General features: G+C 59.9%; 3 protein-coding genes across 3 annotated transcripts; 2 read left to right on the forward strand and 1 right to left on the reverse strand.

The window, feature by feature from the left end:
* Positions 1-216: 216 nt before the first annotated feature.
* On the forward strand, positions 217-17,774 carry SLC6A19 (solute carrier family 6 member 19; the record flags this gene model as incomplete). Its single annotated transcript, XM_080701809.1, has 12 exons — positions 217-418; positions 7,096-7,236; positions 8,978-9,115; positions 9,979-10,160; positions 10,910-11,020; positions 11,350-11,462; positions 12,464-12,592; positions 12,665-12,821; positions 15,002-15,206; positions 15,291-15,450; positions 17,246-17,408; positions 17,571-17,774. The coding sequence occupies 12 exons, from the start codon at positions 217-219 to the stop codon at positions 17,772-17,774; spliced, it is 1,905 nt and encodes a 634-aa protein (XP_080557935.1).
* Positions 17,775-21,266: 3,492 nt separating this feature from the next.
* SLC6A18 (solute carrier family 6 member 18) lies at positions 21,267-37,240 on the forward strand (the record flags this gene model as incomplete). The annotated part of the gene is made up of 12 exons (XM_080710971.1): positions 21,267-21,426; positions 25,990-26,130; positions 26,278-26,415; positions 26,767-26,948; positions 29,010-29,120; positions 29,710-29,822; positions 32,258-32,386; positions 34,459-34,615; positions 35,187-35,391; positions 35,683-35,842; positions 36,089-36,251; positions 37,070-37,240. The coding sequence occupies 12 exons, from the start codon at positions 21,267-21,269 to the stop codon at positions 37,238-37,240; spliced, it is 1,830 nt and encodes a 609-aa protein (XP_080567097.1).
* A 4,635-nt stretch (positions 37,241-41,875) lies between these two features.
* On the reverse strand, positions 41,876-66,260 carry TERT (telomerase reverse transcriptase; the record flags this gene model as incomplete). Its single annotated transcript, XM_080711006.1, has 16 exons — positions 41,876-41,979; positions 42,595-42,732; positions 42,924-43,048; positions 44,251-44,312; positions 44,690-44,816; positions 48,088-48,276; positions 49,747-49,818; positions 50,909-51,022; positions 52,048-52,133; positions 52,717-52,812; positions 56,633-56,791; positions 57,376-57,555; positions 58,252-58,432; positions 59,390-59,585; positions 64,641-65,886; positions 66,045-66,260. The coding sequence occupies 16 exons, from the start codon at positions 66,258-66,260 to the stop codon at positions 41,876-41,878; spliced, it is 3,291 nt and encodes a 1,096-aa protein (XP_080567132.1).
* Between the last annotated feature and the right edge of the window lie 3,015 nt (positions 66,261-69,275).

Raw genomic sequence — 69,275 nt, forward strand, 5'->3', positions numbered from 1 at the left:
CGGCAGGGGTGGCTGCTTGGGATGGGCCTCAGCAGCAGATAAGGCATTAACAGTGCTGCCGGCGCGCCCTGCCGATCTGCTGACGCCTCCTCTCGGCCAGGTGCTTAGGGTGAGGTGCCAAAGGTTCCCTATAAAGCGCCAGGACTCCAGCCGCCCGCCACTTGGCCTCGGCTCCTGCTACTGCGCCTGCCAGGCCAGCCCAGCCCAGCAACCACCATGGTGAGGCTCGTGCTGCCCAACCCCGGCCTGGAGGACCGGATCCCGTCCCTGGAGGAGCTGGAGACCCTGGAGGAGAAGGAGGCTGGCTCCCGGCCCAAGTGGGACAACAAAGCCCAGTACATGCTCACGTGCGTGGGCTTCTGCGTGGGGCTAGGCAACGTCTGGCGCTTCCCCTACCTGTGCCAGAGTCACGGCGGAGGTAGGCACCCCGCCGCAGGGCCCGCGCGTACAGCGGGCAGTGGGGGCCACCCACGGGCATCCCAACCCACCGCAGCGCCCCATGGGAGGAGGGAGCGGACAGGGAGACGGCCGCCAGGCTCCCGGGCCCTGGGTGTTGGGAGACAGTGTGGTCCCAGTGCTTCTGTGGTTCAAGGACAATCTCTCCTGGGGTGGGGGATGGAGAGGAGCAGGCAGCTGCTCTAGGCGGAGCCCCCTAGGACCCCTGGACAGAGAAGGGAGCTGGGCTGGGGAGGGGACCACAAGGGGACCGGGGTGGTGGGCAGAACCTGCGCTGCTGGACTCCAGGCCTGACCCTCAACCGAGAGGCCCAGAGGAGGGGGCTGCCTCACCCAGCACAAGCCTCAGGCCAGGCCCCCTCCAAGGCTCCAGCTTCCCAGGCTACAAGCCCGAAGGGGGCCTCCCATAGGCCCAGCCCTGTAGCAACTGCAGCCAGGACCCCTGGGGGGCGGCCTTGGCTTTGGGGCAGGAGGTGTCATGGCCACTTCTGAATCCCCAGCTGGCTCTGCCTCCTTGTCAGGCTGCTCTCTGCTGGGAGAGGTCTGGGCAAGCCTGGTCTGGCTGCAGAAGCAGGCTCCGCAGGAGCCCTGGGCGTGCCATGAAGGCGCCCACATGGGTTCCAGACACTCTCCCTGTATGTGCCTTGCTGTCCTGTGCGTGGACACGCAGCCCACACCAGGCCTTGGAATGCAAAGCTCGTAGAGGAAAGCCCTAGTGGCCGCTCCCGGCTGACTGGCTGTGTCGCCCTGTGCTGTGCACGCAGGCTCTGCATCTCTGGTCCAGCCAACACTTCCCATTTGAGCCAGGTGGGGGCCTTGGGGCCAGGGGTGGAGCCTCCCAGCAGGCAGGGTAGCTGACTGTCCAAGTCCTACCTCCTCCATAGCCTCAGCAAAACTGAGCCTGGCCCCAAGCTCTCCTATCCCAGGGCCCTGCCTCGTGGGTCTCAATCGGCACAGGAGAACAGGCTGCAGGGCTCCCCCACACTCAGGCCCCTCTACAGACAGACAGAGGCACCGACTCACAGCCTCCTGGAAGAGGCGTTGGAGACCGCTGGGTCTTCCCACAGAAGGGCATCTCCGAGACCAGGCGTGGGTGGAAAGCTGACGGGCTCCAGCATCTCAGATGTTCTTGGCGCTTAGCCAGGTGCAGGTGTGGGAGCCTGGGATGGTGGTGCTTAGAGCTGGTGACAGCCACTTCCCTCCAAGAGAATGCTACCTAGCAGGCAATGCTGCTGACTTCTGCACACGCCCTCGCAGGCCAGATGGGGCTGTGCGAGCTGCAGTTTCCACCCATGGGCAGAGGGCTCTGGGCCCTGACTTTCAGAGCAGGGCCTGGGCCAGGCAGAGGGCCTGGGCAAGGAGATGGAGCAGGGTCTTAGGCGAGACCCGGACCCCATCAGTGCCATGATTTCAGGCAGCCCTCAGACCTAAGTCCTCCCGAGGAGCCACAGCCTCCAGTCACTCTGCCCTGAGCTGCCCACGTCCCCACAGACAGACGACTGCCTGCAGGCGCTGGGTGGGGATTCAGGCAGGTGGGCCAGGAGAGCGGGACTGAGCCGCAGCTCCTCCTGAGCGGGTTCTGCATTGGACCTCTGCTCCAACTCCTGGCTCAGGACGAGTTACTGGGGCTGTGGCTCTCGATGCTGGGGTTGGCAGAGAAGGCCCGTGGTGAGGCCCTGGTCCTTGCCCACCTTCAAAGAGGCAGAAGGATCAGGAAAGCAGTGCTCTGCACTCCTGGGGAAGGGAAGCTGTGTCAGTGTGGGCTTGGGATGTGAAGCAGCTGTGTGGGGGGGGGGCAGCACCCTCTGGCCACACACCCCGCCTCATTTGTCCCTGGAGGACTTCTGCAGCCAGCTCAGGCCAGGGACTGCAAACCAGTACACACGGAGCACAGAGGCACTCTCCTCTGCGGCAGGGAAGCAGCCCCCAGCCCTGCTCGGCTGCACTCCTGGGAGCTCAGATTTACACTCACTCCAAGCTGCCAACGGCTAGTAGCCACCTTTGTGGGTGAACCCTGCCAGGTGGGCTAGCTCACCCGGATGGGAAGGGCAGCCTGGAGTCTGCCCACGCCTGTGCCTGTTCGGCGTACACTGGTCACTGTACAAGGGACCAGTGTGGCGAAGGCCTCGCCCAGGGCAGCTCCCAGGTTGCTGAGCTCTGCAAACCTGGAGACCGGAGATGGGCGTCAGGGGCAGGTGGAGGAACGGCCAGCCCAGGTCAGCTGGGCTCAGTCACCTGCCACATCCTGGGTCACCCAGGATGCAGGAGAAACAGTCACACCTGGCTGGGCACCTGGGCAGAGACACTGTTCTCCACCTGTCTGGCGCCCCAGCAGGTCCCCAAACAGTGCCACCCTGTTCCCTCCTCTGCAGGCAGGGCCACACAGGGGATTGGGGGTGTTGGGGTGCAGGCACACCCCCTTACAGGACTACGCAGGCCCCTTAGAAACCACCAGCAAGCCCAGCCTGACCGTGCCTGGTGCTGCGCTGCCTTTCCCACCCTCATTCACTCAGCCTGGGAGCGGCTGCCTGTGCTGCCAGCACCACCTGCTGGAGGAAGAGAGGAGGGATCCCGCTCCCTCCCCCTCCTCATCTTCCCCTCCCCTCTTCCTCCCCTCCCCCTCCTCATCTTCCCCTCCCCTCTTCCTCCCCTCCCCCTCCTCCTCCCTCTCCTCTTCCTCCTCATCTCCTCTCCTTCTCTTTCTCCTCCATACCCTCCTCCTCTTCCTCCCCTCCCCTCCCCCTCCTCCTTCTCCCTCCTCTCTTCCTCCCCTTCTCTTCTTCCTCCTCCAATTTCTCCTCCTCCTCTTCCATCCCTCCTTTTCCTTCTCCTATTTCTCCCCTTCCTCTTCCATCTCCGCCTCCTTCTCTTCCTCTCCATTCCTTCTCCCCGCCTTTCTTTCTCCTCCTCCATCTCCTCTTCCTCCTCCCTCTCCTCCCTTTCCTTCCCTTCTATTCTTCCCCTTCCTTCTCCTCTTCCTCCCTCTCCACCTTCTCCTTCCTCCTCCATCTTCTCCTCCTCTTGTACCTCTCCTTCCTCCTCCCTCTCCTCCTCCCCTACATCCTTCTCCTTCCTCCTCCTCCCCTCCTCCATCTCCTCCCCTCCTCCTTCTCTCTCATCCTCCACCCTTTCCTCCTGTCCCTCCTTTTCCCTCCTCCCCCTCCCTCCTCCTCCTCCCCTCCTCCCTCCTCCCTCCTCCCTCTCCTCCTCCTCTTTGTCTCCCAGTTCCTCAGCAGGCAGGGGCAGAGAGCGGGAGCTGCAGATCTGTGTCCAGCACACCGTCCCTCTGGCCCTCTCCACGTCATCACCCCCGCCTTGCCCTCCATGTCTGTGGAAAGAGCAAACCCCAACAACTTTGCAACGCGGGGACCTGTCTCCTGGGACCTATGGTCCTGGCACAGCCACCCCGCAGGCAGGAGCTCGGCCAGGGGCCCCTCCGGGCTAGGCCTCGGGACACTGCCCTTCCTGGGACTGTGGACACCCACAGGCCCACTTGGCCTCCCAAAGGTGCCCGGTTTGCGCTGCACTGCCGCCTGGCTGCCCGAGGCTGGGAGGTGGCCAGACCCTTGGAAGCCTGGAGCCCCGGCAGGCAGCTGCTGGCAGGCTACACGAGATGGGCTTCCACGCCAGCCCCTCCGTGGCCTCGCTCACTGCACCGTTCTCAGCGGGACGGCGTGGGCAGGAAGGTCTCGCCCCGTGTCTCCGTCCCTCCTATCTCTGTGCTCTCTCTTCTCGTCTCGTGTCTCCTGTCTCCCCGGTCTGTCTCTGTTTTTGTCGTTCTTGTGACTGTCTCTGCCTTTCTCTGTGTGTCTCACCTGCCTGCCAGTCTGGAGGCGAGGCTGTGCCTCAAGGGGCCTGGCTCTGTGGGTGGGGCTGGGGGGCCGGGGCCGGATGTTGGGATCCTTGGGAATGTACGGGGCAGGTCCTGTGGCCTGAGCCCTGGACACCAGGGTGAGGGGGTGGTGATGGGAAGGCAGCCCTCAGCGGTCCCCTCTGGCCAGTCCTGGGGCACTTGTAGGGGCCCTGGTAGGACAGAGTTCCTGTGGGGGCTCGCCAGGCCTGGGGCTGGGCTGCGGCTGGACACAGCCCCCCGTCTCAGGAAACACTTGTTTCTGGGGCTTTTATCTTGTGTTTTCAGCTATGGGCTTAGTCCCGTACGTTCACGACCTTTGGAAATCAGTAATCTTGCCCGACCGCCCCAGATGGTCTGGCCCCTTCTGGACGCCCCCATAGCACCTTCCCTGCTGGACAGGGATGGTGGGTGGGCGGGTCCCGGGCAGTCAGCCTGGTCCTGGGGTGGGTTGTCATGTGTGTCTTCACCCCACATGGGGACGGTTCACATGACAAGGGTGTTCACGTGCTGGCTGACTCTGCCACCAGCCGGGCACTGTGCTTGCCTGCCACTCCTCCTATGCCAGGTGTCCTGGGGCTGCCGCATGGTCAGTCCCAGGCGGGGCCCTGGCACCAGCAGGAGTCTGCCTGCTCAGCCCCTGCAGAGTCCCTCAGCCGCCCATTGGAGACTTTGCTGCATGCACCTCTGAAGCCAGACTCCGTGGCCTGTGTTCAGCGCCTCTAGCAGCTCCCCTCTGACCTCATCTCTGGGCTGCTCCAACCTCCCACTGGACTGGTGACCCGCTCTGCCAGGCGCCCTGGGCACAGCTGTGAGCCACCTGCAGTGCAGGTAGAGGCTTGAGATGGGCGGGGCCTGGCAGGGCACCAGTCAGAGAGAGCAGCCGGTCCCTCGTGCGGGGGCTGGGGCGGAGGCGGCAGGTTCATCCAGAGGGGGCTGCGTGGTGACCTCGGCCTGGGTGTTCTAAACATTGAGAAGACTTGGGAGGAAGGCACGTTTGGGAGCTCTCCAAGGGGGGCGAGGCGGTGTTCCAGGCAGCGCTCCCTCCCGCTCCCCACGGTCACGGCACTGGGCATCCTTTCTCTGCGTCAGCGTATTGGCCAACTGTGCATCTTTTTTGGAGAAATGTCTGTTCAAGTTTCGGGCCCATTTTTTTCTTTTTTTGGTGTGTGTGTGTGTGTGTGTTTGTGTGTGTGTGTGTGTGTGTGGAGAGAGACTGGGGATTGAACCCAGGGCCATTCTACCTCTGAACTACATCTCTAGCCTTATTTTTAAATGTTTACTTTTAAACAGGGTCTCTCTAGGTTGTGGAGAGTCTCACTACTTGCTGAGGCTGTCCTGTGATCCTCCTGTCTCAGCTTCCCAAGTACTGGAATTACAGGCGTGCACCAACACACCTGGCTTTGTGCCCCTTTTTAAATCAGAGTTTGTCAGGCGTGGTGGCGCACGCTTGTAATCCCCACGCTTGGGAGGCGGAGACAGGAGGAGGAGGTTCGAAGCCAGCCTCGCTGGCATAAGAGACCCTGTTTCCAAAATTTAAAAAAATATATAAATATAGGTCTGGGAGTGTAGCCCACAGGTAGAAGGGTTACTAGGAACCCCAGTACCAAAAAAAATCAGAGTTTGTTGTTTCTTCTATATTGTGAATATTAATCCCTTACTAGATATATAATTTGCAAATATTTTCTCCCCTCTGTGGGTTACCTTTCTACTTTGTTGATATTGTGTGTCTGTGTGTGTGTGTGTGTGTGTGTGTGTGTGTGTGTGTGTGTGTGTGGTGGGAACTGAGCCCAGGGGTGTTCTGCAACTAAACTATACCCCCGGCCATTTTTATATTTATTATTTATTTATTTATTTATTTATTTATTTTTGCAGTAATAGGGATGGAACCCAGGGACATTCTATCTCTGAATTACACCTCCAGCCCTATTTTTTTATTCTTTTGTTTTGAAACAGGGTCTCACTAAGTAGCTGAGGCTGGTCTCAAACTTGTGATCCCCCTGTCTCAGCCTCCCAAGTACTGGGATTACAAGCATGCGCCACCACACCTGGCCCTTTTTATTTTTTTGAGACAGGTCTTACTAAGTTGCCTAGGCTGGCTTCATACCTGTGATCCTCCTATCTCACCCTACCAAGTACTGGGATTATAGACATGTGCCACTGTGCCCAACTGTTGGTACTGTGTTTTGATACACTCTTTCTTTCTTCCTTCCTTCCTTCCTTTCTTTATTTATTTTTGCAGTACTGGGGTTGGAACCCAGGGGTATTGTGTCTCCGAGCTACACCCCAGACCTATATTTTTTTATTATTTTTTGAAACAGGGTCTCACTGAGTTGCAAAGGACAGCTGAGGCTGTCCGTGAACCGTGATCCTCTGCCTCCCAAATGCTGGGATTACAAGCGTGCGCTGCCACGCCGACCTGTACACACATTCTTTAACTGTTACACTAGCGTCCTTCTTACAGAGAGGGAATAGCTGCACAGGCAACCATTGAAGGAAGTCTCTTAGAGGCACGTGAGGGGACACGCCTTTGTTAGGACTGAAGGATGGGCGGGAGTGAGGTGAGAAGTCAGGCTGCTGGTGGCCAGGTCAAGCTGACTGCACCGTAGTGTGCAGGACCTGGGGAGCGGCTGCAGGCTGGGCACCGGCCTCCTGCCTGCCCGCGCGTCACCCCGGGGGCCCTGCTCACGCCGTCTAACACGGCCAAGTGGGCCTTCTGGAACCTGCGCTCTCTGCGCCCATGCAGCTGTCTGGGCTCTGCCTCACCTGGTGCACCTCTTCCTTCCACAGGGGCCTTCATGATCCCGTTCCTCATCCTGCTGGTCCTGGAGGGCATCCCCCTGCTGTACCTGGAGTTTGCCATCGGCCAGCGGCTGCGGAAGGGCAGCGTCGGTGTATGGAGCGCCATCCATCCCGCCCTGAAGGGTGTAGGTGTGTGTCCTCCTGCGGTTCCTGCACGACCAGCTCCTCCTTTGCGGAGGACCCTGGGTGGGGAGGGCCAGGCGCATCCCTCCCAAGGGCCTTCACATGCTCTTCCTTGGGGCCATGGCAGTCTAGGTTGCAGTGTGCGGGCAGGGTCACTTCTGGTCACCTGGGAGCAGCGAGGCAGCAGAGAAACCCGAGCCCCGGCAGTCCTCTGCACAGGACTAGAATAGAGACCCCACCTGCCCAGAGCGGGCTCCACAGGCCCCAGGCCCAGAAGGGGGCACTGCCGGCTGCTCTCAGCCTCCCGTGCCCTCCACACCAATGTGGTCCCAGCCCTGGCCCCAGACCAGGCATGGTCACTCATTTATCTGCTCTGACCTGGGGCTGGCCCGGGATGGTCTTACCAAGAGAACACAGTCCACTAAGGCTTCAGAATATGGGTAGGCAAGGAAAGGTCTCAGCCAAGGGAGAGGTCAAGGTCCGTGGACAGAAAGGCATGGAGTCCAGGAGGTGCCTGCCCGCTCCTGGAGCCCAGGGCAGGGCCAGCCCAGGTCTGCAAGCACTCACAGCAACCTCTGCCTGAGGCCACAGGCCTTCCTCTCTGCCCTGGCTACGCAGCCAAACATGCAAAGACACACACACACTCACACTCACACACACACACACACACACACACACACACACACCAGCTCCCACCTTCGGTCCAAGCCCCCCCTCTGTCTTTGTTTCTCCCAGCCTCTCTGCCTCTGTCTCCTCTCCCTGGGGCTCTCTTCTCTCTCTCCCTATTGCCCCCCTTTTCTCCTCCTCCCAACACTCACGTGTGCACACGCATGTTGGCATTTGGTTGTAAACTCGCAGAAGGCACGTCCACCAGGCCCTGTTCAGTCCCACCTAGTTGCTGGAGAGCCTCACAGCGCCCTCACTGGCTCCGGGTGGAGAAGGCCTTCCTGAGCCGGCCCGTCCACTGGCGGTTAGGGCTGGCCCACAGGCAGCCCGTGCCTGCTGAACTCCTCAGGCTCATCTGGAGGCTCCTTCTGGTGTTGGGGGGAGTGGCAAGCCGTCCTGGAGTACCTAGCTGCTGTCCCGCTCCTCAGCTGGGGTCAGGCCTCCGGGACAGCCCTGCTGGCTGGCCTGTGGCTCTCAGGGCAGCGGCAGCACGGTGGCCTGGGAGGCCTGAGCCCATGGTGACCTCCCCCCACAGTGACCTCCCCACACAGTGACCCCCCCCAGTGACCTTCCCTTCACAGTGACCTTCCCCCCATGGTGACCTCCCCCCACGGTTACCCCCCCACACAGTGACCTCCCCACATGGTGACCCTCCCCACAGTGACCTTCCCCCCACAGTGATATCCTTCCATGATGACCTCCCCCCACGGTAACCTCCCACGGTGACATCCCCCCACGGTGACCTCCTCCCACAGTAACCCCCCACGGTGACCTCCCCCCACGGTGACCTCCCCCCACAGTGACCCCCCATGGTGACCCCCACGGTGACCCCCACGGTGACCCCCACGGTGACCTCCCCCCACAGTGACCCCCATGGTGACCCCCCACAGTGACCCCCCATGATGGCCCCCCACGGTGACCCCCCATGGTGACCCCCACAGTGACATCCCCCCATGATGACCTCCCCCACGGTGACCCCCCCCATGGTGACCCCCACAGTGACATCCCCCCATGATGACCTCCCCCACGGTGACCCCCCACGGTGACCCCCCACGGTGACCCCCACGGTGACCCCCCACAGGCATCGCGTCCATGTTTGTGTCCTTCATGGTGGGCCTGTACTACAACACCATCATCGCCTGGGTCATGTGGTACTTCTTCAACTCCTTCCAGGACCCTCTGCCCTGGAGCGACTGTCCGCTCAACGCAAACCACACAGGTGAGCCGGAGCACCGCCCGCCGGGCTGCTCCCCTGGCCTGGCGTCTGGGAGCAGATGGCCACCCTTCACAAATGGTCACCTCTGCTTGGCCAAGATCTGGGTGCTTACAGACCCGGTTGATGAAAACCAGAGCACCAGGGGCGGTGGGGCATCTAAAGGCTGAGCATAAGAAGGCACAGCGGCCACACGCCGCCCGGCCACAGGACCAGGTGGCAGATGTGCCAGGATGCGTGGGTGCCCACAGGGCTTCTTGAAGGACACAGCCCCTCCATTCCCACCGCCCGGGCCACCGTGCTCCTCACGTCTCTACAGAGGGGTCACCTGCTGCGTGTCCCCGCCTCCCAGGACTCCTCAGAGCGGAGGAAGATGGGGCAGGCCTCCACCCACCTGTGGGGACACACTCCCAGCCCACAGCCTCCGTGAGCCTCTTGGGTAATGTGCGGCCCACCCGCAGGGTGGCAGAAAAGGACAGATCCTCCCTAAGGCATCCTCCTGCGCGCCCTCAGGAGGGCTCAGCGTGGTGCCATGAGTGTGAGGCGGGCAGGGGGTGTGTGGAGCTGAGCAGACCTGGCCAGGGAATTCCCAAGACCCCACAGCCTCAGGCACTGCTGAGAGACCCGCCAGCCTGCTCCGCAGAGACAGGGCAAGCGAGAAGCAGGTGGCTGACAGGCGGGGAGCATGCCACCGCAGGACCAGAGCCCCTGACTCTGCACACCTGGGCATGTGTGTGGGCACACGGGCATGCACAGCTCTTTGTGTGCATGGGTGTGCCTGGCCTCTGTGCCTGCTCCTGGGAGCTGGACGAGTGTCCTGCAGCTCCAGGCCCTCACGCCCTCAAGCGTGTGTACCTCTGCCTCCACAGGCTACGTGGAGGAGTGCACCAGGAGCAGCTCCGTGGACTACTTCTGGTATCGGGAGACCCTCAACATCTCCACCTCCATCAGCGACTCGGGCTCCATCCAGTGGTGGATCCTGCTCTGCCTGACCTGCGCCTGGAGCGTGCTGTATGTGTGCATCATCCGCGGCATTGAGACCACGGGCAAGGTGCGCCCCCCCGCCGGCTCCGAGGGTCCCGGGAATTGGGCTCACACACACCCACTGCGGGGACCCCTGCCCCAGGCTCTGATAGAGGCCTGGAAACCCAGTGCTGGTCAAGATGGCTTCCAACACACACTTTAAAAACTGCATGCAAGGGCTGGGTGTAGCTCAGTGGTGAGCGCTTGCCTAGATGTGCAGACCCTGGGCTCCACCCCCCAAAAACACACACAAGAGTAATGCAGCCGGGTGTGGTGGTGCACACTTGTAATACCAGCATCCGGAGGCTGAGACCAGAGGACTGTGGTTCAAGGCCAGCCTCAGCTACTTAGTGAGGCCCTCTGCAACTCAGTGAGACCCTGTTTCAAAATAAAGAATTAAAAAGTAGGGCTCAGGGGTGCAGCTCGGAGGTAGAATGCTCCTAGGTTCCATCCCCAGTACCGCAAAAAAAAAAGAATAATCCAAAACATCTCTGCAATTAAGTCAAATAACAATAACAATAATAATAATGATAATGATGGGGAGTGGAGGATGGAAGGTGAGGCCCACCCCCCGGCCAGTGCAGGAGCTTGGGCACCGCTGGCAGAGAAGGGGAGCAGCCCCAAGTGGTGGCTCTTCCTCCCACCCTGCGCCCCAAGGCCCCGGCTTGGCCCCTCCTCAGGACCCCAGCCCTGCCCCAAGGCTCCAGGCCTCCCTACCCTGTGGCCCCCACAGCCCCGGGCTGGCCCCGGCCCCACGGCGTCCCTCCTGCTGCACAGGCCGTGTACGTGACCTCCACGCTGCCCTACGTGGTGCTCACCATCTTCCTCATCCGCGGCTTGACCCTGAAGGGCGCCACCAACGGCGTCATCTTCCTCTTCACCCCCAACGTGAGTCTCTGCTCCCCCAGGCCCCGGAGAGCGGCCGGGCCCCCCCACCCCATGCCCCTCCTCCTGCCCACTCCCGGCCACAGCACTGCCTGGCAGGGCTGTGTGCTGGCCAGGGCTGCAGTTAGTCTGACACTGCCCCTTGTGGGCCAGCGGTCACTGCCGGGGAGGGCCAACACCTGCCTGGACATGGCCTACCTGGCCACCAGCTGGCACCAGGCCGGCCTCCGCTCCTGGGACCACTGGGGTTCCGGCCTCTCCCTCGGCCACCTGCCACAGCCTCCAGTGGCCCCGTCCACGCAGTACACAGCTGAGGCCTCTGTCTGGAGCAGGTCACGGAGCTGGCCAACCCCGTCACCTGGCTGGACGCAGGCGCGCAGGTCTTCTACTCCTTCTCGCTGGCCTTCGGGGGCCTCATCTCCTTCTCCAGCTACAACTCTGTGCAGTGAGTATGTGGGGCCTGTGCCTCAGTTTCCCCATCAGAACAGCTGGATGAGGATGAGAAGGGAAAGCTGATCAGAACTTGGGAAAGCACAGCTGCCCCCCACCTAGTGGGCCAGAATGCCCCTTGCTGGCACGGACTCGGCCCTGCCCACTGACAGGTCCAGCGCCAGACTGGGCAGCCCTGGCAGAGGAGGTGGCGCCTTCTGGAAGAGGGCTTCCCGCTGGGCCACTCAAGCCGGGCCTTGGTGTCTGGTCCTCCAAGAGCCCTCTGGGCCCACGCTGTCCCAGCAACCACTTGGCTCCACCTGGAACCTCAGCCAGGGCAGCCCTTCTGCATCCAGGATGCCATCCATCTTAGGGAGAAGACTCAGGGCAGTCTGCCTGTGAGGACCAGTAGGTCCCAGCCAGAACCTTCCAGGATGATTTCCTTCCTTTTACCTTGGGGAGGTGGTTCACCCAATCCTGAGGTCTATGAACTGAACTGTTCTCAAAATTTCTCCAGCCATGCATGGTGGTGCACGCTTGTAATCCCAGTACTTTGGAGGCTGAGACAGGAGGATCCAGGTTCACGGCCAGACTCAGCTACTTAGTGAGGCCCTCTGCAACTTAGTGAGACCCTGTTCCAAAATAAATAAGAAATAGGGCTGGGGGTATAGCTCAAAGGTTGAATGCCCCTGGGTTCCATCCTCAGTACTGGCCAAAAAAAGAAAAAAGAAAAACGACTCCCAATAAGAACCTAGGAGCAAAACAAAGCCGTCTCATGGCTCAGGCAGGGGGGACCCAGGCTCTGGCTGGGCCTTGGGTCTCCGCAGGGTCAGAGGAGCCCGCACATGCTCTGGAGGATGGGGACTTTGGCTGTGCCCCCTGCAGCAGGATAGGCCTCTCCCTGAGCCCCCGATCTGGGCTGGATGAGATGGAGTCAGCTGTGCTGCACCCTGGCCCGGGGCGGGGACATGGTTCGTGGCCTGTGGCCGGCTGCAGTGACCCTGCTGTTGTCCACAGCAACAACTGCCAGATGGACTCTGTAATTGTGTCTGTCATCAACGGCTTCACGTCGGTGTACGCGGCCACCGTGGTCTACTCCATCATCGGCTTCCGCGCCACCCAGCGCTACGACGACTGCTTCAGCACGTGAGTGGTGCCCGCTCCCCCATGCTCTCAGCCCGTGCCTCCCATGCCAGCGTCAGCGCCCCTCTCCTGCAGGAACATCCTGACCCTCATCAACGCCTTCGACCTGCCCGAGGACAAAGTGACCCAGGAGAACTTCGAGGACATGCAGCGCTGGTGCAACGCCACCGACCCCGCAGCCTACGCGCAGCTGACGTTCCAGACCTGCGACATAAACTCCTTCCTCTCCGAGGTAGGTCCTGCTGCCGCCGCCCCAGGGGCAGGCGGGGCCTGTGTGGTCAGCGTCCCGGCCCAAAGGAGGGGCTGCTGCGTTCATGCTGCAATTCCTCCTATGAGCACAGAGATGATTCTTAACTTTGATTTTGAACTTGCGGGACCACCAGCATCACATTTCTTTTGGTCTGGCTGACATTAGTCAGGATAGGGAGGAAGCCTTCCAAGCCCTGTCCTGGTGACAAAACTTTCCAAGCCGGGCGTGGTGGCGCACACTTGTAATCCCAGTACTTGGGAGGCTGAAACAGGAGGATCACAGATTCGTGGCTGGCCTCAGCTACTTAGCGAGGGCCCCAGAACTTAGTGAGACCATGCTTCCAAATAAAAACAATACAAAATAAGCCCACTGCCTGGGCTGCTGGCCAAGGGGACGCCGGCACTCGCTTGACACCCCTGTGGCCACGGGGTCAGAGCACTGCCTTTGACTCACTGGGCCCACCGGCCACTGAGATGAACTCTGGCCACGTCTGTCTGGCAGCAGGCGGCTAGGAGTGGGACCCAGGTGCTGCTCAGAGCACACGCCTCAGGAACGTCAGGCGTTGTGGTGCTGCTTTTGTCCTTTTGGTCCTGGGGATCAAACCCAGGGCGTAGCATGTGAGTGGCACGCACCTCACCACCAAGCTACCCAGCCCAACTTCAGTTTTTAAATGTGCCTATAAAAATAAAATAATAAAACAATTAAAAAAATAAAATGTCTGGCCGGGCGCGGTGGTGCACGCTTGTAATCCCTGCTCTTGGGAGGCAGAGACAGGAGGATGGCGCAGGTTCAAAGCCAGCTGCACTGGCTTAAGAGACCCTGTTTCCAAATTTTAAAAAAAAGCATAAGATAGGTCTAGGAGTGTAGCCCAGAGGTAGAAGGGTTTCCAGGAACCCCAGTACCACCGATATATAAATAAATAAATAATTAATTAATTAATTATTTTAAAAAGTACCTATAAGCTAGGCATGGTAGCACACTTTTTTTGGGGGGTGGGTTATTGGGGATTGAACTTAGGGGCATTGAAACTCCGAACTACACCCCCAGCCTTATTTTTTAATCTTTTTATTTTTGAAACAGGGTCTCACTGAGTTGCAAAGGGCCTCTCTAAGTAGCTGAGGCTGTCGGTGAACCACCTCATGAATGCTGGGATTACAAGCGTGTGCCACCAAGCCGGGTGTGGTGGCGCACACTTGTAATCCCAGTACTTGGGAGGCTGAGACTGGAGGATGGCGGTTCGCAGCCAGCCTTAGCAACTTAGTGAGGCCCTTCACAACTCAGTGAAGACCCTGTTTCAAAATAAAGAATAAAAAATAGAGCTGCGATGTGGATTGGAGGTAGAATGCCCCTGGATTCCACCCCCAGTTTCACGAAAAAAAAAGAAAAAAGAAAAAATTACCTATAAACAAGCCTCTACAGCCGATGCAGTTTGATGTATCTCCAAAATCAACCCAGGTCTGCTCGCTCCCCGGCAGGGCTGGCAGGCAGATGTGGGGGCTCCGGTGACCTCGGTGACCTCGCTGTGGAGGGCTGGCAGGCAGATGGGGGCTCCGGTGACCTCGCCGTGGACGGCTGGGCAGGCGGAGGCGGGGGCTCCGGTGACCTTGCTGTGGATGGCTGGGCAGGCAGATGTGGGGGCTCCGGTAACCTCGCCGTGGACGGCTAGACAGGCAGATGGGGGCTCCGGTGACCTCGCCATGGATGGCTGGGCAGGCAGATGCAGGGGCTCTGGTGATCTCGCCGTGGACGGCTGGGCAGGCAGATGGGGGCTCCGGTGACCTTGCTGTGGACGGCTGGGCAGGCGGAGGCGGGGGCTCCGGTGACCTTGCTGTGGACGGCTGGGCAGGCAGATGGGGGCTCCGGTGACCTCACCGTGGACGGCTGGGCAGGCAGATGTGGGGGGTCTGGTGACCTCGCCGTGGACGGCTGGGCAGGCAGATGTGGGGGCTCCGGTGACCTCACCGTGGACGGCTGGGCAGGCAGATGTGGGGGCTCCGGTGACCTCACTGTGGACGGCTGGCAGGCGGAGGCAGAGGCGGGGGCTCCAGTGACCTCGGTGACCTCGCCGTGGAGGGCTGGCAGGCAGATGTGGGCTCCGGTGACCTCGCTGTGGAGGGCTGGTCAAGCAGAGGCGGGGCTCCAGGGACCTCACTTTGCTGCAGGGCGTGGAGGGCACAGGCCTGGCCTTCATCGTCTTCACCGAGGCCATCACCAAGATGCCCGTGGCCCCGCTGTGGTCCGTGCTCTTCTTCATCATGCTCTTCTGCCTGGGCCTCTCGTCCATGTTTGGCAACATGGAGGGCGTGGTCGTGCCCCTGCAGGACCTCAAGATCATCCCCGAAAAGTGGCCCAAGGAGCTGCTCACAGGTGCGTGCACGGCCGGGGCTGGGCCAGCCAGGGGAGGGCGCCAGGGAGGGCGCCGCCCCGTGACCGCGCTGCCGTGGCCCGCAGGCCTCATCTGCCTGGGAACGTACCTCCTGGCCTTTGTCTTCGCACTCAACTCTGGTCAGTACTGGCTGTCCCTGCTAGACAGCTATGCCGGCTCCATCCCTCTGCTTGTCATCGCCTTCTGCGAGATGGTCGCCGTGGTCTACGTGTATGGCGTGGACAGGTAGGAGGGGCAGCACGGAGTGGCAGGCCCCATGGGTGCACAGAGGCAGAGCCATGGCGGCTCCTGCCAGCCGGGGGCGGGGCTCGTTCGGGGCCAGAGGGAGAAGGCTCACGGGCCGTGCAGCTCGAGTGGAGGCCGCCTGGTTTTGCGTGGTCCTGGCCTCTGGACTGGGAGGCTGGGGGAGGCTGGAGCAGGTGTGCTCACCTGGTGGAGGAGGCCCTAGACTCCCATGCAGGAGCAGTCCAACGGAACCCTGTAGCTTCCGGGGTCCTAGACCTCACAGGACAAAGACAGAGCCTGGCTGCAGGGTGAGGAGCCAGCGCCTGTGAGCTGCGGTGCTCGAGAAGGAAAGAGCAGTCACAATGAACGTGCAGAGGCTGCGGCCGCGCAACTGAATCCACGCAGCCAGGCCCCGAGCAAGCCCCTCAGCCTGGGCCCCTGCAGCAGCCCTGCAGCCCGGGGCTGGTGGGGAACCAAGAGGCCAGAGTGCCAGGAGGACAAGAAGGGCTAAGTGTGGGCCAAGGCAGCCTCCGCCCAGGACCTGAGCCCAGTGCCTGCGGGGAGGCAGTCCACTCCAGGCCCCTCGGCTGGAGGCTCCTGGTGCATGGGCCAGTGCCCCCCGGGCCTTCCCGGGGAAGGGAGGGCTCCGCCAGCCAGCTGGAACCTAGACAAAGCAGGGCAGTGCAGATGCTAAGACCTAGCACCCCTCCCGGCATCCACCTGGCCAGGCGTCTCAGGCGTCATCCACCATTGCCACCCAGGGCTCCAGAAAGGGGGAGCTAGATCGCAGCCAAGCTCGCTAGCAATCCGCAGGCACCTTTGCCGGGCTCCTGCTTCAAGAAGCCTATTCTGAATCATTAGAAACAGGAGTCAGCCGGGCGTGGTGGCGCACGCTTGTAATCCCCAGTTTGGGAGACGGAGACAGGAGGATCACGCAGGTTCGAAGCCAGCCACGCTGGCTTAGGAGACCCTGTTTCCAAATAAAAATATAAAAAATAGGTCTGGGAATGTAGCCCAGAGGTAGAAGGGTTTCCAGGAACCCCAGTACCACAAAAAGAAAAAAGAAAAATAAACAGGAGTCAATAAGGTGCGTGGACAGGCGTATATCAGCATGTGTGAGGAGTAGATCCCCAGCAGCCTGGGCGGCCATGGCACCAGGTCGAAGGACACGGGCTTAGCTACACCGTTCTGTGGTGTCGCCAGGTGCCAACAGGGATGCGCAGAGTGAAGCCTGTGGGGTCGGCCGCACACCCGAGCTGGCTGTGAAGCGCACGCACGGTGGTGCAGGCGCCACACACGGGCCAGTCTCTGGTGGCAATGGACAGCTACCACCCAAGCATGCCAGGAGAGGCGGGCACCAGACGCCAACCCAATGGCTGCACTCCCCGAAGGCCCTTGCTGGCCTGGGTCCAAGTCCCAGTGTCCTTGGAGACCCTGGACAGCACAGGCTCACGTTTCTCCCATTCCATCCCCAATTCCACAGGCGGGAAAACCCTTTGTGCAGAAGAGGGCTGGGCGTGGAATAGGTCGAGCCGTAGGCGAGTGTGCTGGGCATTATGCACCCGAAGGCTGCTGGGCCTTCACACTCATGGCGGGAGGGTGGGAGGGGCCAGGGTGGTGGCCTGGAGGCACTGACCACTGACCACGGCAGAATGTGGCGACGGCCTGCTCTGTGTGGGAGTGCTGGGTGTTGGTGCCCCAGGCTCCTGGGGTGTGTGGGGCATGTGGGCAGTCCTGGGCTGTGACCGGCAGGCCCACGGAGTCACGGTGGCCGCTCCCTCGGGCTCTGCTGCAGGTTTAACCGGGACATCGAGTTCATGATCGGCCACAAGCCCAACATCTTCTGGCAGCTCACGTGGAGAGTGATCAGCCCCATCATCATGCTGGTCATCGTCCTCTTCTACCTGGTGATCCAGGTCAACAAGGAGCTCACCTACAGCGTCTGGGACCCCGACTACGTGAGTGGCCCTCGGCAGGGCGGGGAGGGGAGGAGCAGAGGGGTGCGAGGCGATTGGTCGGCGACCTCCCACCACGGCAGGAGGGTGGCTGGGTGTGGAGGGCCTTGGCCCTGCAGAGTCCCAGGCTTCCCAGTGTCAGCTCGCCCGCCTGGCTCTCTCCAGGAGAACTTCCCCAACTCCCAGAAGGTTGCCTACCCGAGCTGGGTGTACGCAGTGGTGATCTTCGTGTCTGGGGTGCCCTGCCTCACCATCCCCGGCTTCGCCATCTACAAGGTCATCAGAAACCGTTGTCAGAGGCCAGGAGACCAGCAGGGACTGGTCAGCACACTGTCCACGGCATCTGTGAATGGGGACCTGAAGTCCTGAGGGCCCAGCCCACAGAGTGCAGCAGATAATGCCAAGAGGAGAGGAGCCTCAGGGCCCCAGGGCTGCAACGCATGTGTGAGTCACATGCTGTGTGTGCTACATGTGCATGTGCTGTGCAAACATGTATTGTATACACTATTTGTGTGTGTGGTCATGTGTACATGTGTGTATGTGCCTATTTTGGGGGCATGCCTGAGACTAAGCACGTATACAGGCATGTATGTGTGAGCTTATGTGTGTATATGTCTGAGTGGTACATGTATGTTATGCATATGTGTGCATGCATGTACTCGTGTTCATGTGTTTGTCAATATATGTTTGTGTGTACCTGCACACATACTACATGCATACATACATGTAAGGTGTGTGTGGGTGTATTGCATGTACATGTGTCTGTGTACACATGGGTACAGTCACATGTGTTTACACATGAAATGTGTGTGCATGTGTTTATACATGTGTGGGTCAGATGTGTTTATTGGCATGTATCATGTGCAAAACATATGTGCATATGCACACACAGGTGTGCCTGTGGCTCGTGTGTAGTTGTATGCATGTGCACATATATGAGTATATAGGTGTGTGTTGCACACACATGTGAACATGTGTGTATTTGCACATTCACGGCATGCTCGCCTGGCTGTCTTCTGCACTGGTCCTCCTTGTGGACATGGCAGGGGATGAAGTGCCGTGGGGCAGGCCTGGCTCCACTTCCTTTGCCCTACACACACCCCGTGGAGGTCCACAGCTGAGGTCCCGGAGGCCACACCTGCCGCGGCCCCCCCGCTCGGGGGTCAGGAGGCAGGGCCTGAGCTGCCCACTGGCCTCCATGTCCACCCCACCCCGTCTCCTTGCTCTGCCGTGTCCCTGGACCTGGGGGCCCTGAGCTACAGGTCTGCCCCCTTTGTTCCTACTGAGAGGCTGAGGAGGCTGGCCAGCTCTCCAGGCTGCGACGGCCTCCGTCCGTCCCAACGGCGCCCGGCCCTGGCTGTGCTCTGGCTGGAGGAATGTTGACCCTTTTAATCATTGTTGCGCTGCACAGACCAATGAGCAGTTCAACGGAGCTCAGCGCGGCTTAACGGGAGGCAGGAGCCACCCTCTACCTTGTCTTAGGAGGACATCAACCCTGTGAATATTTAGCCAGCTGTGGGAGAAGGGTTACGGTAACTCAGCCTCTGCCCCGAGGTGGAGGACACTCTGCAGGTCCTGACACGCGTGCCTGTGTCCTGAAGTCCCACCGGCGGCGCCCCTCGAGGCCCAGGGGTGTCTGCCCCCCGCTGCGGCTGCTTGTTCCTGGACTTGACACACATTTCAGCCAAGGCCATCATACCCAGGATGTTTGCTGCCGCTACTTTCCACTGAAAAATTGAAGTTTAAATTGAACTGGGCTTTCTGGGAATGCTCATAGGCACGGTGGGAGGTTCCACCAGAGGGACCCAGCCACCACCACTGGCTCCAGCTCCTGCCACCAACCCCCAACGCCGAGTCCTCTTGCCAGACACTCCTCATCCCGCCAGTCGCCTGCTCACGCTCTACAGAGCCCCACAGAGACGGGGTCCCCCGGCCCCACCCAAGGCTGTGATGATGCCCCCAAGCAGCAGCACAGGAAGATGGAGGGGCCCACCTGCCACCCAGGCAGCCCCTCACTGTTCCCACCGCTTCCCCATCCTCAGCTGGGAAATCGGTCGGTACCCCGATGCCCTGCCCTGTGGTGTCCTGGGAGGCCCGCCCTGATGTGCGCCTTGGGGAGGCCCTGTGCTCCCCGTGTGACCGGCTACTGCACCCTCGGGAGTGCCCTGATCTGCACTGTGTGGCTTTGCAGGCCCTGCCTTTATAAATGTGATGGAAATGTAGGCTGTTTGTGGAATAAAGCACGGACCCGCCTATGGAATCACGGCTCCTCAGTGCGCCCCGTCTCGGGCTGCGGTTCAGCCCTGGAGAAGGAGCGGAGCCACAGCCGGGGCCAAGCCTCAGGGGACGCAGGGCGCCTCGGGGACACGGGCGGCCCGCCTAGCCTGCCCCGCTTCAGGGAGTTCTCTGGGGAAGCCTTGCGGCTCGGCCCTGCGGTGGGAATGGAAGCATGCTGGGGTGGGCTGAGGGCAGGGCGTGGCTGGCTGTGCCACTCTCTGCTGTCCACTGGTGGGGGAGGCCTTGGGCTCGGGGAAGCGGGGAAGGGGAGGACGGGCAAGGTCTGAGGACCGCCACCCTGCCGAAGCCCAGCGGTGCTTCCTGCTGGCCACTCCACACCTTGGCCCTCCTCAGCAAGCTGCTCTTTCCCTGGTGCTCAGAAGAGGAGCTTCTAAAACGGCGTCCACTAGGGCTGGGGACCTGGGATTCCCGTTGGAATTGCGGCTGTACAGGGAGGCCGGGCCTGGAGGACATGAAGATGGCACACCTAGGGCCCTCGGCCTGTCCCTGCAGGGATCCAGAGCCCATGGGTACCTTCAAGCTGGATATCAGGTGGCCAAAGCGGAGAGGACGACTCAGCACCCCCACTCCCCATGTATGGTGGTCACACACACACACCCACTGGCCGGAGCAGCTGCCCGGGGAGAAGCCCCCTCCCCTCCTGTCTGGCCCACCCAACCTGTCCACAGTGGGTGGTAGGCTACACTCAGCTCTATCCGGGGTCTAGAGCAGGTACAACCAAGTGCGGGGTGGGGGAGGTGTCCAGACAACTTTAAAACAGGAACTCTTAGGGCGAGACACAAAGTTCACACTCAGACAACCTGAGAAGTGTGCAAAGCAAGTGTGCCTCAAAGATCAAGCATGTGGGGTGCAGCTCCATGGCAGAGCACTTGCCCAGCATGCAGAGGGCCCTGGGTACCACCCCCAGCATCGCAAAGAAGAAAAAAAGACAAATTGTGGCCCAGCTGTCTAGCAGCCGGCCCACTCCCAGCCACTGTCCCAGAGATGCAAAGACCATGTCCATACAAGACCAGAGCTGCTGTATTCATGACGGCCCACCTGGAAACTGCAGACCTCTTGGTGATATGGATAGGCTGCACGAGAGCCTGCACCATGGCTCACAGCTTGGCATCACAGGGACAGACCCTGCGAGGTTTCAAGACGCCATGTCTGTGGGAGGCAGAACGGAGCCAGCGGCCTACTGCGTTCTCTGTGAAACGAGTCTGCAATTATCCCTACATCACTAGACAGGTACAACATGAATAGCTCTTAAAGACCAACCTAATGCGCTGTCTTGGGGGTCCTGCGAGCCCCCCAGGAGCAGGGCCATCATTGGGCCCTCTCCGGTCACTGGTGGCCACGAGACGGCGATTTCTGGGACATGAATCGTGGGCAGGGGTGCTGAGGGGCACGATGTGGCTCAGGGAGCCAGGCAGGAGCTTGCCCAAGTTACCAATTAACTGGGGTGACTTAAATAAATGAAAAACCACTGAGGAGGGCCGCTTCACGCCCGGCCAGGCTCCGAGGCCTGTTGGGCTGGTGTCCAGCGAAGGCCGCCCGCAGCCTGCAGGGTGACTGGTCGGCATGGCCCAGGCCCCGGGCCCAGGCCCCCTGGAGGGAGACTGCGAGGACGAGAGGCCCCAGTGGGACAACAAGCTGCAGTACCTCCTGAGCTGTGTGGGGTTCGCCGTGGGGCTGGGGAACATATGGAGGTTCCCCTACCTGTGCCAGACCTACGGGGGAGGTAAGCCGCGCCACTCACACGCCTCCCTGCTGTCTGTGGGCTGTTCTCAGCCCTGCGTGGACGCGGCCCTCCCACGCGCTCAGGACAGGCCAGTGCCGGGACAGGGCGCGCCGCGGCTCTCTGGTCTTGAAAGAGGCTGTTCTTTGAAGAAAGCAGCAGTCTGAAGGTGTCTCCTCACCACCCTGGGGATGGAACCGGAGGGCATTGAACCTCCGAGCTACACCCCCAGCCCCATTTCTTAGTCTTTTTATTTTTGAAACAGGGTCTCACTGAGTTGTAAAGGGCCTCGCTAAGTAGCTAAGGCTGTCCGTGAACCTTGATTCTCCTGTCTCAGCCTCCCTCATGCTAGGATTACAAGTGTGTTCCACAATGCCCGGCTTCTTCCTGGTTGATTTGCACAACACTGGGGCACACCCCTGTCTTTATCAGCGAGCCACCCCGAGACAGCGGTTCTCTGAGAGCCTAGGCTGTGCGGGAGGCCCAGGGCTGCGGGGTGGTTTTATTGGCCATTAAACTCAGCACCATGAGAGCCTGGCAGTAAAGCCAGGTGTGGCACGCCCGGCCATTCCTCAGCCCACACGCCTGTTTCCTTCCTATAGCCACCGCGGGCAGCGGTCACAGCACCCCGTGTACTGGCGGTGTAGGAGGCGGCCGGCAGGCGCCGCTGCCCTTGGGAGCCCACACGGGATGCTGCCTGATGTCCCCAAGTGTGACAGGCCCGGCACGGATGGGGGTCGTGGCAGGGCGCAGGCCACTCTCCCTCGGACTCCCTGAGTTCCTGGGGTCCTGAAGGACTGTCTTCTGCTCCCTCTCGCCTGGCTTTTGGCATGAAATTTTTCTTAGCTGGAATAGGGCAGCATTTCCCTCGGGCCACAGCTCTGGTCTCCAGGAAGCACAGAGCCGAGGGCCTGTGGGTCCAGCAGCTCTGACCGGAAGGCCACCCTCCCCAGCCCGGGGCACACCAGCGGCCCTCCTGGCCTCCAGGTGGCCAAAGCCAAGCGGGGACAGGGGTTTGTGGATCAGGCGCCCAGCAATACCAAGTCCCTGGTTGCAAGGAGCCACTTCTTTTAAGCTTGTGTTTTTCTGATTAAGAACCTGCAGAGAGCATTTTGAAAATGCAGATGAACAGAAAAAAGAAAAAGCCAGTGTCAGAGGCCCTGGCGCCTGCCCCACGTGCTGGTGACAGGCGCCCTGGCCTTGGACCTCCTCCCTGACGAGAAGGCCCCTTGGAGGGTTTGAAGGGAAGGGAAACCTAAACCAGCCCCGTGCCCCTGGGGTCTCTCCTGCCCCCGCTCTCCACTCAGCCACGGCCAAGACTGTGCTAGAACACCCGGCACCCAGAGTACTGAGCACACTACAAAATGCTTGGCAGGGTCCCACGGACCCCGAGCTGACCTCAGCTGCTTGCTCCTGCGTGTGCCAGGGAGCATCTAGAACCTTCTCTAAGTCTCATGGCCCCAGGGCGGCACACACAGAGGGGTGGGCATGGGAGGGCTCACGGGCACCCAGGGGTCGCTCTCGGAAATACACTGTGAGCATCTGTGTCCAGACACACAATCACTCAGCCAAATGTCGTGAACTACTGAGCCCCTTGGACTGGCACCCCGGCGGGCTGGCCGGCCGCTGTCCTCCCCCGCGTAGGAACACCCTTTCTTGGTCTCCCTTGAATCGCCACTGATTGTTTTGAAAATAAGATACGGTTGACAAGTAGACAGGTGGTGTTTTTACCCTGTGCAAACTCCTGACTAGCAAAGGAGAACATCATTTCCTCTCCTGCTCATAAATTCAGCTCCATAAATTTCTCTTCAAAGATAAGACTTTTAAAGCAACATTGTAACCAAACGCAGGAAAACACTGAGATAAAGGTGCATCGTGATTTCATCCCATAAAAGTCACTTCCTGGCGAGCTGTTTTATGTCTTTACACCTTGAAACCAAAGGGTGTAGAATCCATGAATGCTGCTGCCTGGTGCCCATTGACCCCCAGCTGTGGGTCGTGGCTCCGGGCAGGAAGCCTGTGTCCACAGGGCCTGGACACGGGGTTGACTGTCATCCCTGTGCCACGAGTATCTCTGTCACGGTCCTGACTCTGGACCTGCCAGACTGATCGAGAGCTCTGAATTCTGCACAGAGAATTGCGCTGCTGGGTCAGCGTGGTTTTACGACGTGCCTCCGTGCCCAGCAGAGCAAGTCCTTGGTCTTCTCTCACATTGATGGCTACGGCCCTTCCACGGAGCTTTGAGCCAGGCTGTCAGCTTCTAGGAGAGACCGAGTCGCTGGCCTTCAGTGGCTTCCCGAGCTGATGTGAAGGGCTTTCCCCAGCAACCTGGGGCCTAGCGTAAAGTCAGCAACTGTGGGTCTAGGGGAGCCGGCCTGGCACTAAACACACACGTTTCAATCAGCTTTCCTCATCGCTGTGAAGAAAACACCGCCAATCACTAGAGGAAGGAAGGTTCATTTGGCTCATGGTTTTAGAGGTTCAGTCCATGGTCAGCCGGCTCCAAGGCAGAGGACACATGGCAGAGAAAAGCCCCTCTCAGCCCTTCTCAGCCAGGGGACCAGAAGCAGAAGGAGCAAGAGGAGGGCCTGGGCACACACTGTCCCCAAGGCCAGCCCCCAGAGACCCTCCTCAAACCCGGCAGAATCATCCAACATCCAATGTGTGAGCACCCCTGATGACATTTCCAGTCCAGACCCAGCTGCTCACCGCCCCGTCCCCTCACGCCACCCAGTCTCCTCATGCCGGGAGTCTCTGTCGGGATCACACTCGTCTTCTGCGGCCGTCCTGGCGATCCCAGGCTTTGGCTGCTCTTCTGAGCAGAACTTCCTTTCCTCCCCACGTCTTCTCAGCGGCCCGTGCTCAGGCGCTCCCCACCCCAACTCCAGCAACCTCAGCGTGAGATGGAGGCTTTGCCTCACTGTCAGTGTGTGACACTGGGGAGGGACTGCACTGGCCCCGGGCTTGGTCAAGGTGTGCGCCCCGGGCCCTCTCGTGGTGCCGGCCGCCCTCCTCCTTTCTGCAGATTCGGCAGCAATGTACTTCCCTACCCACTGGCCTATGTGTCTCTTTAAAGGCAGCTACGTGAGGCCTGAGTCCTGCTGGCTGGACCAGCTCCCTCTGGCTGTGGGCCTGTTCAGCTGAGCTGGCCTCAGCAACGAAGCCTGTGTGGTTTCTTACCTAGTAGTACTAAGGCAGTTCTGACAAGATGCTGAGGCTGAGTGCTCAGAGGAGAAGGCCTGGCCCTGGCTGGCACCAGTGTGAGCCTTAGACCTTAGCAGACATCCTCCCAGTCTGTCCCCAGACCCAGGTGTGCGGGTGGGGAAGAGCCACGGTCCCAGCATGTGTGAGTGGATCCTGGAGAACAGGCAGCCAGGGCTGAGCCTCACCACAGCGAGCAGAGCAGCTCAGTACTGCCCAGCAGCCCAGGCCAAGGCAGGACCCTCTGGGTCTGGAGAGCTGCATCGCGCCCGCAGTTCTCACGGGCACAGGGCTCCAGGGGAGGCCAGCCCGCTCCCACCCCTCAGCATGGCAGTACCTAGCGTGCCAGTCCTCGCCGGCTCATCCTGCAGAGGCCTGGTGCCTGTCTCTGCCCACTGGTCCCAGGAAGCCAGCTCTGGGCCTGTGCCCTCCTGGGCCGAGGGCACCCATCCTGCCACACTGTGTCCCTGCTCACCATGTGTGTAGAGATGACCCTAGCCCAGCTCAGGGTCGGGGCCTCCGAGGGTGAAGGTCGAGAGGTATGGTGAGCCACCGTTTTCAGACCCCAGGATTGCTTGGCAGGGGTCCCGGGCCTCTGCAGCAGGACAGCCTGTCGGCCACACCCAGCCCTGCAGAAGCATCAGTGTGTGGCCAAGTGACTTAAAACAAAAGCGAATGAAACTGGGCACTTTGGAGGCACACGTCTGCAGTCCCAGTACTTGGGAGCTGTGAAAGGAGCATCAGAGGTTCAAAGCCAGCCTCAGCAACTTACCAAGACCCTGTTTTAAAAACAAAACAAAAAAAAGTGCTCAGAGGTAGACTGCCCCTGGGTTCAATGTCCAGGACCAAAATAAAGACAATAAAATAAAAATGAGACCCTCACCCAGGCAGCCGGCGGTAAAAACTAACAGACCCTTCTGCCATGGGGTGACAAGCCTGGCTCAGACAACACAGTTTGTTTCTGTGAACCCATGGGTTTTAGGGGGCTCACATTCATGATAAGAGCTACTTCTGTCAGAAGGGTGCTTGAGGGTCACTGCATTCCCTAATCCTTGCAAGATAGACCCTACTTCTGACCTCAGACATCAAAGGCCCCAAGGATGACAGCAGCAGAGCCTCTAACAAGGAGCTTCTGACAGCAAGCAGAGAGACCAGTCAGACCTGATGCCTGGCTTGGACAGGCCGGCTCCTGCCTGGTCTCCTCGCCTGCCAGAGACACAGCCATGCCCCTGGTCAGCGGGGGTGCCGCTGATGGCCAGGCCACACCTTCGATGTGCATTAGAGTTCCCCCAGGAAGGCCTCCGGTGACCTCCCTGTCCCTGCCCAAGGGCAGTCGGCGAGCGTCCACCACCCCATGTCTTCCAGGGGCCTTCCTCATCCCCTACTTCATAGCCCTAGTCTTCGAGGGGATCCCGCTCTTCCACATAGAGCTCGCGATTGGCCAGCGTCTGCGGAGGGGCAGCATTGGAGTGTGGACAGCCATCTCCCCCTACCTCGGTGGAGTAGGTCAGCCACCTCCCCGGCCCTGTGCTCCACTCCAGGGTGGGAGCTCCCGGGGGATGCGGGACCCGGGCTGCTGGTCGGTTCACCAATGGGCAGGACTTTGCTGTTTACTTTTCTTCTTGCTGTCTCTGGGTTGCGACGTGTCCACAGGGCTGGGCTGCTTCACTGTGAACCTCCTGGTGAGTCTGTACTACAACATTGTCCTGGTGTGGGTCCTGTGGTACTTCTTTAACTCCTTCCAGAGCCCGCTGCCCTGGAGCGCCTGCCCGCCAAACCTCAACAGGACAGGTACACCCCCTGTGAGCGCTCGGCCCAGGCGCACGGTGCGGAGGCAGAGCGGATGGGGACTGGGTGCCTCTTGGTCACCCTGCAGGGCACCTGGAGACCCAGCTCTCCACCTCCATTGTTGGGCTGTGGTCCCCACTGGGCTCCTGGCCCTCGGAGCCCCCGTTCATTCACAGGAGGGACTTGGCCTGCCACGGCGCTTCCCCTGCTCTGCCTCAAGCCCACAGATAAGAAAGAAAGGCTCCCTGGGCCCTGCAGGGCAGCAGTGGAAGCAGGCGAGCCACGGGCCAGCAGGTCAATGCCCGTGGCTCTCGGCCAGCGTGCGGGGCAGCAGCCTGGACGCTCCTGTTCCAGGCTTCGTGGAGGAGTGTCAGGGCAGCAGCAGCGTGAGCTACTTCTGGCACCGGAAGACACTGAACATCACGGCTGACATCGAAGACAGCGGCACCATCCAGTGGCATCTGATCATCTGCTCCGCTGCCTCCTGGGCGGTACTGTACCTGTGTGTCATCAGAGGTATCGAGACCACGGGGAAGGTGAGCGGCTCGGGCTGACGCTCCCAGCCAGGATTGCGTGTGCTTGGAGAACGGATTGCTTTATCACAAAGGAGTACCTCCTTGCCCTGGGGATGTTCTTTCCTCTGAAACTGACCTTGTGTTGAACCACCAACCAACCACCTCTTTTTTTCTTTTCTTTTCTTTTCTTTTCTTTTCTTTTTTTTTTTTTGAGGGAGGGATGTTCTAGGGATTGAACCCAGGAACATTCTGCCTCTGAGCTACACCCCCAACCTTATTTTTTAAAATTTGGAAATAGGGGCTCACTAAGTTGCTAAGTTGCTGAGGCTGGTCTTGAGCCTGCAATCCTCCTGTCTCAGCTTCCCCAGTCCTGGGATTACAGGCATGCGTCACCACACCTGGCTCCCAGCTTTCTTTTGACCACATTAGCGCAGTTCACCTTTCTTCTCCGTCTTTCCCTTGTGCCTCTGCGTGTTTCTTGTAGGTGCCATTTGTTTGGTCTCGCGTCCTCATCTGTCTGACCACCCGTCTTTTACTTGGGAGTTCAGGCCATTTACAGTGAGTGTGTTACTGGCATGGTTGGCTACTTTCCCACTTGGCGCCCCTGTTCTGTGTCCGTCTCTCTTTCTTTGAGTATGCCTCTGGCCGGCTCACTCGCACTCAACCTGTGTCAGTGCTGTGCGGCGGTCTATGCCTCAACTCAACGTGGCCGTCTTCGAGTGGTGGCCCCGCTCTTCAAGCCTGAGCCTCCTCCCCGCCTGGGACTTTGCTTCACTTCCGTTTTCCCTCTGAGTTTGGTGCTTTCATCACGTCTTTTGCTCATGTTACACACAGCACGTGTATTGCTGTAACTTCTACTTTAAACAAGACCATCTCTCGGAGACACAGTGATGAAGACATTGTATGTATGTCCACCCGCATGCTTTGACGACTGGGGGACACTGGAGCCCGGGCCTCCAGCTCACCCGGGCTTTACAAGGACCCGCGGGGCGCCGCTTCTCACAGTGCGCAGGGCAGGCTCTTTCCAGGCGGCCTGGAGTTTGCCTCCTGGTGTGGGGTTGTAGGGTCTGAGTACCACAAGTCCCGTGCATGTTCTCAGCCACTGCTGCCACACAGCCACACAGGGCCACACAGCCGCCCGCCAGGTGTCAAGGTGTTGCCCAGGCACCGAGTGCAGTTCAAACCTGCTGCCGTTCTAACCTTCCCCTGGGAGCATGACTTGGGAGGGCAGGACCAACTGCACAGACCAAGAGCGGGAAGTTCCAGATAACCCCACTGGGCAGGCCCAGCTGGGTCTGCAGAGCCCACCTGCACTGGGGCCGGGGCAGCGAGGGAGGCGCCTGCTGTAGATCGCTCTCACCGGACACCCAGCGGCAGGCCTTGCCCACGCCCAGCCTGACTGATGGGGACTGGCCTGTGGGGGAGGAGAGGGCTGTGGCGGAGGCAGCCCGGGCTCCCACCTGAGGCCAGTGTGGGGCCTCAGGGTGCAGAGGAGGGAGGAGGAAGCTGGCACACCGCAGGGCTGAGAGGGCCTCAAACATGGATAGGAGGGGGCTGGAGGGGGCCAAGAGGAGGAAAGACACAGGCCAGAAATGAGGGCACCCAGGAGGGATTGGAGGGAGGCTGAGGAGAGGAGGCTGGGAAAGAGGAGGCAGGGGAGGGGAGGCTGAGGAGAGGGAGACAAAGTAGAGGACGCTGAGAAGGAGACGGCTGAAGAGGAAGGAGGCTAAGAAGGGGATGCTGAGGAGGGATGGGGAGTGAGGAGTAGGGAGGAGGCTGAGGTGGTGCCGGAGACATTAAGGCCTTCCCCTTAGGGTGGGAGGGGAGGCTGAGGAGGGGAGGCTGGGGTTGGGGAGGCTGGGGAGGGGCACGGCCCAGGTCCCCACCCAGCCCTGTCCTGGGGGGTCAGTGCCTCCTCAGCTGACCTGCAGGGACATCGATGGGAAAGTGCATGGTGCGTGAGTGTCCAGGGCCTTGCGGCCTGGCCCCCATGCCCGCTGTCCACTGCGGGCGGACGCTGACCCCGCAGCCTTGCTGGCCTGGTGTCGGAGGCCGTGCGCCTGACGCTCTGTCCCCCTCCAGGCCATCTACTTCACCGCCTTGTTCCCCTACCTGGTTCTGACCATCTTCCTCATCCGAGGTCTCACCCTGCCCGGGGCGGTGGATGGCTTGATCTACCTGTTCACGCCCAACGTAAGTGGGTCCTGGGCCCCCAGGCCGCACAGCCGGGGTGATGGCCTCCTGCGCGCGCTCAGCAGGAAGGGGGGCAGCTGGCTGTGCAGCAGCCCGAGGCCAGGCCAACCTGGGCCGCGGGGCGAGGTCTCGGGAAGGGGCATTGGAGGAGGGCTCTGCAGGGCATCTGAGTAGAGAGACGGGAGGGGGACAGGCCGGGCTGGGGAGAGGCTAGCTGGGGACCCAGGGAACCACGGGGAGCCTGCAGGGGCTGTCCCCAGGGCCAGAGACCCCATCTGGAACACCTGCTACTCTGCAAGGAGCCTCCAGGGCCACACAGCCGCCCGCCAGGTGTCAAGGTGTTGCCCGGGCACCGAGTGCAGCTGGCCTACGCTGGGGCCTTCAAACTGCCCCAACTCCACCTCTGGGGGCAGAGAGCTGGTCCCAGAGGGCGCTTGCCCTGCCAGCCACTCACTCACCCATGGTCTAACCTGCTTGGCCACGCCAGCTCAGGGGCGCCTGCAGCAGCCTGGGCTGTTCTGGAAGGTTCTGGAGGAGTGGGCAGCCGCTGGAGTGACCTCTGGCTCCTAACACGGTGCTCTCCACGCAGATGCAGATTCTCCAGAATCCCCGGGTGTGGCTGGACGCAGCCACTCAGATCTTCTTCTCCCTGTCTCTGGCCTTCGGAGGGCACATTGCCTTTGCAAGTTACAACCCGCCCAGGTAGGGAGGGCGCGGTGCACACGTGCTCTCCAGGCACCAGCCGTTTGCTCCAGCTACACCCAGCCTTTTTATTTTAAAATAAGGTCTTCTCACTAAGTTGCTGAGGCTGGCTTCAAACCTGCTATCCTCCAGTCTCAGCTTCCCAAGTGCTGGGATTACAGGCATGGGCCACCACGCCCAGCTATTTCTTGCTTTTTTGGTTATTGTTTTGTTTTGTTTTGTTTTTTCTGGCACTGGGGATGAAACCCAGAGGCTATCTACCTCCAGGGCATACGCCCAGGCCTATTTTTATATTTAGAAACAGGGTCTCACTAAGTTGCTGAGAGCCTCACTAAGTAGCTGAGGCTGGCTTCGAACCTGCAAGATCCTCGATCCTCTTGTCTCAGCCTCCTAATTGCTGGGATTACAAGCATGCACCATCACACCCAGCTATTTCTTGCTTGTTTTTTTTTTTTTTTTTTGGTGGTACTGGGGTTCCTGGAAGCCCGTCTACCTCCAGGCTACACTCCCAGACCTATTTTATAGGTTTTATTTGGAAACAGGGTCTCTTAAGCCAGCACAGCTGGCTTCAAACCTGTGCGATCCTCCTGTCTTCGCCTCCCAAGCACGGGGATTACAAGCGTGTGCTACCCCACACCCGACACTATTTCTTGCTTTTTTAAAAAATTTTTCTTAGCCGGGCGTGGTGGCGCACGCTTGTAATCCCCGTGCTTGGGAGGCAGAGACAGGAGGATCGCGCAGGTTTGAAGCCAGCCGCGCGCGCTGGCTTAGGAGACCCTGTTTCCAAATAAAAATATAAAAATAGGTCTGGGAGTGTAGCCCGGAAATAGAAGGGCTTCCAGGAACCCCAGTACCGCCACAAAAAAAAAAAAAAAAAAAAATTTTCTTAGCCGGCGTGGTGGCACACGCTTGTAATCCCCGCACTTGGGAGGTGGAGACAGGAGGATCACGCGGCTTTGAAGCCAGCCGCACTGGCGTAAGAGACGCTGTTTCAAAAAAAAAAAAAAGTATAAAATAGGTCTGGGAGTGTAGCCCAGAGGTAGAAAGGTTTCCAAGAACCCAAGTACCACTAAAAAAAAAAAAAAAAAAAAAAAAAAATTCTTTTGTGCACAGTCTTGCTAAGTTGTCGAGGCTGGCCTCAAACCATCCAGATCCTCCAGTTTCAGCCTCTCAAGCATTGGGATTACAGGTGTGGGCCACCCGTCCAGCTGAGGAATTACTTTTTTCTTTTTTGGTTCTGGGGGATTGCACCCAGAGCTTTCTGTAACCCCAGGGGGGCATCCTGAGCCCAGCTGAGGAAGCCCTTCGTGCGTGCAGCCTGTTGCCCTCCGTGGGAATGTGGCTGCCGAGAGCCCGTGCTGCAGAGCCTCTGCTCTGCTCTGTGGTGGTTGGCAGGGGCAGATCTGCTTTCGCTCCAATGACTTTCACATTTCCTTTGCCCTGGGCACAGCACTGGCCACGCTGGTACCGTGGCCGCAGCAGCTAAGTGCAGTGTGTGTCCCTGTGGGCATCCCCGGAGATGGCTGGAGCTGGCCCCGGACCCTGGCGCGGGCGCGCACGGTGGGCTGCATGAGGCCTGAGGAGCGTGTGCACTGCCGCGTGGCTCCCCAGCGGAGGAGGCAGAGCCCGGATGCTCCATGACACTTCACACAGACCCTCTGATGGCGGCAGCCTTTCTGCCTCGGGGGCGGGTGGGACGGGGCAGGCCCCTGGCATCTGCGGAAAGTGTGAGCTGGGGCTGGGGGCTCTCATATCTGTTGGACACTTCTTGCCTTGAATTCATACTCCAAGTACACGTGTCTGGACAGTTCCAGAGAACCTGCCACCAGCCCCTGTGAATGCCAGGCCCCATGCCCTGCTGCCCCAGGACCTCTCGTGTCTCAGGCCGTCAGCAGCCTCCAGTGGGGTCGACAGGGAGGGGACCTGGGAGATGCCGAAACTGTCCCAGAGCACCAGGAGCAGTGGCACACAGCTGCAATCCCAGCACTTCGAAGGCTGAGACAGGAGGATCTCATGTTAGAGGCCAGTGCTAGGAAACTTAGTGAGGCCCTGTTTCAAAATTAAAAACAAAAGCCTGGCATGGTGGTGCACAGTTGTAATCCTAGCATTTGGGAGGCTGAGACAGGAGGATCACAGGTTTGAGGCCAGCTGCAACAACTTAGTAAAACCCTTTTTCAAAATAAAAAAATAAAATAGGGCTGGGGGTATAGCTTAGAGATAGAATGCCCTGGATTTAACCCCTAGTAACACAACACACACACACACACACACACACACACACACACACACACACACGGCTGTCCTAGCCTCACAGGAATAGCCACAGGCCCAGGTTCAGGACTGGGGTATCCCGGGCGGGGGAGGGCCCTCATTGCCTCCCAGTTGAAGCTGGGCACAGACCAGAAGGCTCACGATGGGCATGTGCTCATGTCTAGGAACAACTGTGAGCGGGACGCGGTGACCATCGCCCTGGTCAACAGCTTGACTTCCCTGTATGCATCTGTCACCATCTTCTCTGTCATGGGGTTCAAGGCAACCAACGACTACGAGCAGTGCCTGGACAGGTGAGCCGGCTGCTCTCTGGGCTTATGGGGTCGGCAGACAGGGCCCACCGCGCTGGACTCCCGTGGCAGGCAAAGTGAGGGCCGACAGTCGTTTCCTTAGAGTAGTGGGTTGCCGTGTCCCTGAAAGGTTCTACTCACTGGAGCCTCCGAAGGTGAGCCAGTGTGGAAAAGGGTCTTTGCAGGTAAATAGGGATTGAGGCAAGGACATCCCAGAGCAGGGTGGGTCCACGATCCAGGGACGGATTTCTCAAAGGACACAGAGGAGATGCCATGAAGGACGGGACAGAGACCTTGATGGGCCCTACACCTGATGCGGAAGAGGGGGCCCCGCTGCCGACCTCGATTCGGACACCACAGCTCCCAGACCTGAGAGGACGCACTCCCCTGGCTCCAGGGCCCCATCTGTGATCACTGCCACGGCGACGGTGGGACACCGACCTCTGGAACTGCTGGGTCCTGTGGATGAGGCGATGGCTTTGGGTGCTCTTCCTGGATGGCTTTCCAGATGCGGCATTGTTAGGGCCCAAGCAGAGAAGGAGCACAGCTAATATGAGTGGCCTGCCCCGCAGGGGACATCGGCAGGGCCTGGGGCACCCGCGGCCACCAAACTTGCTGGGGGCTGGGGAGGCGTGCTCCTGCGTGCAGCGGGTGGAGCCAGGATGCTGCTCAGCGAGCGGGATGCTCCAGAGAAGGACCCACGCAGACCTCCACAGTGCTGAAGGCAGGCGGCCTGCTCTGAGCCCAGCACCAGCACCTAAGGGGGCGGAGGACAGGGCAGCCCCCCACGCGCAGCCTGAACCCTGCTCCAGGAGCTGCCGAGCAGCAGGTGCGCCTTGCAGAAGGCTCTGGAAACATCTCGACCCCCCATAACAGAGCAGAAGGGATGGTTCTCCCCGCGTGACTGCGTGAAACATCAGGACTGGACCCAGTCAGAGCTGGATCGTCTTTATAACATGGACAACAAGAACCTCAGCTGTGCTCACGTCCCGCCAGGCAGGCCTGAGCACTGTGCAGGTCACAGCAGATGACCGCCAGGCCGGCTGCATCTCGGCCGATCCTCGTGGTCACAGCCAAGTCACACAAGCACCGAGGAACGGCTGCAGGGCACGGCTCCCGGGAACTCGGGGCTGGCTGTGCACCTCTGCGCACGCTCCCACCCCAGTCAGTGCGGGAGCTGCTCCGGGCGTGGCTCGGCTCAGACACCTCGTTAGCATCATGACTGATCATCGGCACTGAGTCCAGCCGGAGTCACCACTCGGCCTGAAGGAAGCTCACCGACCGCATTGCTCCGTAAGGCGGGTCACAGCCGTCCTGAGCTAGCCGACAGCGCTGTGCTGGACCACTCTAAACGGCAAGACCCCAAGGGGAGTGAGTCACATGGCGCTCAGCAGACATGGGGAGGCACGTGTCCAGGCAGACACCGAAGCAGGAGGGACAGGCATGGCCCTACGCACCCCAGCTGGGATCCTGTGCGCCAAACTGTGCCGTTGGTGGGCGAGTACCTACAGAGGTGCACAGGGTGGCTTGGGGTTGCGAGAACATTTCAGTGAGTGGGTGGGCAAGAGGGCACTGCACAGCTGGCCCTGGTGCAGTCCAAGCCCACTGCAGGCCACAGGAGGCTGACGAGAGCCAGCACGGGCGCAGGGCGCCCATGTGGGGGAGGCAGTCCTGGGAGAGCTGCCATCTCTGTGTTCGGAGCCCTGAAACCAGAACGAGTACCTGAGCGGGGGAGGGGGTGCAGGGCAGGGCCTCTCAGCAAATCACAGGAGACCAACGTCTCGCCCCAAGCGCCTGGCACAGGAGGCAGAGAGGCCACCCCAACCTCATCCCTCCAACAGAGCAGCCAGCTCACACGCCAGTTCAGACCCAGAGGGCAGGGAGCAGCCCCCATTCCTGAGCGAACAAGTGCCCCCCCCCCCGTGCCAATCCACATCGTGTCTTCGAGTCCCAGGGCTCCCAGGAGGCTCCGGCCTCCCTGAGGCTGCTACTGCTCGTGGGACCTGCTTCCAGGGAGGTGTCTGCAGGCAGATACCGCGCGCCCTGCTTCATGCCCATGCCCTCTGTCCTCACAGAAACATCCTCAGCCTCCTCAACGAGTTCGACTTCCCAGAGCAGAGCATCCTCAGGGATGACTACCTGGCTGTGCTCGCGCGGCTGAACGCTACCCAGCCGGAGCGTGTGGCCCGGCTCCCCCTGAAGCCTTGCCACCTGAATGACTTCCTGGACAAGGTGCCCACGGGGCGGGAGGCGGCTTCTGCGGGAAGCCAGGGGCCTTGTGCAAACAGCTGCGAGTGCTTCCTGTGCCGGACCTGGGCCCAGGGGTCCAGGAACACAGGACTGCAGTCCTTTTGTGTCTGGGGGCCCCTGCCCAGTGGGGCCGGGAATGGGCTGACCGAGGGGCGGGCATTGCCGCTGCACAGATCCTCTGGGGGCCCAGGCCGGATGACACTCTGGGCTTTGGGCAGTCAGGGGCGAGGCCTGGGCAGCGGCTTGTGACACCTGACCCGCGCTGGCCCCTGCTGGTGCTTCCTACAGGAGAAAAGCCTTCTCCTCTCCAAAGCCGTGGGCCGGGGCCTCAGCCCTGACACCAGGAGCGACATGTATGTATGTGTGTCATGGTGTGGGAGCGTGTGCGTGTCTCACAGGTGCCTGGGTCACTGTGTGCACACATCACGGGGCGGGAGCGTGTGTCTTACAGATACATGTGCCACTATGTACACATCATGCTACAGGGTCATGTGTGTGTGTCACTGTGCACTTCGCAGCTGCATGTGCATGCCCCAGCGTGCTCTCCTTGCAGAGCGCCTCGGGCCCGGGCCTGGCCTTCATCGTCTTCACCGAGGCCCTCCTGCACATGCCGGGTGCGCCGGGCTGGGCCGTGCTCTTCTTCGGCATGCTGTTCACCCTGGGCCTGTCCTCCATGTTTGGGAACATGGAGGGAATCATCACGCCTCTCCTGGATATGAAAGTCTTGCCCAGAGGTGTCCCCAAGGAGGCCCTGACTGGTGAGTAGACGGCTCGGCCACCCGTGGGGCCTGTCCCGTCCGCTCTGCTCCACGTCCAGATGCCCTTCCTGCACACAGAACCCAGGGACTGTGTCCTGAGGAATGCTGGCCGGGTGCAGTGGCAGGAAGCCCCAGGTCTCCGCAGGAGAGGGAGTGGGGAGGGGGCCAGCTTCCCCTCTCCTGCGGCGCCAAGCCAAGCCCGCTGGGAGCAGAGCCAGTCCAGTCCAGGCAGAGACAGAGGCGGGAGGAGCCCCAGAGCGCTGCATGTCCCAGTCTCCCTGCTGTCCCCAGGGCTGGCCTGCCTCTTCTGCTTCCTCCTGGCCACCTGCTTCACGCTGCAGTCCGGGAGCTACTGGCTGGAGATCTTCGACAATTTTGCGGCCTCGCTGAACCTCATCGTCTTCGCCTTCTTTGAGGTCATTGGTGTCATCTATGTCTACGGAATGAAACGGTGAGCAAAGCAGCCTTCCCGGGCCCCACCAGGGCAGTGAGCCGCCCCACGCAGCTTTCCCGGGCCCCACCAGGGGGAACGGCTGGCAGCATGGCCTCCGCACTGACCAGACCCCAAGAGCGCTCTGCCTGGGGAGACGGCGGAGGCGGCCAGGCCTGGGCTGCGGCTGGGCTCCCACCGGCCCTGGCCTCTGGGGGACCACCCACAAAGCCTCGCGAGGGCTCCTGAGTGCCACCTCTTGCGCAGGTTCTGTGACGACATCGAGTGGATGACAGGGCGGCGGCCTGGCCTCTACTGGCGGGTGTCCTGGTGGGTCGTGAGCCCCCTGCTGCTGTTGGGCGTCTTCCTGGCCTACCTCGTCCTCCTGGCCCAGAGGCCACCCAGCTACAAGGCCTGGAACCCCCAATACGTAGGTTCTTCCCGTGGGGATATGGGGATCCCTGTGGGGCCCCGTGTCCAGGCCCTGGCAACCCATAAGTGGACACTCATGGCCCTGATCATTCCTGGCATCTGGGAAGCAAGATGTGAGCAGAGGGGGCCTGCCCCTGAAGGGGGCGACGCCATGGCCTGGGTGCTTGGGGCAAGGCCCTCGGCCGGTGCCATGTGGGCCGTCAGGCCCCGGGGCATCACGGGTCCCCCAGCCCCATAGGGACATGGTCACTGCTACACCTCCAGTGAGGTGTAGGGGTGAGCAGCAGAAGCTGCCATTCCCAGCTGGGCACAGGTGACACAGTGTCCCGTGCTTGTCCCCCATTCCACCAGGGCCGGCCTGGACGGGAAGAGCCCAGCCCAGGGTCCCTGCGGGTGCCGGGCCACTGCCTGGACCTGGCTGTGTGTCTCCCCTCAGGGGTGTGGACACAAGTCTCTCCAAATACACCTTAAGGAGGGGAAGCCCAGGAGGCCAGGCCAGGGAACGGGTGGCGCTCCACTGGAGCCCCAGTTCTGCCCCAGCAGACTCACACCCCTGAGGTCTGGTAGGTGGTGTGGCCCCTCATGGGGGCAGAGCTGGGTGCTGTGGAGACCACGCAGCCCAACCGCCTCCCCATGATTGACGCCGGCCGGGGCTCGGCCCAGGGCCACACCGTTTCCACTTCCACTCTAGGTATCACAGTGAGCCCTCGTCTCGGGCTCAGGGCTTGCGGCGATCATCAGCCTCCCTGTGCTCTGGTCAGCAAGGCCTGGGTGAGCCCCCAGGGCCCCCAGCTGAGCACTCCCCTGTCCTTGCAGGAGCAGTTCCCCCTGAGGGAGGCCAAGCTGTACCCAGGCTGGGTGCAAGCCATCTGCATGCTGCTGTCGTTCCTGCCCCTGCTGTGGGTCCCAGGGGTGGCGCTGGTCCAGCGATTGACCAGGCACCGGCGGAAGCCTAGGATGCAGGCAGGCCCCGGCATGAAGCTGTAGGGTGTCGGGGGCTGCTGAGGGGCACAGGGAAGGGCGGATCTGGCCTGCAATCTCTCAGATTCAACCTCATTACATGTTCTCCATCAATGACATGTGTGATTCTGCTTCCCTGGCTTCATCCAGGGTCCACCTACCTTCCAAATAGGAGGCAGAGATGCCAGGAAACTCACGGTCCCCGGAAGCCACAGTGTCGGGGCCCTGGGCATCTGAGTGATGCTGTCCCCCAACCCAGGACCCACAGGATCCTGGGAGACTCACGGTCCCCGGCAGCCACAGTGTCAGGGCCCTGGGCATCTGAGTGATGCTGTCCCCCAACCCAGGACCTGCGGGATCCTGGGAAACTCACGGTCCCCACCAGCCACAGCAGTGCCTGGGCCCTGGGCATCTGAGTGTTGCTTCCCCCAACCCAGACCCGCGGGATCCTGGGAAACTCATGATTCCTAGCAGCCACCATGCCTGGGCCCTGGGCATCCATATGATGCTGTCACCAACCCAGGACATACAGTTGCAGCTGTGTGGCCACTCATGTCCCAGGAATCTGGATGGACAGGCAGCCCAGAACAGTCTCTTATGGCCAAGCAGGAGAGCCTCCGACTGCCAGGTTGGGCCTGTCACCTCCTCAGACAGGAGTGGGGCCTCCATGTCTGCAGTCAGCAGACATAGCAACCCAGCCTAGCCCCACACTATCCACCCTGGAGAGGGGACCTGGAAGGGAAGCCCCCAGCCAGCAGGAAGTGCCCTCTCTCCACCCAGGACAGGCTGGGTCACCATGTCCATGAGGGCACTGAGGGCCAACACAGAGCCAGGGGCAGAGGCTGAGGGGCCTAGTGCCGTTTCTGAGAAACGCTGCTCCTTGCCATTTTCATTTTCCCAAAGTGTCTAACTTGCTAAAGAAGAGGCAGAGGGTAAGTCGAGGTTCCTACTCTTGGGGGTCACAGGGTTGACGTGCCTGTTTGCTCACCCCAGGCACCCACCCACCAGGCTCCTTCCTATGCTGGGCCCTCTGCCCTGCCCTCAGCCACAACCGCCAGATGCCAGAGCCCTCCAGTGGGGCCCTCCCCAGCTGCTCCTTCCTCCCCCTCCCTCCTGCTTCCAACACCGCAAACCAAGTCAGGTCTACAGGGTGGGCCCTGGACAGAGGTTCTCTTCAGACTGGCCACACAGCTGTGTGCACTGGGGCTTCATGCTGCTGGGAGCAGCTCTGGGGGCAGTCTAAGCGCCGCTCTTGTTGGTGCCCCAGAGGTACTGGGCCAGGCCGTGCTGTCCATGGTGCTGAAAGCCCAGCCAACAGGGTGTCCCGCGGGCTGTGAATGCCCCTGTGCTCGCTGAGGCCGTCCTTACCCAGGGCCAGCACAGCCAATAAAGGCGGTGCAAACGTGAAATCAGCTGCAGGCGCCTCACCCAAGTGCAGCCTGAGCCCACAGTGGGACGGGCCAGTGCCTGGCCTTGCCACCCTGGATCACAACAGCACTCCATGCCTAGCGTGAGGTGGGACGGACGTGAGGGACACCGGCCCTAAACAGCGCCCACTGCCCAGTGGGGCAACAGCAGAAAGCAGCCCAGGGGGGTGTCTCTGGGCTCAGCCGCACAACCCATCTCCCGTGAACATCCCTGAACTTCTGTGCATAACACCCACCCACCACTCACCCTCTTCCCATAGCAACCACCCCATAATGCCAGCCTTGTGCACTCGCTGGCTCTCACCAGCGCCGACCTCCCATGGTTGGGATTCAGGCCCCGCCGGGCCCAGAGGTCACAGCACCCACAGGTCACGCCTGCTCACCACCACTCTGTCCTGTGTCTAGGTGTGTCTCGGGTAGGGCCTCTCTGGGTGTTGCAGAATCCTGGTTCATGACCCAGATGAGATGCTCCTCCTATCAAGTCTTGACATCAAGCTGTGGGGAAGCTGACAGGATAGACTGCAGTGGGGGGGGCAGAGCTGCGGTGACATGGCGGGGCTCCCCAGGAGAGGGCGTGCCATCCAGCCAGAACCAGAGCTGGCCATCATAGGCACACCTTCAACTGTAGGCACAGAAGGTGGAGTGACCTGCTCAGTCAGACCCAGCAAGGAGGTCGTGAGCCCAGAGCCAACAGTGGAGATACTCTCCCCACCTACTGAGGGTGGTAGGCCCCCAATGACCCGAAACAAGGATCATGCTTCTCGGAGGCAGACTGACTCACCTGAGCTTGTACTTCATGTACATACCACTTTTTTTTTTTTTTTTGGTGGCACTGGGGCTTGAATCTGGGAGCAACCCTGCCTCTAAGCTATACCTCCAGCTCTATTTTATTTTTAAACAGGGTCTTACCAAGTTGTGGGAGCGCTCAGTAAACTGCTGAGGCTGGCCTCAAACCCGTGATCCTCTTGTCTCAGCCCCTCAAGTACTGAGAGCACAGGCATGTGCTACCACACCCAACACATCACATGTTGAGAACACCTGGGGCTGAGTGAGGCTTTGGGAGCACTTCACAGGAGCACCTTTGGTGGGGGCTGGGGAGGGCTGGACACAGCAGGACTTCACCCTGGGTCGTGGAGCGCCAAGATCTGATCCTCATCGTGTGATTGTCTGCTTGCAGTACTGAGGAATCACACCCAGGGCCTTCTACATGTAAGTACCACGCTGTCCCAGGACACGCTGCAGTGGTTCTGAGACGCAGGCTGCTTAGTGAATTGAACTGCATCAGAGCATACATCTTTCGAAAGATTTAATGTTCCAGCAGAAATACAAGTGATTCTGAATGAAAACGAGGCAAACCCTGCCCACAAGTAGATGCTGGAGCCTTGTCAGGGTGATGCCCTGGCCTCCTGGTCCGCGACTGAAAAGCCAGAGGCTTGGGTGTACCCAGGTCACCACAGCAGACTCACTGTCGCATGCTGAGCCGGCCTCTGCTCCCAGGATCCCCACCCTGTTCTGTCCCCGTGCGCCAAGCGTCCTCTGCCCCGGGCTGGGCCGGCTCCCACGGGCTGGCCAAGGGTCCCCCCAGTGCGCATCCTCTCTGTGGAGACTCCAGCACCAGACTGCATTTACAGCCCACCATCTTGGACTTGGGTCTGCCATAAACACACCAGGCTTAATCACTCCAAAGCACTCCCAGCAGTAAGCAAGGAGATACCCAGTAAATAAGGCCATAAACCTGCCGAGTCGGCCGCACTCAGGCTCAAAGCCCCACCCCAGCTGCACACTGCAGCCATCAGGACATGCCAGAAGCCTCCAGAATTGCTCACCGTTCAGAGGCCACCTGGCTCCTCTGTGGCTGGCTCAGCGGGCCTGGCCGTAGCCAACTCCCCTGGTGGGGCCAGTCCCCACACCGAGGTCAAGCCCTCTAGGCTGCCCTTCCTGTTCCACGCGATTCTCCTGGACATTCCTGTTGAAGGATGATTGTCCACAGCATGCCTGGCACCCGCCCAAAGCTACCTCAGCACAGACTGGCTGCCATGCCTGCCCGCCTCCGAGGCCTGGGGTGCCTGTGGAGAGGGCAGTGCTGGGATGGGCCCTTTGTTGCAGGCACCCCATAGGGTGTCCACAAAGCCCAGGCCAGGTTCCAAAGGACTCCAGGAGGCCACCCCTCGCTGCCTATAACCAGGCTGGGCCCTGTCCCGCAAGCCTTGGGACCTCCTTTGTTCCCTGGTCATTCTTGGGTCCCCTCATGTCTCCACCCCAGCCCTGGGCAGGTGGGCAGGGTGCACAGCACACTCAGGTCCCAGGGGCCAGCACAGGGAAGAGGGGACAGGGCGGGGCAGGTGGAGGGGCCCCGAGGGAAGCTCCTGGAGGGGCTCTTGGCTGTGGCTCAGGCATAAGGGTGCTGCTCCCAGGGAGTTGTGGCCCAGCAGGAGCCCACACCCAGGATGGGCACCCAAGGGCCTCCCCACTGCTCCAGACAAGTACGGCTGGGAGAGGGAGCACCCCAAGGCAGCCCATGAGGGTGGAGGTGGCGAGGCTCCATGCCCAGCCAGGTGGTTCTCAGACATCCTGCTGGTCAGCCACGGCAGTGCAAGCCTGCCCTCTCCTGGTGGCCAGAGGCTGAAGGGGCCAGTCACTCAAGTTTCAAACAGTGGCCTTGTTTCCTCAAGGACACCAGGTAGGGGTGAAACCACAGGAAGCAGAGTGCTGGACAGATCCCCTGCCACCCACAATGAGAGTCCAAGACCTCCCCAGTGCCCATGACAAGAGCCCAGCAACCCCATGACAAGGGCCCCGGGACCGCCTGCCGCCCACAAGAGCCCAAAGTCCCACTGCTGCCCATGGTGAGGGCCCTGGGACCCCCATGACGAGGGCCCAGGGACCCATTGCTGCCCATGACCAGGGCCCAAGGACCCCCTACTGCTCATGGTGAGGGCCTGGAACCCCCTACCACCCATGACAAGCACCCTGGGATCCCCTGCCGCCTACAGTGAGGACCCAGACCCCTGCTGCCCACAAGGGAGTCCTTGGGAAGACTCCAGAGGAAGTAGGTGCTGGGCAAAGCGCCCGCCACCCACAAGGTAGGTGTTGAGGACTCCACGGCTGCAGCAGGAGGTGGGGTGCTGGGCAGGCCCCCGCCACCCTGATGGTCTCCAGAGATCCCAGCAGAACCACATGTGTGGGTCCAGATGGCTGGGCTGTGGTGCCTGCTCCCCAAGCTGAGGAGGCTAGATCAGTCCAGGATGGTCCTGAAGTCTGAGACCAGGGCAGGGTCTGCTGCGGCCTCCAGGGTGGCCATCGTCCCCTTGGGGAGCTTCCCCTGCAGCTGCTCCTGGGCTGCAACAGAGAGAGGGAACTCACACTCCTTCTAGAAAGGGATGGAATGTCCTTCAGTCCAGCCGTGACGGATGCCTCTGGGCTGGCATCCACCTCAACCAAGGGACAGACCCACACCACGTGGTGACTAGGAGTCAGGAGTCCGGCAGGGGTGGGTATCTGAGGAAAACCAGAGCTGAGGGGTCATCAGGTTCCCACAGGTGGGTAGTCAACGGGAGAAAAGGAGCTGTGGCCTGGACCCTGCCTCCACGGCCCGGCTGCCTGCATGGGTTCACCCCACGGCTGTGGACCCCTGCCTCCACGCCCCAGATGTCTGCACCAGTTCACCCCACGGCTGTGGCCCCCTGCCTCCATGCCCCGGGTGCCTGCGCTAGTTTATCCCACGGCTGTGGACCCTGCCTCCACGCCCTAGGTGCCTGTTCACCCGTAAGTCCATGGCTGGTTCACCCCCACGGCTGTGGACCCCTGCCTCCATGCCCCAGATGTCTGCGTGGGTTCACCCCACGGCTGTGGACCCCTGCCTCCTCGCCCCGGCTGCCTGCGCCAGTTCACCCTGCAGTCTGCGGCTTGGTACAGCGCCAGGGGCTGAGGAGGGCACTGGCCTCCCAGACTTACCTGTCCTGAGCGGCCCCAGGAGACACCGGTAGGTGGCACAGTGGCGGGCCAGCTTGAGCAGGAAGGCCTGATGGCAGAGCCACTGCACAGCTTCATAGGGAAGTGGGCCAGAGGCACCCTTGGCCCCCAGCGATGTCCCTGAGGGAGCACACCGAGGGAGGACGGCTGAGGAGGGCGGCAGCGCCCAAGCCCTGCTCCCCTCCCAGAAGGCAGCCCTGTGCTCCCAAAGCTCACCCAAGCTGCAGGGGTCCCCGGGAGCCTGGTCCAGGAATGGGCGGTGGGGAGGCCCTCGCGACCCCACACCCACAGAAGGCCTGGCACCCGCGCACCTGTGTTTTTGGCCTTCAGAATGGAGTAGCAGTGGGTCGCCATGCTGGAGATGACACCCAGGAAGAAGGACGGGTTCTTCCGGACTTGCTGGTTGAAGGGAAGCTGCAGTGTGCACGCGTGGAACCTGGGGAGGGCGGCCAGGGAGCATCCTGGAGACGAGCCCAGGGGTGCGGGCACACGCCTGCACACAGGGGTTACACGCGCGTGACGTGCCCGGGCACCTGTGTGCAGGCGGTGCTCATGCATGCTGTATGAGCGTGCATCCCTGCCCAGGTGCATGTCCTCATGCGTGTGTGTGTGTGTGCTGTAACATGTATTCCTTAACAGGTGTCTCCCATGCCTGCTCTGACTGCTGGCCCTTTCTGGAAGGACCTGCCATCACGCCAGCATGGCGGCCATGCCACCAGCCCCCCCGCGACTTGCTAAGGTAGGAGGTGCCGCCCACCCAACAAAGGGGAGCCAAGCCCAGAAATGGTTTCACACGAATGTAACATGCTCCAGGCTTGGAAGTGGGCTCTACTGACCAGGAGGGAAACATGGGAGGAAGCCCCCTGGGGTAGGGGGCAGCTCCAGGGGCTACCAGGCTCAGCAGGCTTCCCACCCACCGGGGTGCCCACCCAGGAGGCCTGGAGACCCAGCCAGCCCTGGGCCCTGAACACCCAGCCGGTGGGCTTGAGTCAGAGCGTTCTGGGTGGCAGGGACACATGTGCTCGCGCGCTGCCTGTGACGACGCACTCTGGCATGTTCTCCCGGCCCCTCGCCCTCCTGCCTCCCTTGGCTTAGGAGCAGCCAGTGTTCATGGCCTGGTGGGGGGGCTAATGCTCGCTATCCCTGCTGCTGAGGCGGCCTGGGCAAGGGCCCACCGTGAGATGCAGGGTCTTCACAGAGACTTACAGCAGGGCGCCTGCAAAAGGGCAAGGCGCAAGGCTGGGCCGACCCTGGAGGGCCGGTAACTGGTGGCCACTGCGGACTGCCCCTGTCCCACCCTGGTAACAATCTTGACTCTCCTCTCGGGACCCCAGTGTCCATGGATCCCACCCCGTCCAGAGCCCCCTAACTGCAGGGTCTCTACTCAGCCAGCCTGTCCCGCCCCAGGCCAGCCCAGCCATAGACTTGGGGTCGGGCACAGGATGGCAGAGCACAGGGCCACAGCACCCCAACTGCCAGTTACTCGGTTAGCAGGGCTCCCACCACTGGGGGGAGGATTGTGGAACTGCAGAGGGGCATCCGTCACCCAGGGCACAGGCCAGGACACAAGGCCAGCCACTCTCCATCACAAACCAGTCCCGTGCCGCCCCCTTGTGGCTGCACGACCTCACAACCCACCTGTAGGCCTGCAACAGGAAAATCTTGTAAATGTTGATGCAAACCGTCCGGAGGCTGTTCACCTGGAGTCCCCAAGAGACAGACCGTCAGCAGCGCCCCTGGGTGCCTCCATCACTCACATGGGGAAAGACAGCAGCCATCTCCCCGGTGAAGTCTAAAAGGCCTCACAAGACAGGAGGGCAGGAAGCAGGACCGAGCAGGAGGCTGGCTGGGATAGCGAGGTGCTTGCAGGAATGCAGCCTCAGAGCCGAGCCCTGGGCCTGCGCCCCCACCCTGGAAGGCAGGCGCCGGAGCCAGCAGCAGCAGGGATAAGCCTGGTGAACAAGGAGGCCCAACACACGTGCTCACACACGCTGGCACTCGTGTGTGTGCACACACCGTTCACACAGGTGCTCACAGGACAGGCTGGTGCTGCAGAGCTGGGCTGCTGAGCGCTCACCTGCAGGTCCAGGAAGAGGCCGTGGCACTTCAGCCGCAGGACAGCCAGGAGCTTGTGCCGCAGGCTCCTCCCTGCCTTGAGGCCGCGGTGGAAGGTGAGGCTGGCTCTGACTGAGGTCTGGGCATAGCTGTGGCAAGGGACATCATGTGGGTGTCCATCCACAGAGTCCCCCCCACGCCCTGCCGAGGAGCGGCAGCCGGCACCGGGGACCGAGGCAACAGGGCCTTCACAGCATGCGCACTGCACCCCCGGCTCATGCCCATGGCACCAGCACCCCAGACAGCCAGGTTCTACCAGGACCTGGCTGAGTGTCGCTTGACCTGGCTGCACACAGCTGCAGACGTTCACTCCTGGGTGACAAGCAGGTGTGATTCAGCCGGAAACATAAATCCCATAAAAACCACACCGCCCCGCCCTGCCGGCCCGCGAGCGGCGCGTGGCCACTGGGCGCCTCCGGAGGCTATGATGGTTGAGCAGAGAACCCCTCCTTGCCCAAGTCTGAGGCGCAGAGCACGGGCAGCCGGCGGCATCTGAGGAGCCTGAGGAGACTGACGCCCGCCTCGTGTGGCATGCAGGCCCAAGGCGGGTGTGGCGGGCAGAGGGGCCAGAGGGCTCTGTAGCCTCCTGCTACCCGCTGCCCTGGCACGTGGCACGGACAGACCCGCATGGTATGAACGGTGCACACCTCGCGACGCGTCCTTTTGTGCGATGTCCTGAACACTTTTATGTTGGAGTTTTCAGGTCATCAGTGTGGGTTTCTTTTGCTGTTCTCTTAGTGGATTGAACCCAGGGGCACTCTACCTCTCTCTGAGCTATGCCCCCGCCCTATTTTACTTTTTATTTTTCCAACGGGGTTGAAGTTGCTGAGCCTGGTTGCAAACCTGCAATCCTCCTGCTGCAGCCTCCCAAGTCCTGGGTTTACAAGTGTGCTCTGACATTTCCAGCCATTAAATGCTCTGCGAAACCTGAGGTCAGTGGCAGGGCAGGTTCCTTCCTGAGGACATTTGCTGAGCCACAGGGCTGGTGGGCCACTTGCTGTGGAAGTCAGCAGCCCCAGCAGCTAAACAGGGCCAGGTAAAATCTGTGATGCAGTCTCCGCTCCCTTCTTCAAGGCAGACCTGCAGACTCCGAGGGCTACACCACAAACGTGCCGCCTCCAGCCTGCTGTCCTGGGCCAACCCACAGCAGAGCACAGCGCGAGCCGAGAGGCAGCAGGACCCCGCACGCTTTCCTCTTGCAGCCTGGCCCGTGACTCTTCCGGTGTTCACCAAGGCTTCGAGTTTAGTGCCCAAAGCTCTGTGGTGGAGGGAGGGCGGGCTCGGAGCCGGGTGGCCGAGGGTGCACGATGTCACCCAAGCCTGATTCCTTGTAAGCTTAAGGACCCGGCAGGACCGCAGTGAGATGGTGGCCAGTGTGGAAGGCCACACACAGTTGTTTTAAACATTGTCAGGAAAAGGTATATGTTATTTTTCTTCCAGTCAGTTTTCTCAGGAAAATAAAAAATACCCAATCTCTTCTTTTTTTCTTTCTTTCTTTTTCTTTTTTTGGTCCTGAGGATTGAGCCCAGAGGCATTCTACCTCCAAGCTACACTCCAGCCCAATTTTCTTATTTGAAAACAGGGTCTCACTAGGTTACTAAGAGCCTCGCTAAGTTGATAAGGATGGGTTTGACCCTGCGAGTCTCCTGTCTCAGCCTCCTAAGTACTGGGATTGCAAGCGTGTGCCAGCACACCCAGCTTCTGCCCAATCTCTTTTTTTTTTCCTTCATTTTTTTTGGTGGTGGTACTGGGGTTCCTGGAAACCCTTCTACCTCCGGGCTACACTCCCAGACCTATTTTATATTTTTATTTGGAAACAGGGTCTCTTAAGCCAGCAAGGCTGGCTTCGAACCTACGTGATACTCCTGTCTCCGCCTCCCACGCGCAGGGATTAAAAGTGTGTGCCACCACGCCCGGCGCCCAATCTCTTTTCCGTTAGTTGCAGGATACAACAGATTCACACTTACAGTCAGACTATGGGTATCAATTCAACTAGACTAGGCACTTGGGGAAAAACTGTGTCTATACGTACACTGCTTTTACATTCTAACCTAAACAGGAGTGTGATGACCATTTACGTCGCATCTACAGCGTACCAGGCATTTCCATCGTCTCTGGAGGATGAGAGGAGGATGTGCAAGAGGTTCTATGCAAGTCCTAAGCATCCTGTAGAAGGGACTTGAGCATCAGTGGATGCTGGCACCCTCGCTCAGAGGCCACGGGACAATGGGATCTGTAGATGGAGCTTCTGTCAGCGGCTCCTACCACATGCTGCCGTTTGAGCTGTGGTTTGTGTGGGAGAAAATCTGGTGAGAAATCCCTGTGTCGTCCCTCTTCTTCAACTCAGACACATTCTTGCCGTTTCCCCCACTTACTCCTCCCGCGTCCACACAGAACCTTGCTACGTGCTCCAGACGGAAGAGGACTCTGAACTTACCCAGGAGCACCTGTGCTGCGGCCTTTGGGAGCAGGCTGCTCCAGCACGGGCTCCACAGCTGGTTCTGGCGCCACCTGGCGGGAAGCCTGGCTTGGGGCACAGAGCGCTGCTCTCTGGCTTTTCCAGTGTGTTTAGGGGGATGTTCCTTCTGGTGGCTCCATCCACGGCTCTGTGGCCTTCAAGAGGCACGCTGGGCGCTGAAGCCGATGGGCTGAGCTGAATCCCAAAGATGAGGGCAACTTGTCCAGAAGAGGCCCGGGAGCTGGGTGTCCACGTGGACGGGAGCAGCAGCAGCGAGGCCGGGAGACGGGGACATGTCAGGCACGGTGCACGGTTTCTCTTCCCTCGGGAAACACATTCCCAAGGAGCCTCTGTAGACCAGGCAGTCCAGCTCTGGACCACTGAGCTCACACCAGGAGCGATCACCCATGCCGGGACAGAAATGTCTTCTAGCACGATTGTGGGGTTTCTATATTTTTCACTCATAAAGGAAACAGCCCAGATTTCTGCATCTGTGCCCGTCTATCACATCTGCGCCAAGTTGAAGGCTGTGAGCCCAGGACAGGCAGGACCCTAACAGCTCCCGAGACCTCAATGGATCAGAGCCCTGGTCCCCCAAGGCTCACACTGACCCCAAACTCCTGGTGTCTGGGGCCATGGGCACGGTCGGGGAAGTGCCCTTGGCAGACACTCGTGCAAATGGGTACCCGGGTCTCAGCACCGGCTCAGGCTGCGTCTGATGACACAAGGGAGCACCTGTGTCTGCACAGCACCCTCCTGCCAGAAGAGCCCGGAAGCAGCTCTCCTGGAAGGGAGCCGCGCTCCTGTGGGAAGACGCAACCCTACCAGCCCTGGAGCAAGGGCCCCGTGGCCTCTCACAGCTGCACCTCAGTTGGCTGTCCTGTGAAGGACAGCGCACATACCTGGAGTAGTCACAGAATACCTCCAGCGTCTGGGTGTCCAGCAGCAAGCCACACCAGGGAAATAAGCAGTGTGCGGGCAGCTGCAGGGGGGTCGCGCCGTCCGCGCAGTCGCCCTCCACGGGGAAGTTCACCACCGTCTTCCGCAGGTTAATCTCGCAGCCGTACTCAGGGATGCCTTGGACCAGGGCCCTGCGCCAGAGGACAGTGTCATGCCACAGAAGTCCCAGACAGCACCAGGACTGGAAAGCCCAGCTCAGGACTCGGGCGAGTCCAGGGATGAGAGCAGCAGGGCCCCGTGACCCTCTTACACACCCCAGGTCCTGGAGCTGCCGTGAGGGCGCCAGAATAGGAGCCACATCCACCATCGGCTGGCTTTAGGTAGAACACCCTGCCCTCCATCATGGGAGGAAGAACCCGTGACAGCAGCCCAGCTCCCACCCCCATGGTCTGCCTGTCTCATGGACTCACACCTGCATGATCAGCACCCATTGCTGCAGCCGGCAGCTCTCTGCAGTAAACTCCCTGCCACCTGTGTCTACGTACAGCCTCCTCAGCAATCCCACAATGGAGGGACCCACCATCCCCCTGGACATGCCTCCCTGGGCGAGACAGAGCAACGCTCCAGATTAACACAACAGAAGCAGAGTCTTCTGTCCCCGTGGCCGCCTGGCTCCGGAGTGCTGCGGTTTCAGGCCGCTGCCCGCCTGGATCTGGCCTTTTACCTCCCTCTATGAGCCTGACACTCTAGGTGGAGAACACGGAGCAGACAACACAGCCCTCTGCAGGAGCCCCGTGGGCAGAATCAGGACCGGGCAGTGTCCAGTGGGTTTTCAAAGATAGCCTGGTGGCTGCCGCAAACTACCCGATATCTCCGCTGGTCTGTGAGTTCCTGAGGGTCTATCACTTTGAGCTTCTCACTATTAAATCACATACAGAAACAAGCCACGGACCATGCAGGTGCCAGCGGGGGCTTCTCGCTCCCCTCTCTGAGGCAGGGCCCAGGGCCTTTTATGTGAGCCACAAAATCAACATTATGGCCAACTCTTGGATACACCTATGGCTCAGGCATGACTGATACACTGTAAACACTAAAATATTGCTATGCCAGTAACATGTTGACTTAGGTGTCAGCTCATCATCTTTCTAAAAGAGATTTAAAAAAAAAACAAGTTTCTTTCCCACAGAAATGGCTTCTCATCTAACTGCTGAGGCCTTCCCTCCCTGGCAACCCCGGGCCTCGGATGCAATGGCTTAGTACACTCTAATCCTTGGTTTCCTCCCAGTGATTCCACAGGCAAAATGAGGACGAGTTCGCCCTGGGCTCCCGTTCACGGCCAAGTGCAGCCTTGCGGCTGGCAGGCACAGCCGAGCCCAGACGGGAACACGTCTGTCGGAAGGAGCCAGCGGTCAGTCCTGGGATCATCACATCACACGTGGACTTCTGAGCTGTGGCCAGTGAACTGGCCCTGCACCGTTCCACGCGTTCAGTGTGCCCGCGCTCGGAAGCTCCCAGCCCAGCTGCTGAGCCCGTCCTCGGTGCCTCCCGGCCAGTCTGGGACGCCACTGACCCTGGGGACAACACAGGCTCGGTGCACCAAATCGAAGGAATGGCGCCAACGGGCACAGGTGCGGCGGTCAGAGGCCGGCGTGAAGGCCTACCTGAGGAAGGCCTTGGCTTGGGCCAGGTGGGGCGTGACCAGCAGGAAGTCGTCCACCAGACGCAAGAGCAGCCTAGAACAAGGAGGCGTGGTGACAGGCTCCCTGCGCACGTGCCTCGCTCCGCCGAGGGTCTGCGTGCAAGGGAGGAGCACTGAAGACGTTAAGTATCTGGATTCACACTGACAAGAAGAGCGCGACACTTTCAAAAGTGTTTAAATAAAACACCTGAGCTCCTTGTGACACGGGGCCCTCCAACTCGCAGAGGCGATAACCAGCCAGGCTTGCGTGACCCAGGTGGGCTGGACAGGCTTTGGGCAGCACATCCAATCTGTCACAAGTGGACACAGGCCAGGAGGCACCCGGCCCTCCTGCGCCTCGTGGGGCTCTTGACCATGTGTGCTCCGTCCACCCATAGGGCTGGCCTCAGAATGACATGACCAGGGCCCCTGGGGACCCCATGGAAGGCCTCTTGTCCTTGAGGGCCAGCCAAGGTGCCGTCGGCTCAGAGCCTGCCGCTACGTTCTGGAGCCCAAATTCCTGTCCTGTTTACATAATTGTTCTCCAACGTAGTACTCAGTGAAGAACACCCTTGATCAAGGACGGATGTGCTACCGTTTAGAGCTAGATTTTAGAAAAATGCACAGAAACCTAGGGATATGGAGATAAATGGCAGTGTGGACCATGCAGTCCTGTGTGTGATGCTTTCTGCCCCATATCCCTTTGCTTCTTATAAGGTGATATGGTTTTCATAAAAGGCTATCACCCAGCGCCTGCTGGGCATCACCTCACACTGGACGACTGCTCTTTAGGAGCGCGGCACAAGGTCCTTGACGGGCCAGTGACGTGACTGATGGTCAGCAACAGGACCACAGTGGCCGGGGGCTGCTGAAAGGCTCTGCCGCAGAGGCAGGGGCCTTGGGAAAGCCGCCCCCTCCCCCCCTCCATCAGCCCTGAGGGACCACTGACAGACACAGGGGCTGCGTCGCTCCATCCATCTCCCTTGCTGGGCTTCTGCACCTGAAGGCCCAGCCACAGCACTCAAGCCTGCATCACACCTCCCTGGGCCTCGCTCAAAGCACAGGGGGCGGCCTTGTGTGGTTCCCAGAACTGCGCCTCGGTGACACCAGGGCACCAGGAAGGCTACACGACAGGAAAGCCTTACCCGTCCTGCTGCATCCCCGCAAACAGCTTGTTTTCCATGTCCCCATAGCACAGGCTGCACAGCAGCGTGGACAGGATGGAGCCCTGCGGAATCCCCTGACACTGAACGTAGCACCTGGGGGGAGAGGCGGGGAGGCCCCTGCAGGCTTTGTGCTGGTACCCAGGGCTCACACACAAGTGCACAGGACACGCACACGCGCATACACAGACATACATACCCACCCCTAGACAGCACCCAAGCACAGTGGTGTTAACCAGTGTGAACCTACGGGTCCTAAGAAAATAAATTAAGCACTGGCTTTACACAACCCAGTACTCTGGTCTTTTAGGATGTATTGGTATGGCTGTGACTATGCCCATTCTGACCTACTGGGATTTTCAGGAATTATTATTATTATTATTATTATTATTATTATTATTATTATTTTGGTGGTACTGGGGTTCCTGGAAGCCCTTCTACCTCCGGGCTACACTCCCAGACCTATTTTATACTTTTATTTGGAAACAGGGTCTCTTAAGCCAGCAAGGCTGGCTTTGAACCAGTGCGATCCTCCTGTCTCCGCCTCCCAAGCGCGGGGATTTTGCGTGCGCCACCACGCCCGGCTTCAAGAATTATTAAACTTCAAGACACTCAGGCTACAAGGAAGTGTCCACCTGGGCCCCTCTGAGGGCTGTGCCCACACTTGGTGATGGGCTGCCCTGTGCGGAGCAGAACGTCACCACTTTCTCCTGGGATACAGTGGGCCTCCGAGTGAGGCGCACGCAGCGTGAGGCGCCCAAAGCGGGTGGGCGCGGCTGCCCACCACCTCACAGCTCACACGGAGGCCCCGTCTGTGGACTCCTGTCCCTACACGATGCCATCTGAGCACTGTTAGGACACCAGAGCTGGGCACGAGCCCAGAGCCTCAAGGTGGCTCTGCACACACCAGCCCAGGTGATCCCGGCACCCCAGGGCCTGGTGAGCTGGCGTCCCGAGGGGGTGAGAAGAAGCCCCTGCCGATCCCAGGAGAAAGCGGAGAGCCGAGGGAAGGGGCAGGGGCGGCGCTGGCCAGGCGGTGCTCAAGCAGCTGCAGTGCGCTGCATAATGCTGCGCACCCGGCCCTGAGCCACGAGGAGACCCAGCAACGGGGCCGCACTCACCGGCCCCCGATCTTCAGCACGTTCCCTCGTACAAAGCGCAGGAAGAACTCAAAGAGGCTGCTGCTGGTCTCGTTCAGGGAGGAACTCTGAGGAAGAGACAGACGCAGTGAGCAGCGGCATGAGCACACAGGTGTCTCTGGGTGGTCACCAGGGTTTTCATGGTAAAATCAGGCAGGGCCAGGGGTCCGTCTACTGCTAGGGCCCGCTCAGCTGCAGGCTGATGGTGTCTGCAGTTTGCTAGGCACCAAACATTGTCATTTCAGCCCCCGTGGCGCTGAGTCTGGGTCCCAGATGCCCACACGACACCCTGGGAGTCCCAGGAAACTTGCCCAGGGGTCTCGGGCATCACTCAGTGGGCAGGACTGACCCCTAACACTGGAATAGGCATGAACAAAGATTCTGCAGAGTCCCAGGGCTGTGTGTGCGATCCCACCAACAGGCTTGGGGTCTCGACTGTGAACACAGCGGCCAAGTCCTGGGCCCACCTTGTCCTCCAAAGGGAGGGTGTGTGCTCTGGAGACCTCGCTACCCGGCCCCTGAGAGGGCAATGCAAAGCAGGGAGAAGCTGGCAAGGCAGGGCGCGTGCCCAGAGCAGGAGTGGCGCGGGCCCTCAGGCGCCAGGACAGCGGTGAATGGCAGCCTGCGGAAGCCCACCGCAGGTAGGCATACCTGCTCGATGACGACGGCATCCCTCAGGGCCTGCGTGCTCTGCAGGTGCTCCACAAACTGGCGCATGTATGGCTGGAGGTCTGCGAGGGTGGAGACCTGCGTGAGGAGGAAGACGGAGCGGCCATGAGGGCGGGCAGGGAGACTGGCTCCACACCAGGACACGGACGAACAAAAGGGCAGCAGAGCCAGGATGCCCACCACAAGCTCCTGACCGGAGAAAAGGTCCCGGGTGCCAAGCGTGGTGTGCATGCTGGTAATCCCAGTACTCAGGAGGCCGAGGCAGGAGGATCAGAGGTCAAAGCCAGCCTCAGCAACTTAGTGAGACCCCTTTTCTAAATAAATAAATAAATAAATAAATAAATAAATAAATAAATAGGGCTGGGGTGTAGCTCAGAGGTGGAATGTCCCTGGGTTCAATCCCTAATATATATAAAAAAAAAAAGCCCACCGGCAGGAGAGGCACAGGAATGGTGTAGCCTCACCCTGGTCAGTGGTCAGCTCTGCTCAGACCAGCCAGCCCCATACTTGACCACCACCAACTGCCAAGCCCAAAAAATACCCTGACCCCCACAGCGTGGACAGAAGGATCTAGAAGGAGCGAGAAGGGATGGCGCACCACCTCCTGCCCGTAGATCCCCCACAACACCTGCTTTTTATCCTCATGGCCACCAAGACCCACGTCCCTAAGACAAGCCATCATCAGAAGAAACGCAAAGTGACCGAGTGGTGGCCCCAGAGATGTGCACGCTGGCTCTGCGTTCCGGAGAGCGGGCTGCAGGCCGGCTGCAGGGCCGTGGGGGAAGTACGTGGCGACTGGACCCCTGGGATCCACCTGGCAAGCAGCGCAGAGACAGGCACGGAAACCCCTGCTCTGCTGACCAGACCACAAGCAATGCCCTTCCAGATAACCCAGGGCTTAACAAAATCAACAAAACAAGGAAACATTTGGAAGTGGAGGTGAGATGTCGACACGCAGACCACGTGAGGGTGGCGGTTCAATGGAAGTGTGTGACTTCAGACGCGGGCCTGGAAAGGAGCATTCAATTACCCATCGTCAGAGCTCGCACTTCGAGCTGCAGGAAAAGACCAACAAATTAAACCCAAGCAGAACAGAACAGAGTAAATAATAAAGAGCTGGGCTAACTAAGTAGACCACAAAGCACAGGGGAAAATAAACTCAGAGTTCTCTGGGATTAATAAAATGGGAAAAGCCCCAGCAAGACCAACTACAAAAAGAAAGAGACTGCCAGTCCCATGGTTAAACACGGGAAGGTACATGAGCTCCTGGCCCTACAGATCCAAAGAACGTGCTTCTCCAAGCTGAGGAAAGCAGCAGGGCAGAGCCCACAGTGGAATGAGGACCAGGCCAGGCTGGAGGCTAGGAGGGCGCCGAGAAGCCTTTGCACACACCAGCAGAGTGCAGGATGGCCTGTGATGAACAGGGCCGGAACTGGACAGACACCCAAATGCCTGACTTACCACAGAGCTCCCACAGTTTGGGGGAAACGGGGTCTTTTCTGTAATGGTCCGTTGGTTTGCGTTTATGTCCCTCAAGGCTCATGTGTTGAAAGGCTGGGCCCCGACCAGCAAGGTTCAGAGGTGGGGTGCAGTGGAGGAGGCGGGTCACAGGGCTCATGACCCTGAAGATGATGTCTGTCCTGGCTCCCTCCTCCCCCTGCTTCCCATTGCCATGAGCTGAGCGGCTCTCCTCTGCCATGCCTGCTGCTTACGATGTCTCTGCCTTGGAGCCAGCGAACCATGCACTGAACCTCTGAAACCCTGCGCCAAATAAACCTTTTTCTCCTTCTCTGTTGTCCTTGTCAGAGGCTTTGGTTGCAGCAATGCAGAGCTTACACAAGGGCACAGCAGCAACTGTACATCCACACAGGGAGCACATCTTGGCCCACGAGCACCATACACAGAAGTTAGTTCCCATGACGCTAGACCTCAAGAGGAAAGCTAAAATGGCAAAGATTGTTCCCAAAGAACACAGAACACAGTCATGACGCCAAGGCAGGAGACTTCTTAACACAACGGTTTTAATCCTGAACTGATAAGTACTTCTTTAGAATTAAAAGCTTCTACTCATCAAAAGGCTCCACGTGGAGATGTTGAAGTAAGATGCGGACTGAGAAGGTGCCACTGTCATCTGTCTCTGAATACCTGCACCCAGAACTTGCAAAGAGCACACACAGGCCAGGGCCAAGGGCATGCGGCCCGTGAAACAGCTAGAAAGGCCCCGAGCAGGCCTCTGCTTCAGAAGCTACCTGCAATCTCCACAATCTCCGCGGAGGCTCAGCACCCCGCACTGCACTGGAGCGCCCGGCACCCAGGCTCAGCACCCCGCGCCGCACTGGAGCGCCCGGCACCCAGGCTCAGCACCCCGCGCCGCACTGGAGCGCCCGGCACCCAGGCTCAGCACCCCGCGCCGCACTGGAGCGCCCGGCACCCAGGCTCAGCACCCCGCGCCGCACTGGAGCGCCCGGCACCCAGGCTCAGCACCCCGCGCCGCACTGGAGCGCCCGGCACCCAGGCTCAGCACCCCGCGCCGCACTGGAGCGCCCGGCACCCAGGCTCAGCACCCCGCGCCGCACTGGAGCGCCCGGCACCCAGGCTCAGCACCCCGCGCCGCACTGGAGCGCCCGGCACCCAGGCTCAGCACCCCGCGCCGCACTGGAGCGCCCGGCACCCAGGCTCAGCACCCCGCGCCGCACTGGAGCGCCCGGCACCCAGGCTCAGCACCCCGCGCCGCACTGGAGCGCCCGGCACCCAGGCTCAGCACCCCGCGCCGCACTGGTGCGCCCGGCACCCAGGCTCAGCACCCCGCGCTGCACTGGAGCGCCCGGCACCCAGGCTCAGCACCCCGCGCCGCACTGGTGCGCCCGGCACCCAGGCTTAGCACCCCGCGCTGCACTGGAGCGCCCGGCACCCAGGCTCAGCACCCCGCGCTGCACTGGAGCGCCCGGCACCCAGGCTCAGCACCCCGCGCCGCACTGGTGCGCCCGGCACCCAGGCTCAGCACCCCGCGCTGCACTGGAGCGCCCGGCACCCAGGCTCAGCACCCCGCACTGCACTGGAGCGCCTGGCACCCAGTGCTGAGCGTGTGTGCTGCCGGGCTTCGGCGTGCAGCGCGTAGAGTGCAAATCCAGAGCCGCTGGAAACTGCGCAGCACTGAGCTGGTGCCACAATGCCATGCCAAGACTCCCGCGCTCACGACCTTGTTCAGCCAGACACCCTGGGACAGTCACGGCAGGGCCACCCAGGACAGCCCAACCCAGAAGCCAACAAAGGCCACCACAAGGCCACCAGAGATGACCACGCATGCTGCTCGCCAACGAGAAGACGCACGACGCACAGGACCAAAAAGACAGGTGGCAAGAACCATAATCCACCCAAGTTTGAACGTGGGGCAGGGTCCGCGCGAAGGGATCCGCACCGGGTCACTGGGCTGGCGGCCGTGGCTGGCAAGGTGTGGCAGTCTCCTAGATGTGCGCAATTATGGAAATCACCTTGTGAGGGCACCTTGTGGCTGCCCAGTGTGCACAGATGCAAACTTTGGACTGGCTGACCCCTGCACGTCCCACCATGATCTAAAGAACACAGCACCATGTGTGTGCCCCTGCTGCGGGCGGGGTTCCTCCACAGCCACACCCCGAGACCCGCCAGGCACAAGTCTACAAACCAACCCACAAGCAGTGAGGACTGTGGTGGGCGGCTGGCTGCAGAGGCGGCTGCACTCAGCGTCCTGGAGAGGAACAGGGGCCCCACACGCCCATGTCAAGACAAACCCGTCCCAGCCATGCCTGAGCCGAGGACACACATCACAGACACGCTTAGGTCTAACACCCGCACCGTGAACGTGCCTGCATCATGGGCGCGCTCACCACTCACGGCACGGAACCTGTGCCCGCCTTACATGTCTCTTGAAGGACTTGCGGACGTGCCCGTGGGCAGCCTTCTGCACCACAGCATACCGCCGCATGCAGTATGTGTTCTCCGGGGGCCTGAGGATGCTGGCAATCACCTCCACAAGTCTCTCCTGGGGGATGGCATCATATGCTCCAGTCACGTCTGCCTGCAGGACACAAAGGGCCAACCATCGCCTCAGCCTGGGAGCTCAGGGTCCCTGCCAGCCCTGCCCTGGAGCTGGGCCATGATGCAGAATGGGGAGGTCCCGTGCCTCTACCCACAGCCACGCTGATGGCTGAACACGCACCCCTTATAGTCCAGACCGAGTGCCCAGGGCCAGGCAGGCCTGCGTCCCTCTCTGACTCCACCACCCCTAGACTGAAGGCCTGGAGTTACACAGGCCTGTGTCCTCCTGAACCACAGGCCTTGGAGGCCTTGGCCAGGGTACTGGACCACCTGAACCCTGGTGGATGAGTTGTGCTCAGCTCTTTCTCTGAAGGTGAACCAGGGTCCAGAGGCCCATCCAGGCTCAAAGCTTTTGCCTGGGAGCTGGGTGTCCCCAGGAGATGAGGACTGCACCCCTGCTCCCACAGAGTTCAAGGACACGCCTCCCCAGCCCTCCGGTGGGGAATGAGGAGGCTGCCACTCCAACCACCAGCTAGGGCTGCCATGGGGCCACCTGGTGCTGAAGACCCGGTGCACAGCTACATCACAGCAGAGCAGACATGGCAGAGGGGCCCAGACACCCACCTTAACGAAGTACAGTGTGGGCATGGGGTCCTGGGCCCGCAGGCGCAGCACAAAGGCCCGCCAGGCCCGGTAGATGTCATCCATGCCCAGCACAGAAGCCCCCAGGAGGCTGGGATGCCGCGTCCGCTCATAGTTAAGCACGCTGAACAGGGTCTTGATGCGCAGAGAAAACTGCTGGGCCTGGGGGCCAGCGGGTGGGGTGGTGTCAGAGGAGCGCCACAGGCCCCACCTACCTACAGCCCACCCAGAGCAAGGGACCAGAGGACCCTCCACAGCTCGTGAGCAACCCCTGACCCTTTCCGTCTACCCTGCCACAGGTCAAGAGGGCCGCCTCCCCAGGTCAGGCCTGGCACGCACCAGGAAGGGACATGGCCTCCTTAGGACGTGGCACCAGGAGGGGACACGGCCTCCCCAGGTCGGACCTGGCACACACCAGGAAGGAACACGACCTGCCCGGGACACACGCACCGGGGTCGGGCTCGGGGTCACCTTGTGAACACAGGCCACACAGGAGGCACCTGGGCTGCAGGACCAATGGCTTCACTACACAAGATCTGCTCCAGTAAGGAGCTGAGCTGTGTACCAGGGCGGCCAGGGGCAGGGCACCGCAGAGGTCCTGGCCTGTCCGGCTGGCATCACTCTGTGCAGCTGCTCCCCGGTTCTCTCCTCTCCCTCATGCAGAGAGCGCCACGGTGGGACTTCCTGGGCCCAAGGGCTGAGTGCCTGGCGGAGCTGGCCGTCTCCACTGGCCAAGTCTCCCCCACACACTGACCTCCGACCTAGAAGCCACTACGCCCACCACAGACCGTGATGTGCCGAGGGCCCTCGCCTGGGTCGGCACTGTCTGCAGGCTCTGCAGCGGTCCACAGCAGTCACCTTCTTCTCTCTGTGGAGCGCGCGGGCACCCACGACGTAGTCCATGTTCACGATGGGCCGGAGCCCGCTGGGCTTGGGGATGAAGCGGAGCTTTGACGTGGGCAGTGGTGGCCAGGCCTCCCGGTGCTGCCTGACCTCAGCGTCCGACAGTTCCCGCAGCCGCACGCGCTCCAGGTGTTGCCTGCGATGGAGCCACGTGTCGATCACACAGTGGGCGAGCTGGCGGGAGCTGCGTGCCCCAATCAGAGCAGCCAAGGGCTTGGGACTGAGGCCCACGTGGCCCCAGTGACCATGGGCACCTCGGAGCCCGTCCACACACAGGGTGCCCGACACCTGGACGTGGCTGGCCCCAGCTGGCGGCAGGGTTCAGGGCAATGTGAGATCGTGTGGGATTTGAGCACATGGAAGTTCTGGGCAAGTCCTGACCTGGCCGGGGGTCGCACGGGGCTGTGAGGAAGGCAGGCTCGGCGGGTCCTAGAGGAGCTATGGCTGCGGCCCAGCTCAGCCTCTCCCTCTCCGCCATGGGGTGAGTCCTGCACCATCTTCCACCCCTCCCTCTTGGACAGCAAACCCCAGCTGAGTCCCAGACAGCCCTGGAGGGGAACCCTGGCAGGGATCCTGCAAACAGGGTCCTCAGACACTGCCTGCAGGGTGGGGCCTGTCGTCTCATGGCCGAGAACCACCAGGACCCACACTCCTACAAAATGGTGGATTAGAAGAGAATCTGAGCCAGGCATGGGGCACACACTTGTGATCCCAGCATTCAGGAAGCTGAGACAGGAGGATCTATTCATAGACAGCCTCAGCTGCTTAGTGAGGCCCTTTGCAATTCAGTGAGACACTGTTTCAAAATAAAGAATAAAAAACAGGGCTGGGAGTGTGGCTTGGAGGTAGAATGCTCTGGGTTCCATCCCCAGACCTGCAAAAAAAAACAAAACACCTGACGGGCATCCCAAGGCAGCAGTGAGTTGTTGCGGCTTCTGTCCAGTGTAAATTCCCCTCACTTTAGGGAGCCTAGGGCCAGTCTACCCCGGCCCCACTCCTACGGCGAAGGGAGCAGGGTTCCAGGCCGTCAGTGCCGGCGCAGAGCCCCCATGAGCCCTCAGTGAATGAGCACTGAGGGGCGGCGCGGCCATACCTGACTCCAATGCTCTGCAACTTGGCCCACACGCTCTTGCGGTAGAAGAGGAGCCTGTTCTTCTGGAACGTGGTCTCGGTGACGTAGAAGAATGACCTGAGCAGCTCCACCACGTACGTATCCACCAGCCAGAACAGGAACTTGGCCAGGACGCCCTCCCTCAGGCAGTGCTCCGCAGCCGGGACACAGCCGCTCCCTGGAACAAGAGGCCCAACCCTGAGACTCACCCCAGACCCGCCGTCTCCAACGTGGTGGCCACGGCGCACTGGAAGGGGCATCGTGAACCAAGGAGCGCCCAGGCACCCATCTCAGAGATGCCGACTGACACGTCTGTAAGCAATCAGACTTTGGGTATGCTGGCCCCAAAATAGGCGCTTTCATATGTAAATATACTTATATACAAGTTATACAACTCCATAATATGTTATATATAATCTGTATATAGTATATACTTTTCTTTCCTTTTTGCTGGGGACTGAACTCAGAGGCATTCTACCTCTGGGCTACACCCCCTGCCAAATTTTATTTCAGGGTCTCACTAAATTGTGCTGGGCCTTGATAAGTTATGAGGCTAACCACAAACCTGCAATCCTCCTGTCTCAGCTTCCCAAGTACTGTGATTACAGGGGTGCGCCACCATGCCCAGCTGTTTTACTTTTAAAAATATCATCATGAACGCTGGGCGTGGTGGTGCACGCTTGTAATCTCCGCGCTTGGGAGGCTGAGACAGGAAGATCGCACAAGTTTGAAGCCAGCCTCAGCTACTTAGTGAGGCTCTCAGCAACTTAGTGAGACCCTGTTTCCAAATAAAAGATATAAAAGGTCTGGGAGTGTAGCCCAGAGGTAAAAAGCCCCTGGGTTCCACCACCGGTACCACACACACACACACACACACACACACACACACACACAGACACACACTCCACTTTTTTTGCCTTTTTTTTTTATCATGGCTGCTAGACACCTTAAAACTACACCCATGGCTTTTGATATTCCTATCAAGTACACCACTTCTAGTCTGTGAGCAGAAGGAGAAGGCAGAAAGCCTCCCTTTGTCAACACATGTGGGTGCTGGCGCTACACAACCGACCGCAGCGTTCCAACCTCATCGCCACTGTGTACAGCAGCGAGATCCAGAGCCAGGGCTGGACACCCGGGCCAAGCACAGGCCTCCGTGCCAGCTAACGGATGCCCAAAACCAGACTCCCAAGGCGGCTGTCTCCCTCACGCCCCCTGGATTTCATTCTGTGCCTCATGAGACAAGCCCGGGTAAGTCAGGTTAACCACCAGGAACCGACAGGAAAGATGCACAGAAGAAGAAAGGGAATCCCAGAAGGTGCCGAGACCGAAGACAGAACACAAGCAGGGAACGGACAGAAGGCAAGAGCAAAACTAGATAAAACCCAACCTTAGAAAGCTGGAATAGTGCGCAAATGGAGCAGAGGCCCAAAGCAGAACCAATCAGCAGGGAGATGGTTGGGGTGGTGACAGGGATTCTGCTACACCCGGCCTCTCTGCCAGGAGGGACCCGGCCGCAGCACACTTGATTACAATGAGCCGGGCGCGGGGCGCGCTCGTCATCCCAGCCCTGGGGAGGCCGAGACAGGAGGAGCGTGGTGCAGGACAACCTCAGCAGCTTAGGGGACCTTTGCAACTCAGTGAGACCCTGTTTCAAAATAAAGAATACAAAATAGGGCTGGGGTGGAGCTCGGAGGTAGAATGCCCCTGGGTCCATCCCCAGGACCGCAAAAAAATAATAATAATTAAAAAAAATAAAAAAAAGATACCCACTAAGCATACGATGTCTCACTACTAGAAGGTAAAATGGAATGAAAATACATGTTGAAGAAAGCACACTGTAAGAATGGAACACCATGACATCACTCTAATCAAAAGAGGTATGCTATTAAGTGACAACCGTCAAGTGGAATTGAAAATTAGTAAAAATGTCCACCTGAGCTGTCAGAGGGTATACCAGTCGGCTGGGAAGCACACACCTGTAATCCAGTACTTGGGAGAGGCCGAGACAGAGGACTGCAGGTTCAAGGTCAGCCTCAGCAATGAGGCACTCAGCAACCTAGAGCTCTGTCCCTGTTTCAAAACAATAAACAGGGCTGGGGGGCAGCTGGGAGACAGAACACCCGCGTTCAAGGGTATGAAAAGGCAGAAAGTAAACATTCAAGGAGGGACAGATGTAGTGGGAAATACTAAGTAAGAGCCTGGTACAGCAATAGCAGGAGCAGTGGAAACAAACTTTACATCAATGAAAATTAAGGCTAGAGACGGAGTTTATCATCAAAGATTCTCTCCGTACACCAGCGATCATAAGAAGTTTTGCACAGCAACTTAGTAAGTGTCATGTAGAGAACATATCAACAACTCAGGATATAAATATACAAGAAACAATGCCCACACTCTAGATTACAAAACAACCTTCCATAAATTTCAGATAATTGGTATCATATAGACCAGTTTGAAATTAATAGTAAAAATAATTTAAAACACCCCACACAGCCGGGTGTGGTGGCACACGCTTGTAATCCCAGCATTTGGGAGGCTGAGGCAGGAGGAACGCAGTTCACCCAGAGCTTCAGCTACTTAGTGAGGCCCTCTGCAACTCAGTGAGACCTTGTTTCAAATTAAAGAATAAAAAATCCATCCAACAGACAACTAAGATTGGTTATCTGTGGAGATTCATTATTTATGTTAGTCTTTTACCTATCTCTAAATTGTATTGTTTGCCTTTATTGTTGTTAATTTTTAGGATTTCTAGTTGGAATATTAATATACCTTCAGATATAGCATTTGGAAATATTTTATCCAATTCTATTAGTAACTTTTAACTCTGTTTACATTGTCTTTGGATATACAATATTTTCTTTTATTTTTTAGGGAGTTTGTATATTCTTCTGTTGCCTGTGCCATTGAAATCATATCCAAGAAATCACTGCCAATTTCAATGTTGTGAGGTTTTATGACCCAGATTTTCTCCTAAAAGTTTATAGTCTTAAGATTTATATTTAGGTCTTTTATCTAGTTTGAGTTAATACTTGTATGTAGGATTAGGTAAGGGTCCAATTTTATTCTTTTCCATGTAATTATTATTTTTCAACAATATTTAGTTAAAAGATTATTATTTCCACCACCAAATCTTCGTGGAAACCTTGTCAAAAATAACTTGACAATATAGGGAAGAAGTTAGCTCTAGGCTTGTATTTAACTCCAATGGTCTATATATCTGCCTTTAGAACAGTACTACACTGTTTCAATTATTGTAGCTTTATATGGTTTGAAATCAGAAAATATACATCTTCTAGCTTTGTTTTTGCTTCGAGATTGTTTTGGGTATCTAGAGTCCATATTCCATATCAGGATAGATTTTTTTCTGAAAAATAAATATATGATAGTTTCACCTAAAAAAAAAGAAAAAAATATTCTCTGGTAAGAAAGAAAGCAAAAAGAAATATTGAAATGTTATCTTTAAGTCATCAAAAGCTTGGTATCAGACAAATGAAACTGTTATGTGAGATTATCATTTTTAATTTTAGATAAATTGCTATAATACTAGATGTCAACTACTAAGCCAAGCATGGGAAGGAGGGATGGGGAGAGAATGGGGTGGGGATCGGGTGGGGGCTGACTGGGCGATGTGTGCATGTATGTCTACAAAAGTTTGTATCCCACTATGATGTATGAATACAGTGCACCAATAAAATAAAATTAAAAAAAAAAAGAATAAAAAAAATAGGGCTGAGGGTGCAGCTCAGAGGTAGAATGCCCCAGGGTTCCATCCCCAGTACTACCAAAATAAATAAATAAATAAATAAACACCCCACACATTCAGAAAATAAAAATATGCTGAAATATCTCATTGATTAAAGAAGCCATAAGAGAAGTAAAAAAAAAATACCAAAAAGCAATAGCTATCGAAATTACTACACATTAAGATGCCAGATGCAGCCAGGCGTGGTGGCGTATGTTTGTAATCCAGTACTTGGGAGGCTGAGACAGGAGGATTGCATAGGTTTAAAGCCAGCCTCAGCTACTTACTGAGGCTCTCAGCAACTCAGTGAGACCCTGTTTCCAAATAAAGAAGAAAAAATAGGGCTGGGGGTGTCGCTTGGAGGTAGAATAACCCTGGGTTCCATCCCCAGTACCGCAAAAAAAAAAAAAAAAAAAAAAAGCCAGACGCAGCTAACACAGCACTTTGAGGGAAATGCATAGCCCAGTATCCAATTTAGGAAGTTAGACAATTATTGACAGAATAAACCTAGAGAAAGCAGGAGGAAGGATACAAGAATAAAAAAATTAATAAACTTCAAAACAAACATCCAATAGAGTACCAATAAAGGTATAGAGAAACCAGAACGCCACTATGAAAGTCAACGGTCACATTTGACGTGGCCCAGGAAGAGTGATCCTGCAGTTAAATGTAAACTGACAGGAGACTGAAGTAACGTTCAACCTAAGCAAGCGAAAATCAGCACATGGCCCGAGTAAGAAGCCAGGTCGGACCTGCCCCATGGTGCCAGAAGCAGGGGAGGCTTGGGCAGGCAGGACCAGGAGAGCGGAGGCACCCTGCTTCCACCAGCCAATGCTTTGGGGGCTGTCTCAGCAACACCAAGCCGCAGACACCAACAGCCCTGCAGCCTGGCCTCCAGGGCCAGGACAGAGCTCTGAGCTCCAAAAGGCAGGCAGGGCAGTGGTCAGGCCTGGCTGACAAGCGCATGGGCCTGATGCTGCAGATGAATCAGACATGCAGGCTATCCAGACTCCGGCTCCTTCTTCAAAGAAGCATTTTTCCCCTTCCTCCCCTCCAGCCTGCCCTGGCACAGCAGATGCATTCCACCTTCACCACACATCTGCACACTGGCTGAGCAGATGCATCCTCGAGAAGCCTACTCCTGCCCCAAGAAGAGCGGGTCACCTCCGCTCTATCGGTGAGGTGCCACCCAGGGATGAGCGCCGAAGTCAGCCCAGAGACTGTGAACAGCCTGCCACCCCTCACCAGGGCCTATTGACCCCGTGCACCTGTGTCCCCAGCGCCCGGAGCCTGCCTGCACCCATGACAGGATGACCGTGACTCTTGTAGGGTCATGCAGATCGGGAGGGAGGGAACCCGGCTGAGACCCAACGGGGCCCACCTGGCAGCCAGCGGGCTAGAAGACTGGCACCCACAGGAGGAGCCAGGGTCCCTGCCACCACTGGACCCACTTTTCTGAGCCCCTTTTGCACGTGCGTCTGGGCTCACCTGGGTTCCTGCGCACCCAAGCACAGTCCTGCACTTTCACCTTCCATGTCAGCTCCTGCAGGGAGAGTCTGGCGTGCTTCCCCAGGGAGATGAACAGCTTCACGTTCTTCAGGAAGCGGCGCTCATTGTGCCTGGAGCCCCAGAGGCCCGCGGGCACCACTGTGCGGAGGCAGGCCCGCAGAAACAAGTATACCTGCAAGGAGCTGTGGTGCTGGCCGAGCAGCGGCGCCAGGCGCCCAGGGCCGGTGTCCTCACCGTCCCAGATGGTGTCTGGCCCCTGGGGGACACCGGTACCAGCTGCAGGGGTGGTTGCAGCCTGCAGTGGGCAATACTTCGTGAGGAGGGCGTTGTAGGGGCACCGAGTGTGGTTTGCAAGCAGCTCCCGGAACAGGGGCCGCATCCTCCAGTAGCGCGGGGGCAGGCGGCGAGGCCTGCCGGGCACACCTGGCCGCGAGGGCAGCGGGCCTAGAAAGATGCTCCCCAGGAGCTTCCTGGCCCCCGTGAGGCTGGGCGGCAGGGCGCTGAGCACGAAGGAAGGCCGCAGCTGCTCCTTGGCCCTGGAGCAGGCGTACAGGAAGCGTTTGGTCTCTGCGTACGCTTGGGCCTGCGGGGCCCGCAGCGTGGACGACGGGCTGGCCTCGCGCTTACTGCCGTCCAACGGGGAGGGCCGATGGGTCCCCGGGCGCTCGCCGTTGTAAGAGGCTGTTTCCACGGCGCTGGGTTCCCCGCGACTCGGCCCTGGCGCCTCGCGCGGGTGCTCGGGGCCGTCGGGCCTCTGCGCCAGCTCCAGGGCCAGGCCGCGTCTGGCCCTCTTGGCCAAGGGTGGACTCCCACCTGCGCGGCCCCGACGCCGCTTCGAGGCGTGGGCTGGGGGGCGTCGGGGCCCCGGCCGCGGGGCGGACGTGCGGGTGGGCGTCCCCGCGGCGCGGGCGAGCTCGTACAGGGGCGGCCCGCACACCTGGTAGGCGCAGCTGGGCGCCACCAGCAGGTAGAGCGCGCAGCGGGCCAGCAGGTGGACCAGCACGTCGTCGCCCAGGCGGCGCAGCAGCAGCCCCCAGGCGCCGCTGCCGCGCAGCGTGTCGGCCACGGTGTTGGGCAGGTAGCTGCGCACGCTGGTGGAGAAGGCGGCGGGCGGCCCGCCGCGGGCGCCGTCCAGCAGCGCCGAGCCGAAGGCCAGCACGTTCCGCGCGCCGCGCTCGCACAGCCTCTGCACCACCCGGGCCACCAGCTCCTTGAGGCCGGACACCTGCGGGAGGAGGGAGGTCGGCGTCCCGCGCCGAGGCCGCCCCGCCGCCCGCCCCGGGCCCACCTGCCCGCCCCGCCCCGGGCCCACCTGCCCGTCCCGCCCCGGGCCCACCTGCCCGCCCCGCCCCGGGCCCACCTGCCCGCCCGCCCCGGGCCCACCTGCCGGAAGGACGGCGCGCCGGGCGGCGGCCGCGCGCCCCAGGGCACGCACACCAGGCACTGCGCCACCAGCGCGCCGAAGGCCCGGGGGTCGCCGCGCCGCTCCAGCCCGCCCGCCGCGCCCAGGCGCCGCGCGAAGGCCGCCAGCGGCAGCACCTCGCGGTAGTGGGCGCGCAGCAGGGCGCGCACCGCCCGGCACCGGGGCGCGCGCGGCATCGGGGCGGCGGGCCGCGTGGAGCCGGCGGGCGGAGGAAGGGGGCGGGCGGAGGAAGGGGCGGGGCGGCGGGTGGGGCGGGGCGGAGGAAGGGGCGGGGCGGCGGGCGGGGCGGGGCGGCGGGCGGGGCGGGGCGGCGGGCGGGGCGGGGCGGCGGGCGGGGCGGGGCGGCGGGCGGGGCGGGGCGGCGGGCGGGGCGGGGCGGCGGGCGGGGCGGGGCGGCGGGCGGGGCGGGGCGGCGGGCGGGGCGGGGCGGCGGGCGGGGCGGGGCGGCGGGCGGGGCGGGGCGGCGGGCGGGGCGGGGCGGCGGGCGGGGCGGGGCGGCGGGCGGGGCGGGCTCTCTCCGGCCCCGCCCCGCGGGCGCAGGGCCCCGCCCGCTTTCCGAGAGGGGCGGCCCCGGGGTCTGCGCCGAGCCGGCAGCGCGTCCGCGGCGGTGGGGCTGGACGCTGCGGGCCGCGCCTGGCCCCCAGGTGGACCCCTCCTGGCGGGTTTCAGACTCGTGATGTGGCCCTGCCTGAGCACAGCGCCCCGCCAGTCCCTGTCGCCCACCCTCAGGGGAAGGGGCGAGGAGGGTCGGCACGGCCGCCCGCGCCGCTCACTCCCAGGCTGGTCCGGGCCGCCGAGCTGCGGGGCCCCCACCCGCGCCGGCCGAGGCCACAGCGGCTCCGGGCCGGCGGACCCCGCCCCAGGCGCGTGGGGCTGTCGCGTTTGGCTGGCTGGAAAATAGGGACTTTCGTGGCTCTCTGGAGGCCTTGTGGGGACGCGGCCTCTGACTTTGGAAACGCGAACGCTTGCAAATGTAACCTTTGAGCCTCCAGCAACCTGGGGAGGAAATTGCTTCTATTCGCGGATGTAGCATTAGACAGGCCTGGGCGGGCTGTCAGGTTTCTCCCGGCTCGTCGTCGGCCTGCCCTGCAAACACCGGATTCCAGGGCGCTGCTCTAGAAATCCAATTTAAGAGGGCGAGCATCTTTTTAAGGTGTTTGAGAATGGCTCAGTTCTGCCACAAGGGGATTTGAGAGTGGCTTGAGAAATTTTGATCAACAAGAAAGTTAAGTTACTCAAGTTCCCCAGAGAACCAGCAGAGAAAACAGTAAGAGTAAACGAGGCCTGGGAGGTAGCGCTTGCTAGCACGCTGAGACTCTGGGTTTGACCCCCAGCACCGCGGGGGCATTACAGCGAAAGCTGCTCTTTCTCAAAGGCAGTGATAGTCTAAGCCTGGCGTGGTGGTGCGCGCTTGTGATCCCAACTTTTAGGAGGCTGAGAAAGGAGGATGGCGGTGCACAGACAGCCTCAGCTATTTAGGCCCTTTGCAACTCAGTGAGACCCTGTTTCAAAATAAAGAATAAAAACCAGGGCTGGGGTGTCGCTCAGAGGTAGATGCCCCTGGGTTCCGTGCCCAGCACCACACACAAAAAAGACAATGATAGTCTAAACTGATCACTTGCCAAAACACGACAAATGTTCAGGAAAAAAACGTATTCTTGGCTTGAAATGAAACGCAACCACACAGTCATTCGAGGCCCCAACCCCACAGGAGCTGTCCTCTGACCTGGTGTTTCTAAACAGGGCGGCTCTGTAGCAGCAGCAGGAAAACAAGCCTGGGCCGCACTCAGAGTGGGCAGGGCACGAAGAGAGCCCGTGGTCCTCCTGTCTCAGCTTCCCAAGTGCTGAGATTATGAGTATGCACCACCACATCTGGCTTTTAACTCAGGCATGGTGGCGCACAACTGTAATCCTAGCATTCGGGAGGCTGAGACACGGATCGCTGTTTGTAGACAGCCGTGTCTACTTCAGTGAGACCCTGTTTCCAAATAAAAAATAGGACTGGAGGTGTAGCTTGGAGGTAGAAAGCCCCTGAGTTCCCAGTACTGCCAAATAAATAAATAATAGTTTAAATAAATATAAACTTTTATTTATTTATTTTTGCGGGTCTGGGGATGGAACCTAGGGGCATTCAACCTCCGACCTACAGCCCCTGCCCTATTTTGTATTCTTTATTTTGAAACCAGGTCTCACTGAGTTGCAGAGGGCCTCACTAAGTAGCTGAGACTGTCTGCGAACTAGCTGAGGCTGTCCGCGAACCGCGAACCTCTGGTCTCAGCCTCCCGAATGCTGGGATTACAAGCATGTGCCACCACGCCTGGCTAAACTTTTATTTTTAAATAACTACGGTTTTGCAGTATGGTAGCTTCACAGTATGGTATAGCTATCATAGCAAATACACACACACACACACACACACACACACACACACACACACACACAAAGTGCCTAAGACACCACAGGCATGTTCTGGCGCTCTGGAGGCCAAGTGGGCTCACGTCCAGGCTGGCAGTCCTCCCTCTGCAGCTCCAGAGAGACCTCGTCCTGACCTTTCAGGCTGCAGGAGGCACTGCACGCCTGGCTCCTGGCCTTCTCTCTGCCCTGGAGTGAGCGGCATTCCCGGGCTCTGGCTGCGACCTCTGGGTCTGCTGACCCCCACTTCAGTCCAGACGACTGCCCTGCCCAGGCCCGAGGAGAGTTCCCCCTGTGGTGTCCTGTGCCTCATCCAGAGGTAGTCATGGGCTGAGGACCGGGACCCGGCACCTTGGGGAGTTTTTCGGCCCAGGACGCTCGGTACTGAGAAGGCAGGAAGCGCCAAAGGAAAGGTTCCACCCAGCTCCCTGTGCCGTGCCTTGGTGGGACGGCGGCCGGCCCGCATCTCCATGGGCAGTTGCCAGGTGTGTGGATTCATTTCACGGGGATAGGTGTCTTCGGGCCCTAAACCCTCCACCCAAACCCTCAGAACCATGCAGGAATGGCACCGGGGCCCTGCCCTTCGACCCAGCCCCTCAGAGCCACTCCCCAGGATGGGCATCGGCCACCGCCCCAGCCCAAAGCCTGGGGACGCGAGCCTTGCGCTGGAGTCCAGTTGCTGGGAAGCGGTGGCCTTTGGAGGCTGGCCCCTCTCAGCGCACGCTTTCCCTGCACGCGGGCCGGGGTGTGGATGACTGACTTGTTTGGGTTTTGTCCAC

This window comes from Muscardinus avellanarius (genome assembly GCF_963383645.1).
Source record: "Muscardinus avellanarius genome assembly, chromosome: 1".
In the NCBI taxonomy this organism is placed as follows: domain Eukaryota; kingdom Metazoa; phylum Chordata; class Mammalia; order Rodentia; family Gliridae; genus Muscardinus; species Muscardinus avellanarius.